The sequence below is a fragment of the Euphorbia lathyris genome, chromosome 2 (assembly GCF_963576675.1).
Source record: "Euphorbia lathyris chromosome 2, ddEupLath1.1, whole genome shotgun sequence".
Lineage (NCBI taxonomy): Eukaryota > Viridiplantae > Streptophyta > Magnoliopsida > Malpighiales > Euphorbiaceae > Euphorbia > Euphorbia lathyris.
Window position 1 is genome coordinate 53,498,356 of NC_088911.1, and position 72,089 is coordinate 53,570,444.

The window sequence follows — 72,089 nt, forward strand, 5'->3', positions numbered from 1 at the left end:
AGTACACCCAAAATCTGAGATATATAATAATTCAGGAGACAATTGCAATTATCCAAATTCTAATCTTACACCCCACAATAATATTTTCCAAAGTCTCAATTCCACATCTCTACATTTCTTTAACTCTTTTGCAGAAAATTGCATTATGAAAAGAAATTGATCATAATTTTTTGGATTATGTTTTTCTTCATCATATTATGACTTTTATAGCCAAATTTCTTATCAGTTTTTTAAATGGCGATGGTTTTTAATTAGTCAATGATTGACTAAATTGTCACTTACTTTTAAATCTAATCTTATTGGAATCTTAGGGTGTAGATTAAAATCATCCTAAGGCTTAAATCTAATAAGCATAGATCGTGACTGATCAAATTAATTTGGTCAGTTACCGATCAGGTGAAAAATACAATTTCAAATGGTAAGTTCAACTACAAAAAAAAGGGAAAAAATACAAATACAAATTATATGGTTTCATCTATTTGCAAATACAAAAATATGATTTTTTTACCAAAAAAGGTATGTATGTTATCTAGTTAGCAAAAAGAAAGAATTCGACTAACAGTGTTAGTATTTAATAACTTGACACATTAATTTTGATGACGTGACATGTTGATTTTGTTGAGACGACACAATTACATGATGTTTGATAACGTGATATATTGACTAAATGATATGCCATGTATTAATCAAAATCCTTATTTTATTAACGATGTAAATTACATGGAATTTTTACAAATTGATAAAATTACAAATTTTTATTTGAGGAAATTACATCAAAAATCAGATTTTAACTTTTATTTATATTTATCAAAATCTTTTTTTTATGTATTTTATCATCATATGATTTTAAATATTAAAATATCATAATATCATAACTTTATTTTTGTTTTTGTCAAATTTTGAGTTTGTTACTTATAGGGAAAGAAAATGGTTTTTGAAAAAACCAACAGATTTGACATTTAAACTTGTAAATAATTTAGAGTTTTGCTAAATACCGCTCCTAAATTACTTATCACCATCCCCTCTTGGACATTTCCGCCCTTTTCATTTTTCTATCCAAAAACCTAAAATACTCTCTCTCCCGAGCAAGAAATTGGAATTCTAAAAGAATGGATCTGAGCATTCCGGAAGTGGACGAATTCGAACACGAGGTAATGTTTCGATCCTACAACTAACTAAATTTGCGTAATCAGTGGTTTTAATTTTTTTTTTATGGATTTTGCCTGAACGGGTGGCGCACTCTGCCCGACCTACGGGACGAACGGATGAACTTTCCGTTCGTCTATAGGGTGAAACGCTTGCGCCATGTGTTTCTCCCATGGGACGAAAAGATTGCGCCACCCATTCAGACCTAGGGCAGAACATGATACCACACCTGTTTGACCTTGTGGCAGAACGAGTACGGTGCCTGTTCCTACCTAGGGTCAAACGGGTGACTTGCCCGCCCCGTTATGGGGTTGTTGAAGCTGGTCGAAGATGTTTTTCCACTTTCAGCACACTTGATATGCACCTGACATATAAATAAGGATGTAAAAGATAAAGTCTACAAACTAATGGGAAATGATAAGATACATGCTGGTAAATTCAAGAATGAAAGATGGAGAACGATAATACAATCCCCAACCACTGCTGAATGTGAGATAAATGTGATAAAGATGAGGGATGCGATGTGTAGGTACCAAAATGTTGTCTCTTACATTGAGGAGACGTGGTTGGTGCATAAGGAGAAGTTCGTTGTTGCTTGGATGAAGAATTTCCTACATTTTGGCAACACAACTTCTTGTAGAGTGGAGAGCGAACATGCGAGTTTAAAGCAATGGCTAAGTACCGCCACTGGCTCCCTCGATACGGTATGGTAGAAGGTTCACAAGCAAATAGAATCTCAAGCAACTAATATCAGGTATTAGCATTTGCAATTTGTTCTATTGTAGTTAATTAATTTGCATTTATGACTATATTTTTAACTGATCATATTTTTTTCTTCTTATCAGGTACATATTTGAGCAGTCAAGGCTTCGTAAAGGAGTCATGTACTCCGAATTTCCACTGAACTACCTGGTCTATAACGTGTCCCACCACTATATGTAGTTGCTCAATAATGAGTTAGAACGCATGAGGGGTTCGAGTAATGAAGTGATTGTGCATTGCAGTTGTATACTGAGAACATCTCATCAGATCCCATGTGCATGTGAGCTCAGAAAAGCTTATGATCTTAAATATTCGATCAGTATTGATAGTGTCCATGTTTTTTGGAAGACACTAATCATTGGTTCTGGTCACATTGATGACAATATAGAGTGTAATGATCAGACGGAGGATCAGAGATACTTTCACTCTCTAGTTGATCAGGTCGCTAAAGGCGACCTATCCTTTATGCGGAATATTTCATTACTTATCCATGATCAACTGCACCCGGATCAAGCGCACTATATTGAACCAGATATGAAAATTAATGTTCGAGGACGACCTAAGGGGAGTAAATCCACAAAACGTATGCCGAGTGCCTAGGAGTACAATGACACTCGTCGTGGATGTGCTTGTTCTTCTAGTTCATCTTGGAGTCATTGAAGTCATGGGAGTCGTGGTAGACGAATCTCCTCATCATATGTCCATAATGCTGCCTCAACTGGTAATGTTTATTTGATTAACCCAATTTTATTTTCTAATTGTTTTGCAATATTTAGTTCATTAACAAAAATAAGTCATGCGAGTTTTACAATATCTTATTTCAACATTGCAGATGGAAATACGGTTGACATCTGTGATTTTTTACATTCTGATAAAATAGTCGGAATAATTAAGCCCTACGTCGAATCATATGTCGATGTGATAGGTGATGGAAATTGTGGGTTCCGTGTCGTTGCTAATTTTATTTTTGGTAGCAAAGAATGGTGGCATGTAGTTAGGCAGTGCATTAAAAATGAAATAATTACTAACCATGAACTGTATGAAAATGTATATATTGACGGGGTTGATTTATCAATTAGTAGGATTAGTTGGGACGGTACAGGTTGTACCCGCGAACATTGGATGCTTGTTTGGGATGACTTGTATCTGATTGCTACATTGTATAATGCTGCTGTAATGTTTTTCGGTTACACGGGTGGACAAACATTGATTTTTTCTAGTACTGTCTTACCATTGTATGCCCCCTCAACTGCTACAAGACCAGAACATGAGATAGTTATATCTCATTCAGGGACGTCCTACCCACACTATATGCGTTTAAATTTAGCTACTGATTTTCCGATACCCCCTATATTGTTATATTGGTACCGTTTTCGTCATCAACGCGTTGAAGGATAGGAGCGCTTGTATGATGGTCGGACAGCACAGTGGAACAGATTGCCAAACATTAGGGGCTATTAGTTGTATTGTTATTGTGTATTTGTTAGACTTTATGTTTCAGTTACTAATGTTTGAGTTCTGTAGTGATCTGGAATGATTCAGTGACGTTTCAATTTTGTTTAGTAATGTTTCAGTTACTAATGTTTGAGTTCTGTAATGTTCTGGAATGATTAAGTGATGTTTTAGTTATGTTCAGTAATGTCACAAGTGATTAATGTTTGAGTTCTGTAATGCTCTGGAATGATTCAATGACATTTCTGTTATGTTATAGGTGATTAATGTTTAAGTTCTGTAATATTCTGGAATGATTCAGTGACATTTCAGTTATATTCATTTATGTTATAGGTGATTAATGTTTGAGTTCTGTAATGTTCTGGAATGATTCAGTGACATTTCAGTTATGTTCAGTAATGTTACATGTGATTAATGTTTGAGTTCTGTAATGTTTTGGAACGATTCAATGACGTTTCAGTTATGTTCATTTATGTTATAGGTGATTAATGTTTAAGTTCTGTAATATCCTATGATGTTTCAGTATGTTCAGTAATGTTACAGGTGATTAATGTTTGAGTTATGTAATGTTCTGGAATGATTTAGTGACGTTTCAGTTATGTTCATTTATGTTATAGGTGATTAATGTTTGAGTTCTGTAATGTTCTAGAATGATTCAATGACATTTCAGTTATGTTCAGTAATGTTACAGGTGATTAATGTTTGAGTTCTGTAATGTTCTGTAATGATTCAATGACGTTTTAGTTATGTTCAGTAATGTTACATGTGATTAATGTTTGAGTTCTGTAATATTATGGAATGATTCAGTGACATTTCAGTAATGTTACAGGTGGTTAATGTTTAAGTTTTGTAATATTCTGGAATGATTCAGTGGCATTTCAGTTATGTTCAGTAATATTCAGTAAATTAGAAATAAGTAATGTTTCATAAATAATAAATAAATCAGGATCAGAAATCAAAAGTGTAAAATATAATTCGTACAAATATAATAAAAAACTAAAATATAGTCCCAAATCACTTGGCCAAATGTCAAGCACCCATAATCTGCTCCAACTATTATGTGGTTGAGCCGCCTACTCCTCCTCATGCCTTCTTAGCACTTCCAACACATCTTGCCCCTAGTTAGATAAATGACTAACCCACTGATAAAAGAAAAAACAAATACTTTATAAATATCATTTCATATTTGTAAATCAGTAGTTCAAAATCATAATCACTTACAATCTCACTGTTCGATCGAGTATGAACAATCGGTGCGGGTGCACTAATCTCCTGCACAAGACGAGGATGTGAATGACGAGTGTACCAATGCATGTACTGATCATGACAAGCCGACGGATTCCGAGCCGGAATGTATCGAGATAAGGTAAGACATGCCACTTCGGGAAACGAGTCCCAACAATTTAGCGCCAACACAACTGGCACGTCTACCCGATACCTCAAGCTAGACTAGGGATGTACGGCCTTGGAAGGCCTCAATATCGTCTGCAAATAACCCAGCTGGAGAAGGCATCTCCTCGGCATGTAAGGCTCGATCATATCCTGGTATCGTATCCATCCGGCGTATGTTGTCCTCGGGGTATCCGTAATGGCATCAGGACCATACGGCATCCACATCACCTACACATGTATACAACTAAATTAACATACAAGTAAATCAAAATATTTTAATTGTACTGTTTTTATAATTAAATGGAAATTGTACCTCATCCGTTGTCAATCTATCAATCCGGGCTCGATATGATATCAGCCGATCATCTGCCTTCTCTAACGCGATCGATGGCCACATGGATGCCCTAGGAACATCGGGGTCCATTATCACTCCTTCCCGATGTGGCCTGAAACACGGGAAGTACTCATAAATCCATACCTGAAGAAGTGTCAGACAACCCGTGATCTGCCCGCAGTCTCCTCTACTAGCAATACCTAAATGGCGATATAGTTATGCTAGTGCAGTCGAGCCCCATGAGAATCCAGACGCGCCAACTGCCGAGTCCTGCACCTCCAGCAGTCAGGTCGGATGCGGTCACCACTCTTGTCTACGAACAAGGTGGAACCAAACATCAGCCACATCCAAGCTCTTGCTTGGGTATCGGGAATCCGATCTCCTCGACATAAGTCCGTGACGGAAGTCGCCCGTACTCCGCTAGCTGTGTAGTGACCTACTAGTAGCTCAGTCCGAATCAGGCCGAACAACTCTATGATGCATGACTGCATATCCATCGGACCCTGCTCAGTGGTCACCATGTACCCATCTATGGGGATACGCAGAATCTACCACACGTCATGCAACAGAATGCTCATCTCACCGAAAGGCATGTGAAATGAAGACGTGTCTGGCTGCCATCGCTTTGCAAAAGCCGAAATCAGAGGCGCATTAATGTGACCACACATGATAGCTGGAAGATAAGCCAACCCAGATGACTTTATACGCCATTGGATCTCCTCAGAATCACCATTGTACCATGACAACAGCCTTGTGGAATAAAATGATCGGGTATAGCACCTGAGGACGCCCCTCTCCTGCCCGATCCAGATAGCAGATGCAATATGTCCTAGGAAGCTCGGGATCATAGAACCATCAACTAGACCCTCGGGGACCGGGGCCTTCACGACCCAGTCGTCCTCTACAGCACTCCTAGAGCGTTTGCTGCTACCTAGATGACGACCCTGCTCTAGAAAATCGCCTGTCTCAACCCCTCCTCACTACGCTAGGGGGTACTGGGACAGTATCAGCATTCAGAGGAGGCATAGAGCCATCTACGTCCATCTCTGAATCATCAGCCTCATGCTGACATCCAACACGCACAGCCTATGCAGCGTGTGCCCTCTGGGCGTCCTCCATCAATCTCTGCTCGGTCCGATTCCTCCGAGTGGAGGCAGTAACAGCACGACTGGATGTATGACGGTGTCTAGAACCACCATCAATAATGTCAGCCTGTAAATTAACAAGGAAAGCAATTAACTACATATCCAGTCTCTAATAAGTTCTCCATCTCAAATTTACTTTTTACATGAATAATGACAAATTATCAACATATTATTTCCAAACTTCAATACCACGTTTTCAATTTTTTTTTTACTATTTCGGGTCTGCCTACGTGCATCCCGACACTAATTTTTAAAAAAATAAAAAATAAAAAAACCCTAAATTGGCATGGGTGGGTGATTCACACCACATGTCCTAGGTCAAAACAGTTGCGACGCACCAGTCGGCCCTAGGGCCAAACTAGTGCAGCCCCCGTTTCCCCTAGGGAAGAAACAGCTGCGCCATCCCGTTTCCCCTAAGGAAGAAACGGGTGCGTCGCACCATTCTTCCCTAGGGACGAACGGGTGACGATCCCGTTCTTACCTTAGGGGAAACGGGATCTTCACCCGTTCCACCTAGGTGCCGAACGGGTCCAGCACCCGTTCAGGCAAAATTCATCGAGTTTCGTCTCTAATTCCGAGGCGGAACTCGTGTTTTCAAATAAATTTTCATAAATTAAACTTACCGGAATACCATCATGCCTTTTCCCATCCCGTGTTTTGGTGCCATGCTGTTTTTAGTTCGGGTTTTTGAAAAACCAAAAAATGTTGAGAGGATTTGAGAGGATTCTGATTTTTGGGTGCAAATTATGAGAAGGGCATAAATGTCCAAAAGGAGCGGTGATTAGTAATTAGTGGTGGTATCTAGCGGTCCACATAATTTATCATAATTTAACTTTTTATTTAATCGCCACTTTATCCATAGGTTATCAAAAAAAAAAAAAAGCAAAGAAACAACTTTGTCAAACCAACAATATTTTTTGGGCCCATACAGAAGAAAACCGTGTTGATCCAACAGAATTTCAGGCGGGCCTTCTAATTTGACTATCTTTTGGGCCCGTACAGAAGAAAACTGTGAGCTTGCTTATCGTTCATGGCTGGAGTCTCCCGCCGCTCCTCCCTTGCCGATTCGGGATGACTCTCCGATGCCGGTGTATGAAGTTTGAAACTCGAGTTGTAATTTAGGTTCGAATTTGGTAAATTCAATAGTAGCAGAGAGGAGACTATGCAATTGCAAATAGGAATATTCGAAGAGGTTCCTTCGACTTCAGTTTTCTCTCAGATTGAGTCCAAAAACATCCCTGCTGTAAACTCTGAGCTGAATTCAATTTTTCTTCGTTTGGCTGACAGTGGCTTCATCTCTTATGCAATTTTTCTTTTGTACTTCGATAGGTATTCCAGGGATGCGTCAAGGAATGGAAAGCCTTCACTCATTGGAACCCGGCTAACGGCGGTCTCGACTATCTGCAGGTGCTTGCTCTTCAAATGCTATTACCGTCTCTTGTCATTTTTCTTTTTCAGGTAATTGAACTCGTTTTTCATCTTCGTCTATATCATGCAAATTAGGCACGGGTGGGATCGCTAAACGTTGAAGCCTTGCTATCAAAAACAGCACCTGTCTTTTATGGTGACCTTAGAAGCCATGAGAGGGTAATCCTGTGGGCTCTTGGAGTGCTTTATCCCTTCGACTACATGCATTGTTGCTTATATTTTTTCAGTCCTGTTTGTTTTAGGTTCCACTGCCATTCTCCACTTTCATTCATCTTTGCAAGCAGCGTTTGGCGACTTCCGAAAGGCTCCAGCCTGTTATGTCTGATGAGGAAGACCATGATCCTTTGCTCTCTGGTGTTGCTCCTGAACAAATTTATTTGGCCCAGGTTCAGCTTTGGTGGCTTCTGGAGAACAGATGTTTATTCCGTTCATAGGGTCATATATGTGAGGGTAACTGTTATTACAATTTGGTTGTATATCAGGTGCCAATTATGAATATTGAGGATCAAGAAAGGGTTCAACTGGCAAATCTTTGGGAAGATATTCAAATTGTTAGTACATTTCTTTCTTTACCTTCTCCTCTTTTGGTCTATGACTCTCCATTCCTTATAAATAAATTACTTTCTGCAGCCTGCCTTTTTGGAGACTAAGGAACTTGCTTATGTTAATCTGTGGATGAATAATGCTAATGCCAGATCAAGCACCCACTATGATCCACATCATAACATTCTATGCGTGGTGGCTGGTCAGAAAGAAGGTTTGATTCTGTTCCTTCTGCTCTTGTTGATTGTGCAATGGCCTTCACAACCCTCCATGCTTCATTATTTTTGTACATACTTGGAAACTCTTCACCTTGTGGTTCAGAATGCTTCTACCTTAATACCTATACTTCTATGGTTAATGGTTGAACTTCTTGGGTTAGGAGTTTTGCTTTCTTTCCTGCCTTATACTACTCCGTAGTGGGGATCTGTCCTTTTCATTGAGATGTTTGTGTTTCTCTTTTATATACATTTTATAGGTGTAAAAAATAGGTAAAACAGAACAAGAAAAAGTTTAGTTTGTACTAACAGTAGACCTCTATGTACACATGATTACTAGCCTCTTTCATCTTTTCCCATTTTCTGTAAATAATTTTATTTGTTGCAGTTGTCTTATGGCCCCCTTCTGCAAGTCCATTTCTATACCCAATGCCTGTATATGGGGAAGCCTCAAACCACAGGTCTGCTACTTTCCTATGAAGTCATTCAGCTAATGAGCTGTTTTCTAAAATGCTTCTGCCTGTTGCTTGTTGATTTACAACCTTTTTATCCTTCATTTCTTTTGGTTGACAGTTCTGTTGCTTTAGAAAGCCCAGATCTCTCATTGTATCCTAGAGCAGAAAGCTTCATGGAGTACTCTCAGAAGGTTATACTTCATGCAGGTGATGCACTTTTCATCCCTGAAGGCTGGTAAGGTTTCTAATTATTTTACTTTAAAAGAAATGATGTTGACAATCTTGTTTGCCTTTTTTTCAGATTCATTCCTAGACCTATTTACATGCATGTCAATATATTTTTTATTTATATGTTAGCCATCAAATACTCACATGATCACATTCCTGCCCCTACTGCTCGGATCTGAATCGAATGGCCTAATTACATTTTGCAGAGATAAGTGGTGAGGGGTAGGGGAAGACCTAAGCAAACTTGGAGAAGGGTGATCTTGAGTGATATGAGTTTACTGGGAATTGAGGAAAATATGGTAGTGGATAGGACGGAGTGGAGGGAGCGAATTTGTGTCGCTGACACGACTTGATTTCACGGTTTTATATGATGGTTCATGTTAGCCGATCCCGAATCATTTCGGGACTAAGGCTTTGTTGTTGTTGTTGTAAGCTGCTAACTAGTTGACTGACAAATTTTTATTGCTCTTTTCTGTCAGTTTTGGAATGGTATCTTTTTTGAGTTCCTGTTAACAATAAACTAAACATCTAAAGTGTGTATATTCATGTTTGCCTTTGAATTTTCTTCTTCCACTCGAGAACAGTAATGAAAATCTGAAAGATGATTTACACCTTGGACATCCAAATTTATGTACTTCGTAATGTAAGGGGCAATAAATAAGTTTCATTTCTTAAAACGCCTAGTTAGGGATCAATTTATGTTGTTTTGAGGCTTTATATGTTGGAGGATGAGCATAGTTGTTATAGGCGCACATTACATAAAGCTCAAGCTAGTGAGCCTTAATTCCCCTAGGTGAGGTGCAGTTTAAAAGACTCTCGCGTTGTGCTCCTAGCCTGGGCTTCAGAGACTCTCATCAAGGCGAGCCTTGGTAACATTAGTGTTTTGATTAGGTTTTATTTTTTAACGATTTATCAATCTCAACCACCGATCTAATCTAAGTAAACTTAATTTTAACCATTGATCTAATCTAAGTAAAAGTGTAAAACAAAACAGGAATATGAACAGGAAATCGGAGATGAAAATGATAGTGGAGACTTTGGAGAGGACTATATTAATCTTGAGGAGGATCTTGACGATTGTAACCACACAAGGGTTATTTGAAAGTGTTTTCTTATTAAGGCTAAAGGTATTACAAGTATATATATATATACAAACAACCATTAATACCCAACTACTTACTTCCCCACTACTTACTTAAATGCCAGCTACTAACTATATCTAATTAATATTGTAACACTCCCCCTCAAGCTGGAGCATAGATATTTATCATGCCCAGCTTGTTATAAATATCATTGACTCGAGTTCCTGGTAAAGCCTTGGTGAACACATCTGCTAATTTACTTCCGGTTCTGACATGTGGAGTTGTGATTGTACCATCCTCCAACTTCTCTCGAGTAAAATGACAGTCAACTTCTATATGCTTTGTTCTTTCATTAAACACATAGTTCTTTGCAATATAGATAACTGCTTTATTATCACAGTATAACTTCATTGGTTTTATCTGGTCAAACCCAATTTCGCCAAGTAGACGACGTAACCACACAAGTTCACACGTAGCCTGTGCCATAGCTCGGTATTCAGATTCTGCACTGGATCTAGAAACTACACTTTGCTTCTTACTCTTCCATGAAACTAGATTTCCCCCAACAAATACACAGTACCCAGTAGTAGAGCGTCTGTCTGACAAATCTCCAGCAGAGTCTGCATCGGTGAAGCCTTCTGCGATATGATGTCCATGATTTTGATATAACAAGCCTCGTCCAGGAGCTCCCTTTAGATACCTCAGGATGTGAGTAACAGCATCCCAGTGCGTTGTCCTAGGTGAGGACATGAATTGACTTACCACACTCACAGGAAATGAAATGTCAGGACGAGTAATTGTGAGATAATTCAGTTTGCCCACAATTCTCTTGTATTTCTCAGGTTCTTTGAGTAAGTCACCATCACAAGTCTTTCCCTCAATTAGACCTGCATCTTTCAACATATCTAAACAGTATTTTCTCTGATTTAAACAAATTCCTTTCCTACTGCGAGATAGCTCTATTCCCAAGAAGTATTTCAAAGGAGCAAGATCCTTTGTCTGGAAGCAAGTACCAAGGAACTTCTTCAACTCCTTAATCCGATCAACAACACTTCCTGTAATTATGATATCATCAACATACACAACCAGTAGAATGCATCCAGAGCTAGAACTGAAGTAGAAAACAGAGGGATCATATGCACTTCTGTGTAAGCCGAATTCCATTACTGCGGCACTGAATTTACCAAACCATGCACGAGGAGATTGCTTCAAACCATACAGAGACTTTCTTAATCTGCACACCTTTCCAGACTCCCCCTGAGCAACAAAGCCAGGAGGTTGCTCCATATAAACCTCTTCATTCAGGTCACCGTGCAAGAAAGCATTTTTAACATCCAGTTGATGAAGCTCCCAATTGTAAGTGGCAGCTAAAGAAATGAACAGACGGACAGAAGTGAGTTTAGCAACAGGAGAGAAAGTATCGAAATAATCAAGACCATAAGTCTGAGCATAGCCTTTAGCAACCAGGCGAGCCTTCACTCGAGCAACAGTACCATCAGGATTCATCTTAACAGTCCAAATCCACCGAGCACCAATTTTCTTCCGATCTTTTGGTAAGTCCACAATGTCCCAAGTGTGATTTTGTTCAAGTGCCTTCAGTTCTTCTTTCATTGCCTCTAGCCAATCAGGATGATCCATAGCCTCTGAAATGGATTTTGGAACTACAATGGAATCTAAGGTAGCTACAAAACACTTGGAAGGGGGTGATAAGGCATCATAAGAAACAAAGGAGGAGATAGGGTAAGTGCAAGACCTTGTACCTTTCCGAAGAGCAATAGGGAGATCAAGACTAGGTTCAGATGAAGGTGTAGGATCTGGAGCCGAAACAGATGAGGTATCATTGGTGACTGGTCCTGGAGCAGGTGCCGTAACCGCAGGCTGCACACGCCTAGAATAAACGTGACGAATAGGAGGACGAGGGACAACCTGTTCACTTACAGTATAGATCAAAAAATCATCATCAGATGTATCAGCAGGAAAAGAGGGTGAAGGGGAAGATGGACGGAAGAAAGACGTATTCTCAAAGAACGTGACATCGGCCGACACAAGATAGCGCCCCAAGGATGGAGAGTAACAACGGTACCCTTTTTGACTTCGAGAATATCCCAAAAAGACACACTTGAGAGATTTGGGGTCAAGTTTGGAGACTTGAGGACGAATATCGTGTACAAAACAAGTACACCCAAAAATACGAGGGGCAAGAGAAAATAAAGATTGAGAAGGAAACAGGATAGAGTATGGAATCTGACCCTGAAGAACAGCGGACGGCATACGATTGATGAGGTAACAGGCAGTGGAGACAGCATCTGCCCAAAACACTTTCGGGACTTGCATTTGGAACATGATCGCCCGAGTGACTTCAAGTAAATGGCGATTCTTCCTTTCAGCTACACCATTCTGTTGTGGTGTAACAACACATGACGTTTGATGAATAATACCATGTTGTAGAAGGTATGACTGAAAAGTACTGGATAAGTATTCTTTGGCATTGTCACTTCGCAAAATACAAATATTTTTATTAAATTGAGTTTTAATCTCAGCATGAAAAGCACAAAAAACAGTAAATAAATCTGAACGGCTTTTCAAATGATAAAGCCATGTAACTCGAGAAAAATCATCCACAAAAGTCACAAAATAACGATAACCAAGTTTAGAAACAATAGGACAAGGACCCCACACATCAGTGTGAACTAAATCAAAGACAGACTCAACACGTTTATTTATTCGAGGAGAATATGGGACTCGATGGTGCTTAGCAAACTGACATGCTTCACACTCCAAAATAGAGTTCCTTGGAAGACTCGGACACATTTTCTGCAAGACTGGAAGAGATGGATGACCAAACTGACAATGAAGCTGCAACAGAGAGGAGCTTGTACAGGCAATTGGTCTTGACACCGCTTTAGTGGAGTCAAGAACATACAACCCATTCACCAGTTTCCCTCTACCAATATTCTGTTTCGTCCAAAGATCCTGAAAAAGGCAATAATTTGGGAAGAAAACAACACAACAATTAAGGGCTTTGGTAAGTTGACTAACAGATAACAGATTAAAAGGAAATTGAGAAAGACATAAAACAGAGGATAAAGAGATTTTGGAGGTAGGATGAGCAGTTCCATGACCATTTACAGGAGCGGTGGCTCCATTAGCTAAAGTAACAGATGGCAGATTGGTATTAGAATCAAAAGAAGAAAGAATACCTGTGTTACCAGTCATGTGATCGGTAGCACCAGAATCAATAACCCAACTACGGGATGAGGTGGAGAGACAAGCAGCCCGATTACCTGTATTAGCCAAAGCAGTAGTAGCGGACTGGGAGGCACTATGATCAAGAGACAGTTGCTGAAGTCGAGCATATTCATCAACAGAGATAGTGACAGTAGGAGTAGAAGACGAAGATTGAGGGGACGGTAGGATACCATCACCAGCAGCAATATGAGCAAACTTCCGATTGTTACTTTTCTGCGGCCGACCATGTAGCTTCCAACAGTTCTTCTTAATATGTCCTTCTTTACCGCAATGGTGGCATACCTGAGGACCACTTTGAGAGATACGGTGAGTAGTGGAATTCTGAGGACCACTTTGAACTCTATGTGTCGCATTGCTCACCAGAGCCATTGTCTCTTGAGACATCACATCAGACGTCTTTTCAATATCCTTACACACAGGAAGAAGTCGACCATAGAGGTCAGCAAAGGAGGGAAGTGTCCCACTGGTCAATATCTGGCTGCGTGCTATTTCAAATTCAGGACCAAGACCCTCCAGAAATCCAAGAACAAATACACGATCATCATCCTCTTGCTTCTGCTTAACATCAGTTGTCATAGGAAATCGAGTCCGCTTCTCCTCACAAATCTGCTTACATTCATTATAGTATTGAAAGAAGGTGCGACCCTTTCTCTGAAGACGATAATATGAAGACAACAAGTTATGAATATGAGTCAAGTCTTGTTTACTAGCATACATAGACTCTAAGTATTCCCACATTTCCTTGACAGTATCACAATGAGTCACAATGTCATCAATAGTAGAGTCCAAAGTATTCTGAATCAGATTAAACAGTTTATAGTCTACCATCATCCATTTCTTCCTACTTCCCTGATCATCTCTAGGTGGAGGATTATTACTCAAATGATCCCTCAAATCAACACTATTAATGTACCGAGTAATAGTACGTTTCCACTGAGTGTAATCCTTAACTCCAGTCAATTTTCTGTCCGTAATTCGAGTGGTACCAACAGTAATTTCAGTCATGACTTTCTTTTCCTCACTCATTGTCAATCCAAGCAAATGACAATTACCACCAAAAAATCAAAGAACAGTAAAGGCACTTCTAATAATTTTAACAAGACCAAGATAAAGTAGAGCAAATATAGCAGCCTCAATTGAACAGAAAAAACAGATCAGAAAAATGAGTCAAACCGAACACAAGCCGGAGCAACCACAAAGAAGGAGACTGACCGGAGTTGCCACAACGAGAAACTAACCACACAGACGGGCCGGAGATACAGAGGCGAGGCTGGGAGAAGAAAAACGGCGGCGAACGGAGCAGCCACGCGCCCTCACGCGCTAGCGAGTGGGCGGCGCGTCGGAAACAGAGGCGGCGCGTGAGCCCTACGCGCGGCCTTTCTGGTTGCCGGAGTTGTGCGACCCGACAGATCGGCGGCAGAGGAATCCAATGGAGGGGGCAGTGAGATGAACGGAGGTGTTTGAAAAAACGACTTCCAACCCGGACAGACGTTTACCGTTCAAACTTGGAGAAACAACTTCCTAAGCCAAAATGCTTGGCTCTGATACCATGTAACCACATAAGGGTTATTTGAAAGTGTTTTCTTATTAAGGCTAAAGGTATTACAAGTATATATATATATACAAACAACCATTAATACCCAACTACTTACTTCCCAACTACTTACTTAAATGCCAGCTACTAACTATATCTAATTAATATTGTAACAACGATGATTATCTTTTTGAGTTCTTTTTGATTGATAGTGAATGCTTATTAGTTTATTAGCATTAATTAGATACTTAGGTGAAGTATATATCTCTATGAACTTAACTTGGTGTTTTTGACATTTAATATATTATGTTTTTATTTGGTTATGAGTGTGTTCTTTGGTTCATCATGACTTATGCTTTAACTAGTAATAGAGTTAGTGATGTTAGTATCAAATATTGATATATAGATCTTGTATATTTTTTTTGCTCCTCATGTTCATCAGGTGCGTGCCTTACGCCTGGGCTCCAGGACCCCTTAGCGTCTTAGTGCGCCTTGCACCTTTAACAACCCTGTTCAATATGTAGAATAAGGTTGCGACAAGAAATTAGGTGTTGGGTACATATTCACGAGCCAATAACTAGACTCCAAGCAACAATAGCTCAAAAAGTTGAAATAATGCTATGTTGAAAAGGTAATTGCATATATAAGTGGCGCTATAAAGGAAACGTTATTGTAGATGCAAATTGGAATCATGTCAAGTGAACTGCATAAGCTCCAAGTCTCTTTATAAAAACACACAGTAGGAGAGCATGTTAACAAATAAAAGAGGAAACTCATCGTTTAGAGAAAGTTCTAATTCGATTCTTGATGGCTCAAGGAAAGAAATGTACTCTTTTTTGGACCACAAAGAAAGGGGACAAGCTCATTGAAGGGGTGCATATCACTTAACGCACCAAGCATGGAAAGGAAGGACTTGTGTTTCCACCATGAGGAGCTATAGTTCCCAACATATGTGAACTCGAGAAATTGTGCACCCTAATGTTGGGAGATGACAAACATATAATAGAAACAGGCATTATTATGACGAAGTTGTTAGTAGAAGATGCTATCACCGATGAGGGAGAACACAAGGTGCTCGAGTTGAATCAATTGGAAGAAGAACGAGGCCAGGGGCTCAAAACAATAAAAATCAATGGTGAGTCGATGGGATTCCAATACTCATTTAGGAGGAGCACTCATAGTTTCATAATCCAAGTTCCTATCAATTTTGATATTAGATAGCACATTAAGGATTGGGCATCGAATTAGGAGATGGCTACGAAGGATTGGATTCAAGTGAATGCTCTGAGGTGACGTTGACAATGGTTTCCTTTTCATGTAAGTTGGAAGCTCTGATCTTGACTTAGGTAATTTAGATAATATTTCTTGCATAGCTTGGTTGAGAGCCTTAGAATAATGCTCACAATTGGAATAGGAGATAGTTGTGGTTCTCAAGTAATGGTCAACAGGTAAGGGTTGAATTACAAGGAATTTCAAGATTGCAAATAAAAACCGTTATAGCACATGGTATAGCTAACAATGGAGTGATGAGACCAAGCAACACTTTAGTAACAACAACAATGTTTTTGATTGGCAAACCAATTGTTTCCTCGCTTTATTTATGTTCTCATGCTCATTTTTTGGGCTAGTAACGTGGGTCTACATGTTTGCACTTCTATCAAAAATCGGCGAAGGTTGATGATCATCACTTTCATTCAATGTTATCTATGTTCCGAATTATGGAAGAGAATTAGAATACAAATGTCTAGCTTTCCATAGATTTTGAGTTTGGCTACCATAATAGGAGGGAGGATGAACAAATCCTTCAAGACGATTTTGATTTAGAGGCTTCAAATTATTTGTTGACATTCATAGCTAAAGGAGAACTAGGGAACACGAGACCTTTCTTAGCTAGGGTTTATTATGCTTTGAGATTGGTGAGAAGATATAATACATATATATGTATATGTGTGTGTGTGTGGTAAAGAGGGGATAGATATATGCAGGACCTTTTGGTTAAGAGTTGACACAAATGACATGCTAGTCTCTCATGAAAGCAAAGATGACAAAGTTAAAGAACAAAATAGTATTATCAAACATCAAGTCTGGAGAATGGCATGAATGTACGAATTTAGCACATTTTTCAAGTGAATACTAACTCTTGCAATCTTTTAGGACAAAATGATGCATAAGCATAAAGTTTTGTACCTAGAATAACTGTTAGCGAGAAATTTAACCTTATCATCTTGAATATGATTATCCAAGACTTTTTTTATCCTTTAATTCTCTCCTCTCTTGTCTTCACATTCAAGTCTATGTTGTTTTTAAATGTAGAGTTAACCTGGGATCGTAGTTTCTCATCCTCGTAGTTTTTAAAGGCGAAAGGCGAGAAGGGCAAACATATTATGTTTAAAAAATGAAGTCTTCCAGCATGTCAAATTTTCTAGGTGAGTAATAACTTAAGCTAGAGAAGTAATAAGTCATTTATCTAACAAAAAAAAAAAAAGATTAATGTTACTGGTTGGTCGTGATTCATTCGACTTCCATAATTGAAAACATGCAAACTGTTACTGGTTGGTCGTGATTCATTCGACTTTTTCAGAAATTCTAATTCCAGTGGTTTTCACATATCCTGCTTTCTCTAGCTTTACAATGTGTTTTGAGGTTGTTACAAATCCTCTTCATGTCGATTCAATTTATATATTTGCAGAACAAGTTATATGAAAATGATTTATACAAAAAAAAAAAAACCAAGGACAAACAAAAATATCAAGTCTTTCTATGCTTTAGCAGTATGAACTTGTGCCACTGATCTTCTATTGGTATCAGTTTCATCACTAGTTGTTGCAAGGGGTCGTTTCTGTTCCTGACTGTTCTTTTACTAGTCGCCACTGGACTTAGGAGGCGTTTGGTTTAAACTTCGGAATCGGAATAGGAATAAGGCGGAATCAGAATCAGAATGACTATTCATTTATTCTGTTTGGTTCAATCTAGAATCAGAATCTAATTCCCTTTGAACCTGTTTGGTTCTCTAATCATCGGAATCAGAATATAATATTTATTAAAAATAATTTATTAAATAATAATAATAATAATAATTATTATTATTATTATAACTTCAATCCATTTTTTTTTAAATTGAATAAATCCAATATCAAATTTCATATATCACATATATTTAGAAGGATTTAAAATGAAATTTTGATTAACTAAATAATTAAAGAATTACTTATGGGACTATATTATATTATATTATATTTATTAGTATGAAATGAAGGCCTTTATGGCTTTATATATACATAAAGAAAAGCTATAGAGGCATATTTAAGGTATATTTGAGCAATCCATGTCTGACGCCTCTAATTATTCAAGTTACCAGTATACTTAATTGGGAAATCTGTAGCATATACCAACTGATGTGAGAAAAAAAAAGAATTAATAGATTGAAAAAGAAGAAGATAGATTGTGGGTTTAGTGATGTGATGATTAGTTACGTGATAAATCAATAAGAAAGGTGTTACGGTTGTCTTATTTTAGGTTATATTATTTAGGGTTTTTTATTTATTTAAGAGTCTTTAAAATTTAGGAGTCTTTTATTATTTAATGTTTATTATTTTATGCTTATTATTTATGTCAGTTTGCGTCTATTTGCTGGTAGTATTTATTAGGCTTTTATCTTTTTAATTTTGGTAGAATCCTAGTTGTAGTAGAATCCTAATTGTGGTAGGATCCTTTTGGCTAAGGATACTTTAGGTGTTTAGGAATCATTAGGAATCATTGTACCTCTTTATAAAAGGGGATTTTCTATCGATTAATAGGGGGAGAATTTTAAATCAGAAATTGATACAGGGAGTTTTAGCGATCTCTCACAAATCGCTATTGAGTTTTCAAAATAGGTTCTACGAAGAACAGGAGCAACAAGGGAATTCGAAGGAATTTTCCGGTGAACAGACCTGTGACGAGATCCTATTCGCGACAAATTGGTATCAGAGCCTATCGTCATGGGTGATTTTGAGCAATGGACGGCCAAGGTTCAGGATCTGGATCGCCGGCTAACCGAATCTGAAAAAAAATTTAGCCACGAGTTGCGAGAGTTAAAAGAAGGCATGAAAGGAATCCAACGTATGTTGGAGTTACACCTTTTGGGAAAGGGAAAGGAGCCTGAAGGTGGAGCTGCAACTGGGAGCAAAGGATCAGAGACAACAGGTCACCGAAATTCAAACACCGTTCCAAAATATACCCGACTTCAGTTTCCCTCTTACAATGGAAAGGAGGATCCTTTAGGGTGGTTGTACCGCTGTGAGCAATTTTTCAGCAATCAAAATACAGACGGAAGAGAGAAGGTAGGGTTAGCTGCCTTTCACATGACGGGAGAAGCACAATTATGGTACTACCGACTCGAACAAGAGGAGTCCGGACTCACTTGGGATCAGTTCAAGTCCTATTGTTTACTGCGTTTTGGGCCACCATTGAGCAGTAATCCATTAGGTGAATTAACTAACCTCCGACAAACGGGAACCGTGGAAGAGTACCAAGAACAGTTTCAGACCCTTCTGGCAAGGGCTGTGTCGGTGAGGGCTGAGCAACAAGTAGACTTCTTTACTGCTGGATTATCTGAAACCTTAAGGATGGATGTGGAGATGCAAAATCCTCCAAATCTTGTTACTGCCATGAATTTTGCCAGGGCTTTTGAGAGAAAGTTGTTAATCAGTCAAGGATTAAGCATGGGGCAGACCACTTCTTCATGGGTAGTCTCAAAGGGGCTCAAGTCATCACCCTCGATTCAAACCACAGTCATCGATCAAAAGACTTGTGCCAGTAACACCTCAACAACATCAAACACGAGTAACAACACTCCGCCTCCAATCAAAAGGCTGTCCCAAATTGAAATGGCAGACCGCAGGGCTCGAGGGCTATGTTTTAATTGTGATGAACTTTACTCACCAAGACATAAGTGTAAGAAACTCTTCTGCCTTTTGATGGACGAAATGGAGGATGAAGGAGGATGACAAATATGATTTCCTTCCTAAATTCGAGCTTGCGGACAAGCTCTGGTCGAAGAGGGATGACATGTTACGGTTGTCTTATTTTAGGTTATATTATTTAGGGTTTTTTATTTATTTAAGAGTCTTTAAAATTTAGGAGTCTTTTATTATTTAATGTTTATTATTTTATGCTTATTATTTAGGTCAGTTTGCGTCTATTTGCTGGTAGTATTTATTAGGCTTTTATCTTTTTAAGTTTGGTAGAATCCTAGTTGTAGTAGAATCCTAATTGTGGTAGGATCCTTTTGGCTAAGGATACTTTAGGTGTTTAGGAATCATTAGGAATCATTGTACCTCTTTATAAAAGGGGATTTTCTATCGATTAATAGGGGGAGAATTTTAAATCAGAAATTGATACAGGGAGTTTTAGCGATCTCTCACAAATCGCTATTGAGTTTTCAAAATAGGTTCTACGAAGAACAGGAACAACAAGGGAATTCGAAGGAATTTTCCGGTGAACAGACCTGTGACGAGATCCTATTCGCGGGCACATAACAAAAGGGAATCAAAGTTGATTGATGAGGTATGAGGGAGGAATCACTGATTCCCATATTTAGGGGAAAGTGAATCCCATTCTCATTTAAATATTAAATAGCCAAACATTAACAAAGGGAAAAAACGATTCCTATTCCCATTCCATACCTTCATTGCCTTCAACCAAACACCCCCTTAGTAAATAGCCAACTGATTCCTCATGTATAAATTCTTAAATCATCTCTTTCTTGGACTTGATTTACCTTCTAGCATATGACTGTTGGGTTATTGTTGTGTTGATGTGGAGTTTGATCCAGGTCAGTTTTAGATGCCTACACAGAGTTAGTTATGACAGCAACCTTTTTGAATCTGAAATTTGGAAAGTTTAACAATAGTTCCAAGTTTAAATATGTACACATTTCTTGTATTGTGATTGAGAATGATAAAAAAGAATAGTCCAAGGCATCCTTTGTAAAGCTATGTAAATCCTGTGTATGTGAATCTTCATATTTTTCTTTCTTATGATCTTTTCATTCTAATGTATTGTCTTTAATTGCTACAGGTTCCATCAAGTAGATAGTGAAGATTTGACAATTGCTGTTAACATTTGGTGGCGTTCTAATATAACGTGTAGCATGTTAGAACACATGGATGCATATTATCTGCGCAGAATATTGAGGAGGTTGTTTTGCTTAGTATCTGTTGAGATATTTCAGGTTTTTAGTCACTGGTTTTCCTTGTCCACAACCCTCATCCCCCTTTTCGCAGAACTGTTTCTATTAAGGTTTATCTTTACCAGTTCTGCAAGCTAACTTGATTCTTTGATTTTGCCTCCTTGTTCAATTGCTTCCTCCTGAAATCAAGATTGACTGATAAAGAAATGGTATGTCCATCACCTCAATATGTTATATATTGGTACTTATTCTGGGTTTGGATTAATTATCACTTCTGCCCTCCCATTTCTCTACTGTTGTTTTTTAGACATTGCAAACATTTTTCAGTTTTTAGTTTCTGCATATTGTTTTTGTATGAATATCTATGCACTTCCCTATGGAAAATTGTATTTTGAGTTGCATAATGTACTTCTGTAAGCAAGGTGAGTGAAAAGTTTTTACTTAATAGTCTGGCTGTATATGACCTAACAGTTTTTAAATATGCACTTAAAAGTTTGATCTGAGTTAATATTTCAGATACATGTGGTAATTTCATGTCTTAGGTTAGGTGATTATAAACTTAATTTGTTGGTACCTGTTGAGTGTAGGTTGGTGAAACTTTAACCCTTTTGTTTTATTTGGTAGCTGCTGGGACTTGAATATACTACTTTGTATTTTCCCTCGTCTCTTGCTTTCATAGAGACTTTCATAGAGACATTCCTAGTTCAAAAAGTCCATAGAGAAGGTCATAATTCAAAATTGTTACACAAATATATCTGATATTAGGACAGGACCACATCGTCCCGATCCCAAAGACTTCTTCTCAACTGGAGAAACAGAATATGCATTCACGCCATCTGCTTAGTAGTGGAGGGGAAGGTCAGCAAATGTTATATGAATAAGTCCTGTTTTCCTTGTGTAGCTTTTAGTTTCGTGCAGAGAATTGCCTACTTTTCGTACCCCAGAAGATTTCAGTTGGCTCATCTTCATTGTTTATTACCAGATCAAGGTCAATGTGGTGGTTCGGTCCTGGCAAGTGAGAAGAAGGATTTACGTGGGAAAGACCAACAACCGAGAATTGATCTGCATGTGCTGGAACCATGTGCTCTCCAGGCTCTTCACAAACTTGTTTCTTTGGTTCATGACCGCATTAACATGACTGATCATAGTCAATCTGAACAGTCAACTTCAGCAAATGCTTTTGCAGTTGGTCTGAAGGATCAGCACGATAAGACTGTAAGAAATGAGTTATTTTTCATGGAGGATGATCCTGTTGCTGAAGTTCTTTGGACACTTGAGCCGCATACTCTTCAAAACGTCCTTCTTGCAATAGCAGTGAGTTTTGATTGTTACATGTATACTTTAAGTAGCTGTGTGGAATTTCTATACAAAATTCATGAGAAATTTACATAATATAAAAGGCTTTGTATGCGTTATTCATGTCATTGGATCTCTTTTGAATATTTTTCTTTTTAATTACTCTTTTTCCAGCATAATTTCCCAAGGACTTTGGAGGCTCTGATACTGCACTTGCTTTCACCGGTGGGAGCTGAAATACTCACAAAGAAATTTGAGGAGATGGATAAACTTAACACTGAAGAAGATCGGTATTTGTTGACTAACTGAACTATCTTATTATTGTAAATGAAGGAAAGCTATGTGATTGCTCAATCATTGATATTTTTTCAGGAACCAATTCTACCAGGTTTTCTATGGTGTATTTGATGACCAATTGGCAGCAATGGATGCAATATTGAATATGAAAGAATTATTTGCTCTGCAGGTACTGCTGGATCTTGTTCATTTCGAGTCCCTTGAATGTTGGTAGCATAGTTGTTAAAGGCACCAGGCGCACTAAGGCGCTAAGGGGTCCTGGAGCCTTGGCTCAAGGTGCAACAAAAGGACTTATTGATTAGTTAAAGCCTTGGCTCAAGGTGCGCCCACGAGGCGCAGAAAAAAAAATACTCTTTTACTAGTTAAAGTATAAACCAAAAAACACACTTATAACCACACAAACAAAACAAAACCATATAAAAACATAAAACTAAATCATAAATGTCAAAAACACCAAGTTAAGTTCATACGTCATAGAGACATTAACATATTTTTTTTTTTTTAAAAAATTTTGCGCAATGCGCTTACATTAAAGAAGAAAGAAAAATCCCCACCAGACCCGGATGTGATTCGAACCCATGACCTCCCAAGGCATAGGTAAGCTCTCAACCACTGGGCTAAGAGCTTCACCACAGAGACATTAACATATACTTAACTTCTTAAACTAAGTACCTAACTAATGCTACTAATAACCATCCATTGTCACTTGATGTTCTTCTCTGTGTCTGTCTCAGTTTCTGTTTTAGTGGAGTGGAGGAGACTCTTCTTTATGGGACTGCTCTTAATTCTTCTCTAGTCTTTCTATATTTAGTTATGTGTCTTGATATTCTTATTTAAATTAGATTAGTGGTTGAGATTAGTCAAACATTTGTTTTACACAAAACAGTAAAAAAACCCTAGTGAAAACACTGAGGCGCGCTTGATTCAGCCTCTGACGCCCAGGCCAGGCGCACAAGCCGAGAGCCTTTTAAACAGGGCCTCGCTTTCTGCAATCAAGGCTCACTACCTTGAGCCTTGAGTGAGGTGCGCCTCTAACAACTATGGTTGGTAGCATATCTTCTTACCAAATGCTTTCTATCTTCAGATATTTTTGCCTTGAAGATGTTGCCTAGAAATTTATTTTGCATCAGACTCCCATTTATTTTCTGTTGAAGAATTTTATATGAACCAGGGGTCTATATGCTATGTAAGACTTTAGAAAACTTCTTTGATCAATATAGGATTATTTAGTGAGCTCTCTTGTAAAAAGACTCATGAGACATAATGCTTCCTAGATATAGTGATTTGGAAATTAATGAACTTTATCCGTTTTGATATATTGTTTTATTCTCATTCCTTGGAGTATCTTGTTTTTCCTCTTTGAAGTATGCTTTTCACTTCAAACATATTATCCTTGCCTTGAGAAGTAAACCTTGTATGTTCTTTGTTTTCTTCCAACAGTTCATATATACAATGGTGCTTTCGTGGACTGAGCATGTGACCGCCAATAATTATTGGAACTCATACGTAATAACAATAAGAAAAAAAAGCAACCTTGCAAGATATATTAAATATTTCAGCAATATGTTGGTCTTTTATGCATTCACATGCATTTTTTTAAGACTAAAAGTTCAGGTAGTCTTACTATATTTCTTTTGACGTCTGAATACCTCATAAGTTTCGCTCAGAGCTACAAATTTCTCAAGTTATTGCTGTCAGTTAGATCCTCCATTGATATCATATATTGAAGTACATTCTAATATTGAGTTGTTTTTCATGGTTTGCTTAGCCTGGATAAATTTTTTTGGCAAGGACCAATAAAAGTGGACTAAACGAACACGAGAACCATTTCTCATGGCCATTAATTAGAATAGGTGAAAAAGAAGTTCATTATTTGAGTTTTAGTGGACATATGATATTGGATTCTTCTTGGTAAAAGTTTCAATGGGCTTGTGCTATATCATGTTAACCAAGGTCATAACATTTATGTTGCCTTTCCAATTTTAACCCGTCCTCAAACTGAGTTTTTCTGACTGATTCTAAGCTCAAATTTGCATCCTACTCTCATCATGGTTTTCTGGCCATTTCAGCTTTAACGATTTCAACGTTTTTCTCAAAATGAGCAGTCTTTATAAAGTTATTCATGCCCCTTGTTCTTTTTGTCTTTTGCATTTTCTATATCTATCTTCATAGCACCTTCATCTGAGTGAACTTTATGTGCATTAATTGATATGCATCTGCATCTTTATCTTCTATTGATGTAGGTGGACATTAAGAATCTTCCAAGCATGCCCATTTAACTACTTTTTAGACATTTATGAAGCTAGCTAAAATGAAACTAACAATTATTAAAGTTGATAGGATTATGCTTTTTCAGATTTTCAGAGTTGTTTTTATTAGCTCACCTGTGGATTGGATTTTTTTGCTTAATATTAATTATTGTTTTATTATGATTATGTTGTTTTTTCTTTATCAATTGGCTTGCTTATCCTCGTATGGTTCCCTTTGTTTATTAAATCAATAAATCCCTTTCGAGAAACAGAAATAAGAAAGAAAAGAAATTTATTAAAGGATGGAAGAATCAACCTTCAATGCATCAGTCTTAAGTAAATGTCAACGTGGGTTTGAAATTGGATTTTTCTGTTGCAGGCATTCAAGAATGTTTTGGATAAATATGTAGGAGTTAAAATTTGATGTGCGAAAATCACCAGCAGACGAGACATGTAGAGAAGCAATTCCATAGAAGCATTGACCCAGCTGGGGATAACAAAAGAGTCATTCAGTAATATTCCAAAGAAGCTTTCTGTCCTAGTCGGTACTTGTGAGTTGTCCACAATTTTGTAGGAATATACATCATTGCTAACTTTGAATTGTGATGTATTTCTTAGCTGTCAACTTGCATACAATACAAGTTTTCTTGACTTCAATGATGCTCAACAATTCTTTATAATATCACAGTCTAAACTACGAATGTCACGATTGTGTTCCCTTATATAGGATCCAAAATGGTGTATCCAGCCAGATTGCATAAGCAAGGGTATCATATGCTAGGGATGGGTTCTTGTATTATGCTGTCACCCAGATTTAAATCTGGTATAATTGGTTGGTTAATATACTTGGTTAGGATTTGCAGAGTCAAGTCAACAAAGAATAAGAGTGCCTGTAGACAGCAGTGTCCTTGAAAAATTACAGTATGACAATCATTGACCATGAGGGAAACTGCTATGTCTTTCCACTAGTGAAAACTGAAAATCATTTGTCTTGAAAACTTTGAGAGATGTGTATTTTGACTGAGTGTATATATATTTGTTTTATTCTTAATATAATTGAATGGTGATACTGATGATACTCAAGAGGTCTGTGGAAAAGAGAGCGGTGCATGGGGATTTGCAGAAGAGGGGAAACCAGAGAAGAGAAAAGAAAAGAAAAGAAAAGAAGGTATAATAATAATTATTAATATTAGGAGTAGAAGGAAGCAAAGAGGGAAAAAGAAGGGAAGGTTTGTTAGGATGAGATTCCCTGGTGGAAGATGACATGTGCAAGTGAACATTGCTTTTTAAGAGAGGCAGTGAAAATGGTAAGGAAGAGAGATACTTTTAGTTTGTCTGGTTGTGCAGCAGAGTGAGATAAAAAAAGATGCAATCTTTTTTACTAGGCAAATGGTATGTATTGTACCTTAACCCTGAAACTTACACATTTACTTTCTAAAAGCTTGGATATACTCAAAACCTACATACTGAACCCCCCACCCCCACCTTCTTTCATTAATCCCTAGGTCTCTTCTCTCTTTACTCTTGAATATACCAACTTCTTGTACTTAGGATTTCCATTCCTTTTGTGTATTAGTTAGTAACTGTTCAACTCATGAATTTAAAAATTGAACCACCTAGTAAATAAACTTTAGGATTAAAATTGCACTGTTTTATGGTTAAATTTGTTCCTTATTCCAAAACATTAACAACCTTGTGCAATTTTCTCATAATTAGGTTTTGGTAGATGGGGTGATTGTGTGCAAATTCTGTTACATTGTGGTAGTTTAGTAGCATAAGTGAATAATCAACATTTTCAAGAATAAAAAAAGAAAAAGGAAAAAGAGAGGAAGACAAATGGGTGGGACATGATTTGATTCATTTTAAATGGAGGTGAAAAAATAAGCAAAGGGTGTATAGTATAGATGTATGATTGATATGGGGGCAGACACAGAAATTGATAAAGGAGTCATCAAGTAATCAAAAAAAGAAAGAAATTTTGTAAACAGAGCATCTTTTCAATTTACCGTTGACATTATTTTCTTCCTTTCTTTCATTTTCTCTTCTTCTTTTGTTTGTTTTTTGCTCCATTAGGTTGTTTAGTACCACTACTTTGCATCGGACCACCATCACACTTTGCACAAATAAACATAACAGTATCAACTTAGTTTCCTTTTCTACTCACGCTCATCACTATACTAGTTTTAGTTCCTCTATTGTCTTCAGAAAAAAATTAAAAAAAAAACATTTCTTTTTTTATTATCTTAATTTTTTCTCCATTTTCTCATAAAGTGATTTGAGAAAAAGAAATTCTTGGAAACTGCTAATGCTTCCTTTTTCAATAAGGTTTTTTTTTACTCGGTGGAAAAGAAACTTGTACAAATTTACTATTCCGCCCATAGTTAATAAACTCATCAGAGAAGTATACACGTTGAGTGTGTATAGTTATGAAGAAATATTACTTTACTAAGAGAAATTCTAGAATATATTTTCAAATACTTTCCACATATTTACTTCTTAATAAAATGAAGGATTGATGCTGAAAGTTTTTTTATATATAATAAAAATATATATGTTACATTTATATTTAAAATGGGAGTACTGTAGAAACTTTCCTATAGACCACATTGTTGTTTTGATTAAAAATAATTATTATATTATTATTTGTTTCAATTTTTTTTTAATAAGATACGACAATATATATGTCATGATGTCAAAACTTTAAGAATTTACGGAGATAATGCTAAGTTACAACGGGTAAAAGACATGTTCTTTCTTAATATATACATTTAAAAGAGAGAACTCATATGACACACACGTGTATCTTGATAAATAGTGAAAGAAAACATTCATTAATTTTAGAATGTTAAGAAATAAAAGGACCTATATGTAATTATCTGTATTTGATGAAAACAAATCACATGTGCCTTGTATTAGTTCTTGAAGAAAACTTGGTAATAAAAATAGAGTGCAGTTGATAGTTGCAAACTGTCAACTAGCTAAGATGGCTTTAAAGAGTTTGTTCATAAAAAAAGAAGAAGGATTTAAACGGCATACTGGTCAAATCCAAAGAGTACAAAACAATGGACCCCTTCTTCAACATGCTTTACCTCATTTTGATTATTAATATTAATTCAAGCATGTTTGACTTGATTTATAAATTAGTCGAAGTTGCACGGTTTTGAAGCTCAATTCATAAAGGAGGTAAATTTAACTCGAAAACTTGCAAACAGGTTCAGTTATAGATTCGTGAACAAGTTTATGAACAAATTCAATTATAATATTCATGAACAGGTTAGGAATTAAGTTTGGTTTGATTTTTTTTTTAATAATAGTAGTTTTATAAAGAGGATAAGGTAAAACTACATAATTTTGTGCGAAACTTTAGTTTTGTAGGTTTCAACATTATGTAATGTACATATATAATTAATGAGTTATTCGTGAGCAAATTTCATGAACATACTTAACGAACTGTTTGGTAAATTCGTGAATAAATAAATAGGCTATTCACGAATCAGATAACTTTTTTAAATGAACAGAGAGTTCAAATAGGATATTGAGCTTAAACCGAACTCAAGCTCGTCTATTGTTTAGCTAAGCATGAGTAGAACAAACCTCGGCTCAGCTGAGGTGGATATATTATATATAGTGATTTATTTGAAAATGAAGGGTGTAATTGTAGGCTGAGGTGGATATATTATATATAGTGATTTATTTGAAAATGAAGGGTGTAATTGTAATTCGATTGCATGCATGTATTGCGTCGTTTGATATATATGCATGTACGTCTATAAAGCCATCATGAGGAATACGAAGAAAATGCATACATGCATTATTAAATCTTCTCTGGAATTTCTCTTTTTCTTTATTCTTTCACTAAATTATTCACATCTCATGCCAACAATAATGATATATACAGGAATAAATATTGTAAGAGATTTTTTTTTTTTTTTTTTTTCCTTTTCTTCTTTTCTTTATTACGAGTTGCGAGCCTGGAAATTTCACGAAATCCATTAATAGAATATACAATATTCTACATATTTAACGTATCTCAAATTAAAATTTTAAAATGTTTCTTACATAATCCCATTTGGGATTGTATAATACCTCAAAATTCTTTTAAAAGATATTTCGATAAAAGGCTCATCTTGTTGGATGTATAATAGATATACAGTGAGAACATGTGTATAATGAAGATAGAAAGAAGTATAGAAATAGGCTTAATACATCATTTGCCCCCTGAACTTGTCTAAAATAGTTGATTGACCACCTGAACTTGCATAAAATGTAATCAATTAATCACTCGGTTATAAAAAAGTAAGTTAAATGCGGAAGATATATTGCACACATTTTAAAAAAGTAAAACGACCAAGGTCAGTTTATGCGATTATAATATTAGAGAAGAAAATGTTTTATAGTTGAATAAGTAACGAATTCTTTTTTAACATGTTTTAATCTATTTTGTGAAGTATGTAATAACATTCTAAGGCACGTGTAACATATCTTCCGCATTTGACTTACTTTTTTACAACCGAATGATTAATTGATTACATTTTATGCAAGTTCAGGGGGTTAACTGAACATTTTATGCAAGTTCAGGGGGTTATCACGACACTTTGAAAGTTCAGGGGGCCAATCAACCATTTTGGACAAGTTCAGGGGGCAAATGATGTATTAAGCCTATAGAAATATAATGATTCCCTTAATTAGGGTTAAGATATAAAACCTTCTATTTATAGTGATAGATACATGAGTTAGTGTAGGATTAAGATACACATTAAGTGTTATGGACAATTATAAACACTAATTAGATAAGAATCTAAATAATAGATAATGTGTAACATTATCTCTATTACCCTCCTCAAGATGATGGCAAGCACGAACAAAGAGGCGAGAATGGAGCATAGCAAAATGTGCAGTAGCAAGCGGCTTAGTGAGGATGTCCGCGACTTGATGATCATCAATAGGAATGAAGCGGACACTGAGGAATCCACTTTGAACTTGTTCATGAACAAAATGATAATCAAGCTTAATGTGTTTTGTTGGGGCATGAAACACCGGATTTGAAGTGAGGTAGATAACCCCAACGTTGTCATACCAAAGCTGAATGTGGGTGTAGGAAGTGGAAACCCCAAGTCTGATAGCAAAGATCGAAACAATAGAAGCTCAGTTGTGGTTAGGGGTGTTCAAAAACCGAACCAGACCGAAATAACCGATTGAACCGATGAATTTCGGTTCTTTTCGGTTCGGTTTTCGGTCTATTAGGTTCAGTTCCGGTTTTATTTTTATAATATTTCAAGTAATTTCGGTCGGTTCGGTTTTTAAATCAAAATTACCAAATTAACTGAACAGACCGAAATAAATTAAATATAATTAGTGTATGTCATTTATTGTTCTAAGTTATATTTGATTTAGAATTATATTATTAGAATCTTTGTTAAGCATAATAGTTTTTGGATTGCCTAAGTGATTATATTATTGGTCTATTTAATGTTTGTCTACCAATTTAGTACAATTGTACACTAATTCATATTTGGAATTAAGATTGATTTCATTTCTATATTTTTTTCTTTCTATTCTTTTTTTTTCTTTCGATCCAAAAAAAAAATAAAAATAAAAATTGTTGTATATATAAGTAAATACCCAACAACATCATTAACGGTGTAATATTAACCTTACATAAAAATAATTGTTAATTAAATTTTTTAATATAAGGAAATCGAATAACCGAACTGAACCAATCGAAATAATTCGATCGGTTCGGTTCGGTTATTTATTATTATTTGGTTAGGTTCGGTTTTTATTTTTGAGACTTTGATTTTTAGTTATTTCGATTTGGTTCGGTTTTCAGACTGAACCGACCGATGAACACCCCTAGTTGTGGCATTAGCAACAACTTTATATTCACTTTCAGTGGAGAATCGAGCAATTGTTGGTTGTTTGCGAGTCTGCCAAGAGACAATGCTTGAACCAAGATAGGCACAAAATGTTGTTGGTCCCTTATAACGTAACAAGTTAGTTCCAAGGGGGTGATAGGAACTATTTAAAATTTAAGTACGTTAAGGCTGACTTCTTTTTCTTTGAAAAAGGATTACACAGTGCGTTGAGTAAATAAGACACTAGCTTAGTCAACTGGTGACTAAGTCGGCTTCTTGGTTGAGTCAGGAGATAGCACTTTGAGTCTATTCCTGAACTCAGATACTCAATACACACAACTCAGCGTGACCTCTTTACTTGGTCAGTTTTGATTAAGCAAGCAATATATATATTAAGGAGTTTAAGCTTAGAAAGATGTTACTCAGCAGATTTATCCAGGTTCGGCCTCTAAGCCTACGTCCTGTCCCCGAAACACGTTCCGAACTTTCGAATTCTCTACTGAGCTCTTTAACGGTAGAGCATCAAACCTTTTACAACTTAGAAGCTGAGTATAACAAGAGTACCTTCCTCTATACCTCTACTCACTCCTAATCTCTCGCTGAGTACTATAACCGAGTACTCGGCCTCTCCTTTCTAATTTCTAGAAATGATAAAGATTTGTCCTAAACAACAATTGCTAAGACACCTTAGATGATTGAATAATCACTCTAGACTTTTACACGAAAGATATATAATTTGGTGTAAGTATTTTCTTTGCTTTTTCTCACAGAACTTTGAGTAGAATTTTGATCAGCGTAATGGCTTGATAATGTTCTGTGTGCCAATGAAGCAACTGAAAGGCACTATTTATAGAGACTTCTGAGACATCAGTCATTTAGAATTTTAAAATAACCGTTGGAGGGAAACGGCTTCCTGTCGTTGTCACTCAGTCTTGCTCAGAGCTCTCGACCAATCAGATTTGAGTATCTTCTGTCCTTGGTCAGCTTTTAGTCAGTTCGGCAGAATGTCTCTCCATTTATGGTAAGGTCAACTAGACAGCGTCCTGTGTCTTCTGAACTTTACCCAAAGTGGAAGCACTTTGTCTGGAAGTTGTTCTTGCTCAGCTGCTGTCTTGTACTCTTTGTCGATTCAACTCAGCAGCTTCATTCCGAAGTTATTCAACGAAGGTCTTCTAGATCCTTCTTCCGCTGAGCTGCGTTTTGTACATAACGACAGCGTTTTGCACACGCGGGCCGAGTTGTCTTGATCTATTTGACTTGGGCTTTGACTTCCGTATTGGGCTTTAAGCCTTTTAGTCTTTATGTCTTATAAATAATTTAACTCAACATTGAACAAACATATTAGTGTAATAAATCAAAGCATTTAAACTTAGTGTGTTTAGAATATATTTAATTCATCTTAAATAATTTTGTCAAATCAAAATTATGTGGAAAGGTGTTTCAACAAACTCCCCCATTTTGATGTTGGCAAAACTATTCAGCGAGGAACTCAGAGCTCCCCCATGATAGTTGACCTATAATTACTTAGCAAACTCCCCCGTCAGGGTTGAGCTGCTGACTTAGTTTTACTCAAGGTTTAATCGAGTAAGTCTAAGGTCAGTTTTCAGATATAGGTCAGCTCATGGAACATATTCTATTTTACTCAGTATTAAGCGGAAGGTTTAACATTCAGAGAGCACTGAGTAATCATTTTGTTCAATGGGTCTTATGAGACAATGTTTTATAAACATACAAGACAATGTCAAACATTTAATCAGCATAAAATACAATCAACAAGTATTATAAGCATTAAACATAGTTGATGTATTTGAAGATACATAATAACATAATACTCAGCATCGTATGAAATAACTCAAGTTAGGATGAAAGATGCAAGTATTGTATTAAAGTAAAGTAGTCAGCATACATAGCAAACGATGAGCATAAAAGACTAAGTACAAAAACTAAGCTAGCCCATTTCTACTTCTTTTTCTTTTGCTTAGACTGACTACTTCTAGGAGCCTCCTACTGAGTTCTAGCTTGTTCTTTCTCCCCCGTTTTGTCAGCATCGGTTGGAGGAGGAATTCTAAAGGAGTCGGTTAAGACTGCAGTGGTCAGCACGCCGGACAACTCCTTAAGTTTATCGGCACTCTCATTGATACCGTCGAAAACAATGACGCCTTCATCCAAGACATCTTTAGGTATACCTAGTTCCGCGGTGCTGAGTAAGCTCAGGATGTAGGCTTGAGACTTACCTACCCAAGTAATTGTATCTGACTGCGCAGCAAAAACTTGATGAAAGGTCTTCAGCAGTGCTGAGTCATAATATTGACGCTGGATATTGTTATGACGCACATGAGTGAAGATCCTTTGAGAGTTGACCAATATCTCATTCTGCTTCATCTGGTCAGTGTCCATCTCTTGCTTATTCAAGTTCAGCAGGCGAACTGCTTCGCTAATTTGCTCCACCGAGCATTGAGAGTAGGAGGCCAGCTGATTATTGGTCTTGAGCTGCTCAGTGTGAAGCTGTTCAAAGAGCATCTTAACTTCATCAGAAGTTGCATACTGAGTATTCGCAGCTGACAAGGTCTAGAATTGGCCTTAAAGAGTGTTAAGATGTTGAACAGTTGTCAGTTGGAGCTCAGCCAGCTTAGTTATTGAGTCCTGCTTGGGCTGATGTGATTGAATTGAGATCATATCACTTAGCAAATCCTTTAGTCCTTTTACCTCATTTAAGAGCTGAGTGACTTGGGACAGCTGAGTTGATGCATTACCACTAGACCCAGCAGTAGGTTCAGCAGTTTGATGAATGTCATTAATTAATGACTGCACCGAGTTGATGAGTTTTCTACCAGACTCGGTGGCATGTAGATAGCTTAGGGATCCTTCATCGTGTTGCATAGTTTCTTCAGTATGACCAGTTTGTGGAGGAGTCAGAGTTATGACGTGGTCAGTGAATGGAATGGAGTTTTCAGTCTGCACTTGGTGTTCTGGAAGAGATGGTTGATCGGCAGGAATTATGGTTGGTGAAGTAGTAACCCTAATAGATTCAGTGCTGACGGGGGCAAGAATGTTCTGAGTCAGCACAGTGCTTGGTGCAGCAACAATGATGAGAACTTGCTCAATTTGGCTTGTAGAGTTAGCGGAAGCATTCAAGTCGGCTTGTTCCTTTTGTGAAGAAACAGAGGCTTACTTTTCAAGAGAAGCTTGTTGAGAAGAAGGGGTTTGCTTACTGAAAAACTTCAGTTTAAGAGAAGAAGGATCTTTAGTCGGCTTTTGAACAGGAAGGTCAATGACAGTTTTCTGACTTGCCTTTACTAATCTTCTTCTGCGAGGAGGAGGAGTGTCAGCTTGGATAGATTCTCCTGAGTGAGAAGGAGAAGTTTCTTCTTGATCAGCATTGAGCTGGTCAGCTTGTTCTTGTTCTTTATCTGCACCCAACTCAGTATTAGATGGGTCAGCAGCTTCCTCTTCACTCGCTGTCTCCTCAGTGTCATCCTGATGGCTTTCCTCTTCTTCTTCTTCTGCTTCCTCATTATCCTGATCTTCGTTATCTAACTCTTCTTCCACCTGAGTGATAAAGTGATCATCCAGTTCCACATCATCTTCTTGATGCTCAGCTTCAGTTCCTTGACACTGTGTGAAGTGAGAATCACCAGGAACAATGATGTCAGTGGGGATAGCATCAATTGGGGTCAGCTCTGAAGACTTCTTCTTCTTCAAAGGTTGCTCAGCTTCCAGTCTTTCCTCAGTATCAGGCTCATCTTGCCTGCTTCTCTTCTCAGCTGACTTAGGTCTCTCCTGACCTTTTTGAGCAGCTGAATTTAGCTTCTTGGCCTGAGGCTCAGCCTTCTTTGAAGGAGTCCCAACAGCTTTCCTTTTTCTGGCAGCCGGAGCCTTTGTCCCTTTCCCCCTTCTTTGAGATAGTTGTCTCCTCATCAGCCTCATCAGCATTTTTGCCTTTCTTAATCGGTTGGTTATACTTCAGGGCACGCAGCGCAGCAGCTGTTATCTCAGAGCATTGGGCCTGAGTTTCCTCGAATAGATCAATCTGATGGTCTATGAGGATTCTGGTTATGAGTGAGCCCAGCCTTAAAGTTCATATGCTCCTCTGGAAGCCAGCGATTAGGAAAACTGGCATGTTGATGGGCTTGTAGGTCAGCATATGCCATATGAAGCATTGCTCGAAATTCGTCGCTGAGCTGGTGCAATTAATCTTGGGGTAGATGTAATTGGTCAGCAGGTAGTGTGCCATCTTTTGATGCTGACCCATTGAAGAGCTTGAGATTTCTCCAGAATGACCATGGGGTTTGCAGAAGGTGGCTACGTACCCAGTTCCTTCATGATCACCAGTTCTCCTCAGCTTTGTTCCCTCATTCTTCAATTTCAGCAGATTGGCAAGGTAAGTAGGGTTGACAAAGATGGTTTTCTCTTTTACCACCGTTACTAGACAGTCCTGGTTATCGTCAGCAACCCGCAGATTATGGTAAAATTCCCTTACTAGGTCAGGGTAAGTTGGGTCTCTAATTGAAAATAGCTCGGTCCAGCCATTCTTCGATATCCATTCACAGAATGGTTGCTCGGTTGTTACGAAGGCCTCAGAGAACTATCTCGAGAAGTCTATCTTCCACTCTATGACGTCCTCGAAAACCTTAGTATAGGTTCTTACTTTGGTCGGCTTTCCTTTGGAGGAAGTGGCTTGGCCAGCTTTGCCTTTGCTCGGTGTGGTGGCTTTAGTCGTTTTAGGCGAAGTAGTTTGTCTGGATGGTTCATCGGAACTGGTCTTAGGGTGACCGGCACCGGAGATATTTACGGAAACCTTAGTCATAGTTTCAGAGAGAGATTTGGAAGTCTTGAGAGAGAGAATGCTTATGCCAGAGGATTTGGTAAGTGTAAAGAGATAACAATGGGTATTTGCCCATTATTTATAGCGGTGAAAAGTGGATCTTATCGAATCCATGTGTCAGTTTTGCCTTGGGATTGTCAACCGACAATGATCCTGGCTTTTATGACACATTCGGCGCATACATCATCCTAGGTGGCTATTCGCGTGCTCTAGCATTAAATGCAACGGATCTTATACTCAGCGTTTAGAATACTAAGCGTTTTATATTCTGAGTGGTCAGTTTTATACAAACGGATGATTTCTCAGTTTGAAATAACTACTCGGTGCCAATGTTTGCTCAGTATGTGATATTCATTCATTCAGCATTAATCACTCAGCATACATCTATTCACTCAGCAAATAATAGATCACTCAGCATGTTAATTCACTCAGCATGAATATATATTAAGAGCTGGAATTTACTGAAGAGGATTAAACATACCAATGGCTTCTCTTAGTATGCTGAACTGCTCACGAGCCAGTGGCTTTGTGAAGCTATCCGCAAGCTGCTCATCCGTTGGGACGTAGGTCAGCTTTATCTCACCCTTGAGTACATGGTCTCTAATGAAGTGATGTCTTATGCTGACATGCTTTATCCTGCTGTGTTGAATTGGGTTCTTGGATAGATCAATTGCACTTTTGTTGTCACATTTGACCTCAATTGTCTTTGTTTGAACACCATAGTCTTCAAGCTGTTGCTTAATCCATAGGACTTGAGCAACACAGTGTCCAGCAGCAATGTACTCAGCTTCAGTGGTAGATAAGGCTACTGACGCCTGCTTCTTGCTGAACCAGGATACAAGACAGCTTCCTAAGAAGTGACATCCTCCAGAGGTGCTTTTTCGTTCAAGCTTGTCTCGTCCATAGTCAGCATCAGTGTATCCAACGAGTGTGAAACAATGAGTGTTGGGATACCATAAACCTGCGTTCACTGAGCTTTGCAAATATCTAAGGATTCTTTTTACAGCTATGTAATGAGATTCCTTAGGGTTAGATTGATATCTAGCACACTAGCATACTGAGAACTGAATGTCCGGTCTACTTGCTGTTAAGTAAAGTAGAGAGCCTATCATACCTCGATATAATTTTCTGTCTACCGACTTACCATTCTCATCAGCACAGAGGACAGTGTCAGTGCCCATAGGGGTGGATATTGGCTTGCAATTTTCAAGATCATATTTCTTCAATATCTCCTTGGCATATTTAGCTTGACTGATGAAGATGCCATTTTTCCCTTGTTTGATTTGAAGTCCAAGGAAGAAGTTGAGTTCTCCCATCATAGACATTTCAAACTCAGTCTGCATTTGCTTGCTAAATTCCTTGCACATTGACTCATTAGTAGCACCGAAAATAATATCATCAACATATATTTGAGCCAGCAGGGTATCTTTACCCTTTCTCTTAATGAATAAGGTTGTATCAGCTTTGCCTCTGACATAATTTCTAGTCAGCAGGAAACTGGTCAGCCTCTCATACCAAGCACGTGGTGCTTGCTTAAGGCCGTACAGAGCCTTTTTGAGTTTATAAACGTGGTTTGGGAATTTAGGATCCTCAAACCCTGGAGGTTGATTAACATAAACTTCCTCGTTTATAACTCCATTAAGGAATGCACTCTTAACATCCATTTGAAACAGTTTGAAGTTCATATAACTTGCATAAGCGCACAAAATTCTAATAGCCTCTAGCCTTGCCACTGGGGCAAATGTCTCACCGTAGTCAATACCTTCTTGCTGACTGTAGCCCTGAGCTACAAGCCTTGCTTTGTTCCTGACTACATTTCCTTGCTCATCCAGCTTGTTGCAGAAGACCCATCTTGTTCCAATGGTCTTCTGACTCCTTGGATGTGGCACTAACTCCCATACACCGTTTCTTCTGAATTGGTCAAGTTCCTCTTGCATTGCGCTCATCCAGAATTCATCTTCCTCAGCATCAGCGAAGTTCTTAGGTTCCTGAACTGAGACGAAGGCTACGTTGCTGAGGTATCTCCTGAGTTGATTTCTTATCATCAGGGTATTCTCAGCGGCATCAAGAATGGCACTCTCTGAGTGTCCTCTTGGTATCCTTATCTCCTTTGGTAGATTGATGTCTTGTGCTGTCTGTGTTTCAACAGTCTCCGCAGGCATAGATTGGCCAGTGAAAACAATTTGAGGTTCACTTTTACCTTTGGTCAACCCTTGAGGGAATGACTCAGCGGCTGTATCTTGATCAGCGGGTACTGAGTGTGGATCATCCTCGGTCAGCGGCAGATATCTTCCTACAGGGTTAGTTTCATCGAATTCAACATGTACTGACTCTTCTAAAACTTGAGTTTGTTTATTGAAAACTCTGTATGCTTTGCTGTTTGTTGAGTAGCCTAAAAAGATAGCTTCATCAGCTTTTGAGTCAAACTTAGCTAGGCTATCTTTGGTGTTTAAAATAAAACATTTACAGCCAAAGGCACGAAAGTATCCAATGTTGGGCTTTCGTCCTTTCCAAACTTCGTAGGGGGTTTTCTTTAGTATAGGTCTAACAAGAGCCCTATTAAGAATATAGCACACTATGTTAACAGCTTCTCCCCAAAAGTACTTTGGAAGTCTATGCTCACTCAGCATTGTCCTGGCTATCTCAACCAAGGTTCTGTTCTTCCTTTCAACAACCCCATTTTGTTGAGGTGTCCTAGGAGCAGAAAAATTATGGTCAATGCCGCTGGCTTCACAGAATTCAAAAAACTGTTGGTTTTTGAATTCTCCACCATTATCACTTCGGATGTGAGCCAATTTTAGGTCTTTATCATTTTCAAGTTTTCTAACCAAATTTGAAAATGTCTCAAAGGTCTCATCCTTGCTACTCAGCAAGATGACCCAAGTGTACCGAGAGAAGTCATCTACAATGACCAAGGAAAATCTTCTTCCACCCAGACTCAGTGGCTGGACTGGACCGAAGAGATCCAAGTGTAGTAACTCTAACGGACGCTTAGTTGAGACAATATTTTTACTATGAAAAGATTGTTTGGTTTGTTTTCCAGCTTGGCAGGCGTGGCATAGTTGATCTTTTTCAAATTTAAGTTCTGACAGTCCCTCAACCAGTTGCTTTCTTGCTAATTTGGCCAGGAGGTCCATGCTTACATGACCAAGTCTCATGTGCCATAGCCAGGAATTTTCTTCCTTTGAAACTAAGCATACAGTTTTTGAAAACTTTTTCTCCAAGTTCAGCATGAAGACATTATCAATGCGAGGGGCAGTTAAAATTAACTCATTAGTTTTACCCTCGTATATTTTACATCCAGTGTCATCAAATATAACTTTTCTCCCATTATCACATAGCTGAGCTACGCTGAGTAAGTTATATTTGAGTCCGCTGACTAGGGAGACTGACTCAATAGTAGGATTACCTCCAACGGTTCCTGACCCTACTATCTTACCCTTTTTGTTGTCTCCAAAACTTACGCTTCCTCCTCATTTACGCTCAAATATGATGAACTGAGTTTCATCACCAGTCATATGCCTCGAGCATGCGCTGTCAATATACCACATCTTTGACTTCTCAGCACATCTCAGGCTTACCTGCAATGTAACTAGTTACTCTTAGGTACCCAATTCTTTTTGGGTCCTTGCTTGTTAGGTTCAACAGGTAAAGCATCATATTTTATTTTATGGCGATATACTTGAACAGTATGGCCATTCTTTCCACAGAAGTCACAGCTGACCTTCCGTTTAGGATTTCTCACTGACTGGTCAGCACCCCAGTGCTGAGCGTGCTAGCACACCTTTGTGGTGTGTCCTTTCTTCCCACAGAAGTCACACTGGACATTCCGCTGAGGATTCCATCTCTGCTGACCAGTACCTTGGTACTGAGTATTCAGAGGAATATTTCTTTTGTTTGGAACCTTCAGTTGGTTCTGGATAGTTGTGACGTCCTTTCTCAGTTTCTTAGAAACTGATTGGACTTCAGAGACAGACTTATGTATGATCTCCATGTTATCATGCAAAGTTGAGTTGTCCTGAAGAAGGAATCTGAGGTCACTCAGCTTGACCTCTTCAACCTCGTCACAGCGCCTGCTGAGTGCTCTAACTTTCTTATTACACTTTTTGACAAGTGTGTAAAGATCAATCAGGGCATTAACTATTTCATTTATGAGCTGGGGTAGTGATATTACCTCATTTGATTGCTCCTCGTCATCAGATGCAATGGAGGGGTCAGCATGCTCAGAGATGCACGGCTCAGCAAGTTCGTCAGCTATAAAACAGATCTTTGCTGACTCAGTGGCATCAGCTTCTGATGATGAAGACTCATCACTGTCGCTCCATGTTGCCACCATTGCCTTTTTGCCGTTCTTCCTTTCTTTCCTCAGCGTGGGGCAGATTGATTTGATATGGCCAGTTTGATGACATTCAAAGCATGTAATGGGCTTTGAGTTGTCCTTCTTGTATTTGCTGTCGCTGGACTCAGCTTTATACTTATCAAACTTTCTGTAAGGCTTCCTGGAATATTTGTCATTCTTTCTGAACAGCCTCTTCATCTTCCTGGTGAACATAACCATCTCCTCATCATCTGTTGAGCTCCCATCAGTGGAGTCAGCTTTTATGACAAGAGATTTTTGCTTCTTGTCTTCAGACTTTTCCTTCACCTCGAAATTCTTCATAGAGATCTCATGGGTCAGCAATGAGCCGATGAGTTGATCATATTTGTAGGTGGTTAAGTCTTGAGCTTCCTCAACAGTAGTCTTCTTTGCTTGCCAGTTTTTAGGAAGACTCCTAAGAATCTTCTTGACTTGTTCTTCCTCAGTGAAGATCTTCCCAAGTCTCTTGAGCTCATTGATGATGTTTGTAAACCTTGCATTCATGTCAGATATTCCTTCATCATCGTTCATTTCGAACAGCTCATACAGTCTCATCTGCTGGTTCACCTTGGACTCCTTCACTTTGTTGGTTCCTTCGTAGGTGACCTCCAGCTTCTTCTAGATCTCTTGCGCTGACTCACAACCTGATATCTTATTATATTATGCAGCATCAAGCGCACAGTGAAGCATATTTATAGCCGAAGCGTGATTTTGTAGCTTCTTGAGATCATCCTCTGTCCATTTGGCCTCAGCTTTGACAACTGTTTGGCCAGCCACAACTTCAATAGGAACAAACGGGCCTTGGACTATTGAAAGCCATGCACTCATGTTTGTTGCCTGAATAAAGTTTTTCATCCTATTCTTCCAGAAGGTGTAGTTAGACCCGAAGAATAGGGGAGGTCGAGTAATGGACAGCCCCTCAGGTAAGATCTGAGTTGTCTGGTTTCCTGGGAGAAACCGAGTGTTGTTTTCAGCCATAGTGGGGATCAGCTCAAGGTAGTTAAACCTTTCACAGTGAGCTTTTAAGCTCTGATACCACTTGTTGGTCCCTTATAACGTAACAAGTTAGTTCCAAGGGGGGGGATAGGAACTATTTAAAATTTAAGTACGCTAAGGCTGACTTCTTTTTCTTTGAAAAAGGATTACACAGCGCGCTAAGTAAATAAGACACTAGCTTAGTCAACTGGTGACTAAGTCGGCTTCTTGGTTGAGTCAGGAGATAGCACTTTGAGTCTATTCCTGAACTCAGATACTCAATACACACAACTCAGCGCGACCTCTTTACTTGGTCAGTTTTGATTAAGCAAGCAATATATATATTAAGGAGTTTAAGGTTAGAAAGATGTTACTCAGCAGATTTATCCAGGTTCGGCCTCTAAGCCTACGTCCTGTCCCCGAAACACGTTCCAAGCTTTCGAATTCTTTACTGAGCTCTTTAACGATAGAGCATCAAACCTTTTACAACTTAGAAGCTGAGTATAACAAGAGTACCTTCCTCTATACCTCTACTCACTCCTAATCTCTCGCTGAGTACTATAACCGAGTACTCAGCCTCTCCTTTCTAATTTCTAGAAATGATAAAGATTTGTCCTAAACAACAATTGCTAAGACACCTTAGATGATTGAATAATCACTCTAGACTTTTACACGAAAGATATATAATTTGGTGTAAGTATTTGCTTTGCTTTTTCTCACAGAACTTTGAGTAGAATTTTGGTCAGCGTAATGGCTTGATAATGTTCTGTGTGCCAATGAAGCAACTGAAGGGCACTATTTATAGAGACTTCTGAGACATCAGTCATTTCGAATTTCGAAATAACCATTGGAGGGAAACGACTTCCTGTCGTTGTCACTCAGTCTTGCTCAGAGCTCTCGGCCAATCAGATTTGAGTATCTTCTGTCCTTGGTCAGCTTTTAGTCAGTTCGGCAGAATGTCTCTCCATTTATGGTAAGGTCAACTAGACAACGTCCTGTGTCTTCTGAACTTTACCCAAAGTGGAAACACATTGTCTGGAAGTTGTTCTTGCTCAGCTGCTGTCTTGTACTCTTTGTCGATTCAACTCAGCAGCTTCATTCCGAAGTTGTTCAACGAAGGTCTTCTAGATCCTTCTTCCGCTGAGCTGCATTTTGTACATAACGACATCGTTTTGCACACGCGGGCCGAGTTATCTTGATCTGTTTGACTTGGGCTTTGACTTCTGTATTGGGGTTTAAGCCTTTTAGTCTTTATGTCTTATAAACAATTTAACTCAACATTGAACAAACACATTAGTGTAATAAATCAAAGCATTTAAACTTAGTGTGTTTAGAATATATTTAATTTATCTTAAATAATTTTGTCAAATCAAAATTATGTGGAAAGGTGTTTCAACAAATGCACCCGTTGATCTTCTGTTATCAGGGACCCACCCTAATCGCTGTCAGAGTAACAATGAATGTGATCTATATCTTTAGTAGACATGATTCCAAAATCAGATGTGTCATGAATGTAGCACAGAACCCGTTTAGCACTCTTCCAATGCTCATTAGTAGGGCAATGAAGAAGCTGACATAGCTTATTGACTGCAAATGCAATAGCAGGATGAGTGAACGTTAAATACTGAAGTGCTCCTACAATGCTTCTGTATTCATCACTGGAGGACAAGCTGGTGCGAAGATCTTTGGAGAGAGTTTGTGTAGTAACCATGGGTGTTGATATGGGTTTAGTGTCAATCATCTTAACCCTATTAAGAATGTCGGTCACATACTTGGCCTGACACATATGAATGTCATCCTTCTCAAGACCATTAAGAGATGAGAGAACAATTCACACAGTGCCCGTTTTAATCCGTATAGACTCTTTTTGAGAAGACATACATGGTCCGATTTGTCTTGATTTTTGAACCACCGTGGTTGTTCCATGAAAATAGTCTCGAACAAGTTTCTATGAAGAAATGCATTTGAGACATCAAGTTGATTGATGAACTAGCCATTTGCTGCTGCAATGGAAAATATCGATATGATAATTGTAGCTTTGACCACGAGCCTTGTATCTATCAAAGGTTCCATTAGACCACTTCTTTGTGTGAAATAGCCACCGGGAAGTGATGACATGTTGATGTTGAGGGTGAGGAACTAATTGTCAGGTGTCATTGCCAAGAAGGGCTTGAATCTCTTCAAACATTGCCTTGCACCATTCTAAGAGCTTGTTTGCCTTACTAAAACAAGTGTGATCAACTGTGCAACTGAGATGAGTGGCAAGAAGATCCTCGAAGCACCCTCTTGAATGTAGTGTGGACTGGTGAAGTTGCATGTTATGTTGACGAACCAGACCAACCAATGTTGTGGATGTGGAATGAGACTGTGTACCAACTGTAGGTCAGGGAATGGTTGATGAAGCTGCCACAACTTCATATACTGTAGACGTTGTTATGCTAGGTGTCATATGGGTGGTTGAAGTATTAAGTCCTGGTGTAGTAGAAAAGTGAGTTGTAGCTGATGAGACAGGGTCCTGAGAATTGACAGGCATGGCAGTCACATTATCAGCCCTAGAGATTAGCACGGGTGTGGATGGAATAGTAGGTGATGAAGTTTGTAGCGGAACCAGAGGAACAATGTTCCTTTTCTTAAAATCTGAAGGTAAGCTCCGAGCGGCAGAACCCAATAATGTGGAGTTTACAGGTGTAGTGGGATGTGAAGAAAAAGAAGAATCAAAGGAAGAGGGTGCAGGATTGGGAATAGGGAGATCATCTGGATACGGACCAAGCAAAGATGGAAGTTGACAAGATGTGCTTTTCATCGAGATTCTAGTAGATGATGTTGATGAAGCAGCTAACGAGGCAAGAAACATATCTTTACTGTATTGAACAAATTTGCAGATATATACTCGACTAGTATCAAAATCAAGACAAATATCCCTAGAGTGATTTGCAGAGGGACCCAGATAGATACACAACTTAAATCTAAAATCAAACTTGTGGTTGTCATAGATTCCACTTCCAAAGATACGTAATAATGAATAATCAGGTTGTTTGTTGTAAAAAATGAGGTATGGTGATTTGTTTTTTTAGAACTCTAATAGGTAGACTATTGTGAAGTATAGTATAGTTCCAAAATTTTAATGGTAGAGATGTATTGGCTAATAGGGTAAGACAAATATAAACTACATGTCTAATTTGCCATTTTGAGCATGTGTATAAGGACACGTAATTTTATGCATAATGTCATGACTTACAAGAAAGAGTTGTAATTTTTGAAATCCCCCTCCCAAAGGTCAGAATAGAAGTTTTTGACACTTGCACTATACTGATTAGAAATCATAGCATAGAAGTCACTAAAGGTAGAAAAAACCTCACTCTTATTTTTTAAACAAAACACCCATCTAAATCCAGTGAATTCATCAATGATAATTAAAAAATAACGGTGGGCAAGACAAGATAACACTGGAGTTGCCCCCAAACATCCAGGTGTAAACTTTCAAAAATAAATGTACTAGAATTATTAATGAAGGTAAAGAATTTCCAGCTAACTTTTCTAATGGATAAAAAGAACAACTACTAGTTAGACTTGAAGAGGATAAATTATTTTCTTTTAGAACCGTGCTGATTGTGTGATTCTGACAATGTCCAAACTGTGCATGTCACTTTTCAAAAGACACATTCTCTTAAAATGATATGTCTGATATAAAATGATATGTTTGATATAATATATGTCTTAAAATGATATGTGTGATAATGTCCAAACCGAGTCTTCCTTAAAGTAATCTGAAATTTTTAGAAAGATTTTTTTTAAGTTGCCAAATGAAAATAAAATAATATGTTTGATATAATATAAATTGGTGACAAACCGCTTTTAGAGGTGTGTAGCTCCCCCCCGCCTAGTAACATCCGTAACTGGAGAATTGCCGATGTGGTGGACTCTAAGGGAGACTGGATCTGGTCAAAGTTTGATACCTTCTTTAGCCTGGAGACTCTCCTTAGAATTAGAGGAGTTAAGATTAGTAATCATGAGGAAGACAAGGATAGACATTGCTGGGCCCTGACTAACAATGGCGCTTATTCTTGCAAGTCAGCCTTTGAAGCTTTTACCCCTAATAGGGCCGATCCTCTCTCGGATACTTGGAAATCCATTTGGGCCCATAAAATCCCTTACCGTATTAGGAGTTTCCTGTGGCTGGGAGTCAAGAACAGGTTGCTTACTAATTCGGATAGGCACAGACGGCACTTGGCGGATTCAGGAGCTTGCAGTAGATGTAGAGGCCATGATGAAACTTTGTGCCATGCTCTGAGGGATTGCTCTAAGAGTAAAGAGGTGTGGAAGAAAATTCTCCCTCACCACATTCTTCCTTCCTTCATGGCCCACTCTGAGTATGACTGGTTCTCTGATGGTGTTAGTGGGAAATTAATGGCTAACATGGAGCATGGTGACATTTTCTTTGCTATCATCTATCACCAAATTTGGAAGTGGAGGAACGAGAAGATTTTTGTTGATAAAACTGTCTTTATTCCTGACTTACTTGATTTCTTCTCGAAAAAAACTCTCTATTATTACTAAGAGCTTCAAAGGGGATCCCCTTGCCAGGTCTACCCAGAAAAGAGAGGTCCACCTCGTTGGATGGAGCATGCCAAGAGAAGGGGTGGTGAAGCTGAATACGGATGGCTCCTGCCTTAGCAATGGCAAGATTGTTGCCGGAGGAGTTCTTCGTGATGCGGGTGGCGCCTGGCTGTCTGAGTTTACCCAGAACCTGGGGACGGGTTCTTCCTTTTTGGCGGAACTTTGGGGTATTCTCTCGGGTATCAAGCTTGCCATTAGCCTGGGTGTTAAGAGGTTATCTGTGGAGTTTGATAACATGGAGGCAATCAACAGGATTTCTGATAACTAGGCTATTTGTCTTAACAGCCAAAATCTTATCAAAGCTATTTTAAGGCTTCACTCTTCCTTTGAGTTCTTAAAGCTCAGCCACATTTACAGGGAACAGAACCGGGTTGCGGATCGCTTGGCGGCAGCTGGGCATGAGGGGATGTTAGGTGTTTCTACCCTTTCTGATCCTCCCATCTTTCTTTCGTCTCTTCCTTTAGAGGATAGGATTGGGGTTAGCCTTCCTAGGCTGATCCCGGGTTAGTTTTCTTTGTTTGTTTGTTTCCTTTCTTGTTTCTACCAAAAAAAATATAAAGAATTAAAAAATTATTAATAATTATATAGAGATTGTAATACATTTTTTAAAGAGAGTATTTTTTTTTTTGGTATTACAATGTAATTAAACCCAGAATTTAAAGAGAGTATTTATAAGTGTATAAATAAATGTATTTATGAAAGAGGAAGATAAATCTATTTATATTATTAAGTTTCTAAAAATATATGTTTTGAGGTTTCGTTTACTTTTTATAAAAAGTCTTTATAAACCATCATAATATCGGGTAAAAACAAAATTGAGTGATTGATTTTTATAAACCGTTATAATGTCGGATAAAATCAAAATTGAGTGATTTTTATAAAAGATATAGGCATTGATTGGATGTGGAGTTTAGGAGGGTAAATAAAGGAAGGGAAGGAAAGGGAGAGGAAGGGGAAGGGAAGCACTAACCTTACCCTTGTTTGGTTGGATGGTAAGGGTTTATAAAAGTTTGTACATTTCCCTTGTTTGGAATGAAGGGTTTGTAAGGGAATGAAATATTATAAAGTGACTAAAATGTCTCACTCAATTAATTATGTATATTAGTTACTTCCCATATAATTAAATCATATTACTTACAATTGTTTTTAATTACATATCTAAATAACAATTATCCAATTTCATATATTATTGATGATTCGCGAAGCCAACTGGGCCGAATCCAAAACACGGGCCCAACCCACGATAACTTAAGCCCATGGTTCAAGTTGAATGAGCTCCTAATAAAGGAAAGCCCGGAATCCTAATAAATACACTAAAACCACCCATTCAGAGAAACGGTTATAAGGGACCACGTACATGACTACGTGGGGGACGTGGTCACAGGAGGAGTAACCGCCGAAGGCGGTTACCTAAAGGTGCTTATAAAAGAAATAAGGAAGCTAGGAGAGAGGTAGTTTTTTTTACATCTCTTCCTATATGCACGACTATCGATTTACTAAATTCCATATAAAACTGACTTGATCGTCGGAGAGTTTTCCCGGAGATCCTGTCTCCGGTTTTGTTTTGCAGGTTATTACTACGAGAATCATCCAATCAAATTCGGCAAGTTATCAATTGGTGCGGTGATCGTGGACCTTTTTTACCAACATCTGGTTAAAGGTACACCAGGAACATGTCAGAACCATCACGAACAACCGGAGTTACAACCAGATCAACTAGTATGAACTCAAGAGGTCCACGGACCATAAGTTCGCAGCCTGCGAGTACACAGCCTGTGATACCCAGCTCGTCGAATCCTTCAGGACAGTTGAGTCCATTATTGGAGGTCCAAGTGCAAACTGAGATGGAGATGTCGAATAGTGAGTTCGTGCAAATGGCAGGACAGGTCTTGGCTACGAATATGAGCCAAGCGGCTGGAGATCGAATGATTAGTTTATTAACTGCAATCGCTGATCACAATACCGCCGTGGCGGCTGCCCCTCCAGCACCCGTTGTCACCTCGACATAACCATCAACTATTCCTGCCATATCTACGCTTCCGCAGTCGTCTCGAGAGACAATTCGGGTGGGTCAGAGTAGTCGCATGACACCACATAGCAATCCAGGCAACTACTCGCACCAAGATCCTAATATGACGATCCATCCGACCTGGCAAGCATCCCAACCGATGTCAGAAATGCAAGGAATTTTTCCGCTACAACAAACGGAGCCCATAACTGGAACGAATATGTCTGGGCGGGAGCACACTTGGAATTTTGATCCAATAACTGGACAACGGTTAGACCCACAACGAGAACAAGTGTCAACACAGTATGGCACGTGGATATCACCCAAAATTCACCAGCAGCGGATGGAAGAAGTTCGGCGGGAACCCAATACTAAATTGGAAGATCAACTGCGAAACATGATGGAGCGAATGGGGTACACTCCTAGGGCGAGAGCAGTGGTGCAGAGTGATTCGCCTTTTGCCCCATCGTTGTGGGAATTTATTCCAGATCACAGAATAAAAGCACCGGCGATACCTAAATACTATGGGGATCCAAATTCTGACCCTGAGACGCATGTCAGGAACTATAGAGAGTTAATGGATGTTGCAGGAGCAAGCGAGAGCATAATTTGTCGATTGTTCTCGACCACTTTGGGTGGAGCAGCATCCGACTGGTTCCGATCTCTACCCACCGAATCCATTCACAACTGGACTCAGTACAGTCGTGATTTCTGTGCAAAGTTTGTAGGTTGTAAAGCAGCGGACGTGACGGACAGACAGCTAAAAGAGATCAAACAGAGAAATTACACGTCGCTGAGGGAATTTGTCATGGCATTTAATGATATCCTGGTGCGGTTGCAGAATCCAGATATCATGAGCATTCGCAACATAATGGCAGATGGAACCACAGACTGGAGCATGCGGGAGGAAATCATTCGCAATAAGCCACGTACGGTGGCCGAACTAATGAAAATAGCAAAGGAATTCATGGAGGTGGATGATGTTAACAGGGAGCATAGAGCTCAAACCAGGCGAGAGAGAGATGTGGCTAGATCCACTTCAGACAATCGGCGCCATCAAAATCAAACCCAATCCAAGGGTAATTTTGTCCGAAAAAGTGATCGCTCCTTTCAATGAGGGGGATATCAAACACCATTGAACACGACTCGCCATGAGGTGTTACTTTGGATTGAAAAGAACCCCTTAAAGAAAGATGTGCAGTTTCCCGAGGCGAAAGGTCGAACCAGTTTGGGGCGGTATCCTAATAAATACTGCAGGTTCCACAGATTGAATGGTCATGATACGAATGATTGCTACGAATTAAAAAGGGAGATCGAAAAGCTGATCGAGAGAGGCAAGCTAAGTCAATTTGTTAGAAAAGAAGCGACTGATGATAAAACAATAGTCCCACATGAAACAGAAGGAAGACCAGAAAAGAAGCAGAAAAAGGGAGTGATTAACGTAATAGCTGGCAGAATCTATGAGCCCCCAACAAAAAGATCTCGCCGTGAACAGCGAAAAAGCAACACAAGTAGGGGGGATGCCCTCAATTATCCATTTGCGCGAATCACGGAGCCGCATGCGGATGCGTTGGTGATCACGGTGGCCATTGAAGGATGGGACATCAAGCGGGTCCTTGTAGATACAGGCAGTTCTTGCAACGTTGTTACTCGAACTGCATTCAACCAGTTGGGGATTCATGATGAGCGAGTAGAACATACTTTCATAGATGTAATTGGTTTTGGAGGTCAATCATCTCAAACCAGTGGACAGGTTGTGCTGGAGACAGAAATAGGCGATAAGAACCTAAAGTGGAGAGGGGATCTGGAATTTGCAATTGTGGATCTTCCGTTGGCCTATAATATAATTCTGGGGCGTCCGTTTCTATCAGAAACGGAGTCGCTCATTTCGATGAAGCATTTGACATTGCACCTGCCAACGCATCAAGGGCGAGTGGTTGTTGAGGGTGATCAGCTTACATCTTAACAAGCTTATACAATATCGCTTGAAAAAAAGCCCGATGAAGAAGATAAAGTTGACGAGAAGTTGCCAGCCGAAGCGTTGGGAGAAACAGAGTTATTCGCCATTTTAGATGACAAGAAAGTAAGGATAGCAGCAGAACTATCAGAAGAAATGAAGAAGGCCATTACCGACATGTTGATCCAATGCGAGTCGGCATTCGTCACACCAGATGAAGTGCTGAAGGGGATAAGCCCAGAAATAGCAACACATCGACTGAATGTGGATAAAAGTGCAACCCCGGTGCGGCAGAAAAATAGGGGGCATGCGCCAGAACGACAGAAGGCGATTGAAAAAGCAGTAGCAGATTTGCTAAAATCAGATGCAATCCGAGAGGTCACCTATCCAGAATGGCTAGCCAATGTAGTATTGGTTAAAAAGCCAAATGGAACATACAGAATGTGTGTAGACTTCAAAGATTTGAATAAAGCCTGTCCGAAGGATATGTACCCGCTACCTAACATTGATATATTGGTAGATGGGACTGCGGGATTTGAAGCTTTGTCATTCACTGATGTGAAATCCAGTTACCACCAGATACCAATGGAGAAAGAGGATGAGATCAAGACGTCATTCATAACTCATCAGGCGACTTATTGCTTCAAGGTGATGCCCTTTGGACTGAAAAATACGGGAGCAACATATCAGCGGATGATGAACAAGATATTTTCAGACAAATCAGGTGAGAACTTCTCGATTTATGTAGATGACATGATCATTAAAAGCAAAAAAATGCAAGATCATCCGCAGGATATTAAAGAAATTCTAGAAGTACTGATCAAATATGGCCTCAAATTAAACCCGGAGAAATGCACGTTTGGAGCGAGAGCAGGAAAATTCCTGGGTTTTATTGTTAGTGGCAAGGGAGTTGAGGCGAATCCTGAGAAGGTTAAAGCGGTGATGGAGATGAAGACTCCAAGGAGCATAAGAGAAGTACAACGACTCAATGGGCGGTTGGTGGCATTAGGGCGATTCATATCATGCTCTGCTAGAAGATGTCTACCTTTCTACAATGCCATCAAAAAATCTAAGTCCTTCGAGTGGACTCCGGATTGTCAAGAAGCATTCGAGGGGATAAAGCGATTACTATGTTATCCGCCCTTGATGAGCAGGCCAGTGGATGGAGAAGATTTATTTCTTTATGTATCCGTCACCAGCACGGCGATATGCACCGTAATGGTGCGAGAAGAAGAAGGGCAATAATATCCGGTCTACTATGTGAGTAAAGTCTTAAAGGATGCAGAACTTCGATATTCGAGGTTAGATAAAATGGCTCTCGCGGTGATAACCACAGCGGCTAGGTTAAAGCCATACTTCCAGGCGCATACTATGCTTGTGAGAACTGGCATTCCAATGCGAAAGGTATTGCAGAAACCTGACGCATCCGGAAGATTAATGGAATGGTCAATTCGCTTGGGAGAATTCGACATTCGTTATGAAGGAAGACCAGCTTTAAAAAGTCAAGTACTTGCCGATTTCATGAATGAGTTCACGTGGGATGAAAACGAATGTCCAAAAGTACAAAAAGAAGAGTGGAGTATGTTCACAGATGGAGCATTATCCGCAAATGGGGCTGGACTGGGAGTCGTTATCAAAGGTCCGGACGTTATTCGCCTGTACTATGCAGCAAAGTTAACATTCAAAACTACTAACAATGCTGCAGAATATGAGGCAATGATATGCGGATTGAAATTGATTAACGAGCTTATGCCAGAAAGAGTGGTAATCTACAGCGACTCTAAGCTTATGATAAATCAGATCACAAAGAATTATCTGGTGAAACAAGAAGATTTGGTCAAATATCATCAGGTTGTTAGTAGATTGACACAGGAGTTAACACATAAAGGAATCGTCTGGGAGATGGTGCATGTTCCAAGGGGCCAGAATAAGAAGGTTGACGAGTTGGCAAAAGCGGCAGCAAGTAGGGACCCATGGAGCTAAAAAGCATGTAATTTGGAAATAAGGTCGTCACCAGCATTCGAAGCCGACCAGATTATGGTTATCGAAGAGCTAGAAGATGATGAAGATTGGCGGATGCCCATTCGCCAATATCTGGAAAATGGAGATTTGCCGGTTGATAAAAGTTTGGCCAGAAAGCTAATTGGGCAATCAGCGAGATACTCAATTCGAGATGGGACTTTGTACCGGAAATCGTATATATATCCATGGCTGAAATGTATTAGCCGCAACGAAGGAGATTACGTGCTGAGAGAACTCCACGTAGGAATTTGTGGTGCACATGAGGCATCCGCAGCATTGGCAAGAAAAGTCAAGTTGATGGGATATTATTGGCCAAAGGTGGTGGAGGATTCCCAGAAAATGGTAGCGGAATGTCACAACTGTCAAATCCATGCGAATGAAAAGCATGTCCCTGGAGCCGAACAAGTCACTATAATGACGGCGTGGCCATTCGCGACGTGGGGGATCGATATAGTGGGCCCATTCCCAGAAGCAACAAGGAAAAGGAAGTACTTGGTAGTCGCGGTGGACCACTTCAGCAAATGGGTAGAAGCAGAGGCAGTAACCGCTCAAACGCCTGAGCGAATGATCGAGTTCTTACGAGAGAACATTATCATGCGGTTTGGAATCCCGCAAATGCTCATAACCGATAATGGTACCCAGTTCAACTGTGTCAAATTCAAAGCATATTGCGAAAGCATGGGGATCAAGAATCATTTTTCCTCCATCAATCATCCCCAATCGAATGGTATGACAGAGGTTACCAACAGAGCCATGATTCAGGGCATAAAGAAGCGACTCGGTGATAAGAAAACGGGTTGGGTGGATGAGATACCGCATATGGTATGGGCATATAGAACTTCGGTGAAAGCAGCGACATGCGAAACACCCTTCTCGCTGGTCTATGGGGCCGAAGAAGTTCTTCCTGTTGAAGTCAAGTCACCTACAGACAGGGTGATTTATTACTGCGCCACCCAAAATCCTATCAATGTTAAGGATGCATTGGATTCTGTTGAGGAGCGAAGAGAAAAAGCTTACATGCGAATGGCAGTATACCGCAATAGAATCAAAAAGTATCATGACAGAAGGGTGCGAAAGGTGATAATCAACGAGAAAGACTTGGTCTTGAAAAAGGCGGACAAAATACAATCCAGAGAAGGCAAAGGAAAATTGGGTGTCAATTGGGTTGGGCCTTACAGGGTATCCAAGAAATTGGGACCGGCAACCTTTGAAATAGAAGAAATGAGCGGGAAAAAGCTCCCACGCACCTGGAATCTAGAGAACTTGCACCAATACAAACAGGCTGAGTAGTTAAGGGAAATGACGAGTACTCTTTTTCCTTTTATGAGTTTTTTCCCACTGGGTTTTCTGATAAAAGGTTTTAATGAGGCTTTGATCCCACACAGTTTATGTATCCATGTAACGTGAAGTTTTTTATTTTTAGCAAAATAAAGATATTCAACGGTTACAATTATTTAATATGCAACAGCTGAATGCATGTCCTTCTCAACTGATAATAGAAACACATAAATGTGTTGCCTACAAAAAGAAAGGCGGATGCATGATTACGCATCATTCGCAAAACCTTATGATCAAACCTTATGATTGTTTAAGAATTACAAGGCAGACATAAAATTAAGCGAATAAACGAGTACTCTAAAATTGCGAAAAGGGTCTGGCCACCCTAACGAAAACAAAACTAACTACGAAAAATTACAAGTATGAAGTCGGCAAAAGGCAAGGGTCGCATACGAAAGTAACCGACATTAAGGCAACAAAGGATAGAAACCCCATAGAAATTGCACATGTAAATAAAACGGCAAGCGAAGAAAGTAAAGTCACTCGGTTAATATATGCTTAAAGTTTGTTACATACAAAAGTTCATATATGAATAAAACTATACTACAGTTTCTTCCTCTTCGCCCCTGTTGCCCCCTTCGCCTCCAGTGGCTTCCCCATCTTCTTTAGGGTGATCTGCTTCAAGCGAATCCCCAACAATAAGATCAGTAATCGCATCAGAGCGAGGTACCTCTGGCTCGATGTGAGAAACATTCTGCGGTGCACCTTCTTCTACATCCTGGTTTGGGATCTCGCGGCTGATTGGAAAGACATTGGAACTCTGCCAGTCAAGGAGAAGTACCTCATCCATGTCAGCATCTTCCGCCTCCAACTTGTCCCATTTTTCAGCTAAATCCTTTTCAGGAATGGAAACTTTGGGGCGATTGAGTACGTGCTCTGGATGCTCATGTTCATAGGCCGCATGGATCCGCTCTCCATACCAGTAGATGCGGGAGATATCTTCAGCTACGATCTCCTTCACCTTCCTCTTTTGCATCTCCAAAGCTTTGGTGGCCGAATTCAGATTATCAACGGCCTTCTGAAGCTCATTGGACTTAGCCTGGAGTAATTTAAGAGCTTCCTCCCTCTCGCTGACAGCTTTCTGACAGGCATCCTCGAGAAACTTTACCTTGCCTTGGACATCATCAAGGAGCGACTTCTGAGTCGCCAATTCAGTACCAAGGTTTTCCAGCTCTCTCGCCCTTTCAGCATCCCTACAGAGGGCACCCTCCACAAAATTGATAATCTGCACATTGGGCGACACATGAATGGAAGAGCAAAAGGAGGCGTATAGTTGAAAGATAGAACGTGAGTCAAAAGCAGTATACCTCTATAGCACGCTTCTCAATTCCCTCCATAGCAGTTGGAAGCGGCACCTTTTCGCGGATGCGAGAGGCAGATGGGAGTCGTCCAAGGACATTGCCTATAGAAGAAACAATGTCCTTACAGGAAAAGCTCACAGCCTTACCGAAGGTTCTAGTCCACCATCCGCTCATATCAGGGATCGGCTGCGAATGCGTAAGGAAAAGAGTCAGGAGAATACGATGTGGCGGAAAATAAAGAAACCGAGAAACGTGAAAATAAAGAAAATGAGAAAAAAAGGCAAATTATAATACCTCGTGGAAGGAAGCGTGGTACTTTTCCTTTGATGGGGAGGATACGGGCGTACCACCAACAGGCAAGACCGCAGAAGTGATTTTCTTCTTAGGGCGGGAAGACTCTACATCCGCATTGTTCTTCCGTTTCCGATTTAATTTAAGGTCCTCAGAAACAGGGTCCGGCGACACGGAAACAAGGGCAGTACAAGTCGCCTCGACAGAAGGAGACGCCCCCACAGATGGATTCGCCCTTGCGGAAGAGGTTGCTTCCGCCAGCCGTTTCTTCCTCCTCGCCAAAGCTTTCGCCTCTCGATCTGCAGCGAGTTGGGATAAAGGGTCACCCCTGCAAAGGGTTAAAAGAATTCATCAGAAGGGAAATAAACTAACAATACCTTGTACGAAAACGCGATAAGGGATATAGACAACATGATCTCCCTCGCGATAGGCAATCGCCACTCGGCTCCTTAACATATGGAATTCCTGATCATACGTCCATATGAAAGGGGGAGTGTTCTTCAAGAATTTTATAATGGCGGATTCTTCCTTGCTCGGATAACCAAAGTTCAAACTCTTTACATTAGGTCGACCCCAGTGGCGAAGAAAATTTGGATTCTCTTCATTAAACTTGATGAAGAAATAAGACTTATCCCACTCGCGGATTTTGTTCGACTTCTCATCAAAGCCGTAGTAACCGCTCTGTCGGATGAAGGTAAAATACTCCCCCGAACTTTTGAAGTGGTGAAGCTTGGAGAAGATCTTGAGCGAGAAGGAGACCTCCAGACAATCCGCCAAAAATTTATCCAGGGTCAAGTCGGCCCATCCATTGGGATGCAGTTGTCCATGTGCGATTCCATAACCATCAAGGATGGAAGCAATCTCATCTGCCAGCGGATACGTGAAACCGCAGATAATTTGGGCGACAAAATTGGTAAAATACCCCTTTGGGAAGTCGCCGGGACCTCTATTTTCCCCGGGAATGCTTGTTTCCAGGCCTTGAAGCCAGGGGTACTGCTCCCGCAAGTCGTCAATCGTCTCGCGGCAAACTAAGCTTCCCGACCTATCCTTCTTCGGTAATAAGCGGGGAGTTGGGATAGGTGGTGGAATCAACTTCCTAGGGTCGAAACCTAGGCCCTCATCAGTCGTATTCGCCAGATGGAGAAACTCGACGGGATGAGAATCAGACCTAGGAGAGCTAGTTGAAACTTCATCCATCATCTCATCAACCTCATGGGGCACCTCGCGATTGTAATTTTCGTCGAAGGGTGTGAAATCAAGTTCAGGGTTCGACATATCGATAAGGGAAACGAACAGAAATAAAATGGTTGAAGGAGTTGCAGGAAGAGAAACTTACATGTGAGAAAAAGCGCAAAGACAAGAGGGTTGATGCTGGAGAAGAAATGACAGAAAACAAAAGAGCTACTGGTTAAAACCCCCAAATTTCAAATACCCAGACGAATGTGAAGAGTTGCCTGGACATATGAAAAGACCCTAAAAGGGCTCTTACCAAACCAGGGGGGAGGCATGTGATGATTTGCGAAGCCAAGTGGGCCGAATCCAAAACACGGGCCCAACCCACGATAACTTAAGCCCATGGTTCAAGTTGAATGAGCTCCTAATAAAGGAAAGCCCGGAATCCTAATAAATACACTAAAACCACCCATTCAGAGAAACGGTTATAAGGGACCACGTACATGACTACGTAGGGGACGTGGTCACAGGAGGAGTAACCGCCGAAGGCGGTTACCTAAAGGTGCTTATAAAAGAAATAAGGAAGCTAGGAGAGAGGTAGTTTTTTTTACATCTCTTCCTATATGCACGACTATCGATTTACTAAATTCCATATAAAACTGACTTGATCGTCGGAGAGTTTTCCCGGAGATCCTGTCTCCGGTTTTGTTTTGCAGGTTATTACTACGAGAATCATCCAATCAAATTCGGCAAGTTATCAATTATTTATTTAAAAATCTAATAAATTATAATATAATTTAAATTAAATTATAAAATATATATTCTATTATTTTATTATATTTATATGTTAATAATATTAATAAAAATAAGGGTAATAATGGAAAATGAAATTTGTAACCCTCCTAAACCCTCCAAATTAGTGGTTTTGAAAATTGAAACAAATATACACAAATCAAACCCTTCAAAACCCTTACCCTTCTAAATTTATATCCTCCAAACAAGGATTTCCACAAACCCTCCCAAACCCTTCCCTTACTAGCCCTCCCAAACCCCCATCCAATCAAACCCATAGTGTCCATGATACTAGTAAGTATAAAGTATAAGTTGAGTGATATGTGTAAATTACCCAATTAAAAATACTAGAGATTGAGTATGTAAAAAATTGAAAAGATTTTTGAGTCCCAATTAATATGTCTTAAACTTAATTTTATGTAAGATGGAATGTAACAAAATAAAGCAAAGATAAGGAACTACAAAACTCTCTCCTTTAACTTACAAATATCTAAGAAATTAAAAGGCAACAAACCCTTTATGATTAGGACCATACCAGCATTTTGAAATTTAATTAACTGAAAAAAAAACATTAAGGTTTTGATGAAGTAAAAAGATAAGAGGTGCTTCTTTTACCCCTCCCTAGAGAGGGTGTTTTTGTCTTTTTCTTCTACTTATTTGCTGAATAATTCAGTTCAGCAGTCGCCCCACGTTTCTGAGGCATGAGGCTGAGCGAATCCAAAACCAAGAAGGGGTGGTCTCTCGCTGAATTGCTGCAACCCAACTCCACCTGTGTACGTTAGCATTTCCCTCAGGTTCATGCTAACATTAACACCACCATTCGCAATGCCCACATTTGCATTACCATGATGATGATGATGAGCGGTCAGACCCAGAAAGTCTCTGGTCAAACGGTCATTCTTCTGCCACGTAGCAAGGTTGGCCAGGTGATGATGATGAGTCTGAGTCACCGTGTCCAGCTGGCTCATTTGACTCTGACTAGCTACAGCCTGAGTAGCACCAACGCTTGCAGCCTTTTGAAGCAGTGCAGTAGCTGACAGGTGGTGGGAGGAGGGCGATGCTGACGTGGCTGCATTTGATAGAGTTTGGAAGGTTGAAGATGTTGGGTTCAATAGAGAATTAGGAAGGTGGTGGAAATGGTGGGATTCTGGGCTAGGGTTTTGCTGTGCTGTGTCCCATGGGTTAATGTTAATCTGATGATGATGATACTGATTTTGTTGGTTTTGAAGATTAACATTAACAACCGTTGGATTTGATGAAACAAGTTCTTGATGAGCTGAAAGTCTTGCACTTTCTTCTGCCAGTGCATCACAAAATGCTCTGTGTGTTATGAAGCTATCCTTCCTGCAATTAATATATCCAAAATTATTATAATTGTCTTATGTAATAAAATACATAACAAAATTTTAGTCTCACAATTTATCAAAATATTACAATTAGACAAAAATAACACATTACATTATATAAAGTTAACCGTGTATTTTAGTTGTAATATTACTTTCATCTTTCAACATTATAAACTGATAAACGTTTATGTCATTTCTACTAATCAAGGACAAATATTAGGATTGAAATTATATTATTTTGGTATGATGAAGAGTAAATTAACTATTTTGATACCTTTTATCCTAATTATTAGTTAAATTAGTTTATGTTGCTTATAATATGAAGTTAATGCAGGTAAAATGAAAAGGGAAAGACAGTAGTAGTAGATAGGTGGTCATGCATGCGGGCGGGGGTTTGGATTGAATCATAATTGTCATAAAGCTACAAAAAAGAAAAGCAGAATTATCTTTTTATGGTCAAAATTAAAGTAGAGTAGAGAGAGAACAAATATATATATATATATATGCATGGAGAAATTAATAAGTATGAACTTTAAAATTGAATTTAAAACCAAATAAGATATAAAGTCTGAGAATCAGATATTTGAGCAGATATCATCATGATGATGAAAGGTCAGACCAGACCTCTCTGCAAACTAAATAATAGCATGCCTCATGGGGTAAAAATTAGATAAATAAATCACGGGTTTTCTCACCCAACAAATACCAAAAAAGCAATTAACGCCTTCTACTTTTTTTTCTTCCATTTTCATCATTCGAAAAAGATCCCAACAAAATCATATATATTAAATACACCATACAATTCCCAAACCATAAATATTTAGCATTTAATGCAAAGGACAATACAAGTATGAAGGACATATTTGTTCTTGCATTAAAGACAAGCTATCAAATAAAGATCATATATATACATGTTGTTTGTTATTTTCAAATCTGATAATTTTGGCAGCTTCAGATTTTCAGGGATATTGCTTTCAGTTTCTCTTATTATAATGTCATAAGTAATAATGCTTTCAGTTTCTCTTATTATAATGTCATAAGTAATAATCTGTAACATAACATACACTTGTATTAATGCTGTCCTTCTCTCAATAAACGTTATTTCATCTTCAACTATATGTATATGTAGTGTAGCAGATTCTTTGTTCAACTAAAATTCCCATTTCAAACAAAAGACCAATATTTCCTGTAATTTCCAAATTCATGAAAAACAAGTAACATAATATATAAAGATTGAAAGAATACCTGGAGAAAAGGGTTCCACAGTCACATCTATACTCTCTAGTTCCACAAGTTTTAGAGTGAGCTTTCCAATCGGATTGAACAGCATAGATTTTAGAGCATTTTTCACACTTCCATTTCTTCTCTCCATGCTTTCTGGAGTAATGTTTTTTGATACCTGTAAGATCTCCTAAAGCTCTTGAAGGATGATGATGAACACATGTTGGCTCTGGACAAACATATGCTCTTTTCTTTATCTCTTTGCTGTTTCTTTGCTTGAGTTTCCATGGAAGATTATGACCTCTTCTGTGAAGTTGCAGATTCTGATCTCTTTGAAAGCCTTTGTTACAGATCTCACACACAAATCTATTTGTAGCCAGTAAGGTTTTTGGAGACAAAGCTATCACTTCAGCATCTGGGTCTGCAAACGCAAATGCAAATTATTTACAACATTTTATGCATATATATACACACACACACTAGTAGATGTATTTAATATTAATTACCTGGGTTTCCTGGTAGGCTTCTCTTCTTCTTGATCTTGTGTTGGTGAGGAGAAAGTTGAGTTGGAGCAATTGGATTTAATTGAATTCTATGTCCTGAAGAAACAGTAGCTTCTTCAGACAAGGAAGTGGAATTGGAGATGGAGATGGGTGTAGGGAACATGACTAGGATAGGATTGTCTTAGTTTGATTTGAAACAAGGAGGGTATAGCTAAAAAACACAGGGTTTGTGGTTGTGGATGGCAGTGAATTAGAGAGAGAGAAAGGTATGATTCATTGGGTAGCAAAATCAAAATCTCGTGAACAGAAAAATGGTGTGATGATGATTGATGATGCCTTATTCTCTTTCTCTTTCTCTAAGTCGCTATCTATCTACCCAGACTGCCTCAGATTGCTTTCTCTGAATTATATCTGCAACCCAATTCAGATATCTCTCTCTCTCTCTACAACCTCACCATGAAATTGCAATCCAACATAGAAAAGCCACACAATCAGCAGATATAAACCTCTTCACTTCCCAATAACCCTTTTTTTTCTTTCTTTCTTTGTAACCCTAATTATAGATATAGGAAGAAAAAAGGGAAATTATTTATCTGAAAATGGCTCTTGTACATATATAATAGTATTCAGGTGTGATCATTACAGTGGCAGACCAAAGAGGGGTGGCAAATTACTTTTATATATATATATATATATATATATATATATATATATATATATATATAAAAGGAAGTTCAATACATGAGTCTTCTAAACTTAGTGAAAAAATTAATTGGTTTTCTAAATTAATGGTGTTTTGTTAATTTATGAACTTATTTAAAATAATTTATTGATTATTTAAATTTATTTAAAGTGATTTATTCATATTGGTATATATGCAATTTGTTTAAATGAAATGTTGTTATGACATGGTTGACTCATAAAGTTATTCATGTAATAACATGTTTTTGGAACTAAGTTGAGAATATATTAAGAAAATAAAAATAATGAAAGAAATCTACAAAGTAGAGAGAGAAGGCATAAACTAATTTACTTGAAGTTAAAAAGAAAAAAGAAAAAGAATAATTTGAGTAAGTGACGTTGGCACTTTGTGTCTTTTCTTTAGTTCCTGTTATAAAACACCCAAACCCTAAAAGGGCATTGATTTGAATGGAGTGATAACTAGTATATTAAAAGGCAAGGAGGGATATTGTTTACCAAAGAATGAGAAGCTTAAAAAGATTTTAATTTTTAAAGATATGTCAAAGGCAAATAAGTAGAGATAGATAGATAGATAGGCTTTCTTAACCTTTCCTCTCCATTGGCTACCCCACTACTAACATTATTCATCTTTCATTTCACTTTACCTCTAAGCTTATTACTTCTATACACTCTATAATTCTATTATTACCTAAAATTATATTTATTTATTTTTATTTAAAAGATAAGGTTAAAATTTATATATATGGGTTTTTAGAAGTACAAATTTACTCTTAACACACGAAATAATATAAATTTACTTTTAAAGGTCAATTTTATTCGTACATAACGAAAAATTTGGATAGATTGGTTTGACCGCTATTCAAATGTCATATCGAATCTTTCAAACGTCGATTGTATCTTATGAAGTACAAACTTTTCTTCGAGGTCAGCGTGGCGGTGTCGAACTCGCCGAACTCGGGGACACGGTCGGATTCGTGTCCGACACAGCAAAAATGAGTCATCGGCGTTTTTCTTTTTGTGAACACGGCTGATGGGAAAAAAATGTAAAAGTTTGGGAATTTTTCTAATTTTTTTTAAAAGAAATGGTTCAATTAGAAAATTTTGACAAAAAACCTAAAATATATCTAATCGCACTTGCTCTTTATCACGACTATTCCTACGATTCTAAAAGTTCAGGGCTTCTCCTCCGATTCATCTATGAAGTCGCTCTTGTCTGCAATTTCATCTCTCATACGTTTCATCTGTGAAGTCTTCCTCTCCCTTACTCCTTCCTTAATTTTCATTCATAGGTGGAGTCTTCCTCTTCTTCGTTTGTTTCATCTACCAGGTACTTTACATATTATTAATTAGGTTTTTAAATTATAATGCAAATTAGGTTTATGATAGATTAACTTATGATAAATTAGGTTTATAAATCATAATACAAATTATCAATTAGGTCTAAATTAGGTTTATGATAGATTAGGGTTGTGATCAATTTTTTTTAATGATATAGTAGGTTCAATTCTGATTTGCTATTAGACTTGTTTAATTATAGCTTCTTCATATGCAAGTGATACAAATTCTGCAAGTGTTGCTTATTCTGCTAGTATGGGGGAAAATACTTCAAAATGTGTTGAAGTTAACTCCCCATTATGGAATTATGTTACAGTGGTAGATAGACTTCTGAAAAAAGGGAGGTAATGTGAAGTTTGAATGTAAGTTTTGTAACAAGCAATATATGGGCTCTCTTTCCTGAATCAAAGCTCACTTATTGAAGATTCAAGGACAATGGATTCAAGCTTGTACCAAAATACACAATGAAACTTATCTTCAACTGCAAAAAGAGGTGGAAGAAGCAGCAGCAGCAAAGGCCAAAGCAAAGTCGCATCCTTTCTCATTTTCTACTTCTCAAACACGAAGTAGTGGTTCATTTACAAGCACCTTGGGTGGTACTGTAGGAACATGCTCTTTTAGGGTCGAAGTAGTGAAACCATTTGATCAACAAAAAATAAAAGCATCAATTGCAAATTCTTTGGAGAAGTTACCAAATCATGAATGAGTAGATCAACTACATATATAGTGAAATTGCAAGAATATTTTACTCTGATGGGCTGCCCTTTCATCTTGCTAGGAACCCGTACTTTTTGAGTTGGTTTACACTGGAAGCTAATCAAAATATAATCGGATATTTACCGCTAGGATACAATATATTGAGGACTACGTTATTGCAAAAGGAAATAGGAGCTACTGAAAGACATTTGATGCCAACTGAAATGAAATGGGTGGAGAACGGTTTGAGCATAGTGAGTGATGGATGGACGTATCCTCAAAGAAGGCCAATCATCAACTTCATGGCTACATCAGAGAGTGGACCTATGTTTTTAAAAGTTGTGAATTGCGAAGGTGAGTTTAAAGATGAACATTTCACTACTAATTTGATTAAAAAGCAAATTAGAGTAGTTGGTGATGCAAATGTTGTTCAAGTGACAACTGCTAATGCACTAGCATGTAGAGCTGCGGGGTTGTTGGTGGAAAATGATTTTCCATATATTTTTTGGACATCTTGTGTAGTCCACACTCTTAATTTTGCATTAAAAGAAATTTATACAGCAAAAGATACATATTCTAATGTTGAAACTTATAGTGAATGCAAGTGGATTACTGAATTTGCTAATGATGCATTTGGAATGAAAAATTTCATTACCAATCATAGCTTGAGTAATTTCATTTACAATGAATCTTCCAATTTAAAGACGATGCCAATTGTACCTACATGTTTTTTTTATGTAGTTGTTATGCTTAGAAGAATGTTATATATAAAACGAGGGCTTACACTTGTAGTTATTAGTGATAAATAGGATAGTTTTAAGGATGAGGATAAGGAGAAAGCTACATTTTTCAAGTCAGGGGTAGTGGATGATGTTTGGTGGGACAAAATTAGATATATAGTTTATTTCATTGAGCCTATTTATGACATGTTAAGGATTGACGACACAGACAATCCATGTCTTCACTTTACCGATGATATGTGGGACATTATGATTGAAAAGATAGCTTGTTATCTTTAGATATGAGCAGAAAGATGATTTCTGAGGATTCTACGTTTTATAATATGATTCATAAAATTTTAGTGTCTCATTGGAACAAAAGCAACACCCCAACTTCATTGCTTGGCACACTCCTTGAATCCTAAGTAATTTTCTAGTATCTTCCTTCAACATAAATAATTTTATTTGTAGTTCCTCCATTTAGAAATTTAATTTAATCATTAACTTTGTAGGTACTATACTGATGATTGGCTTAAAAATGGTGTTAGATGTGTAGCTCCATATAATAACGTGGAGATTTCTACTGAAATAAGGCGCTACTTTCCAAATAGGGATGATCGTAGGAAAATTTTAATTGAATATGATAAGTTTTCATCTTTGCATGACGAGTTTGGTGACTTTGATTCCATTAATGATAGGAGTGAAATGGAACCATCTCATTCGTGGCTCGTCTATGGAGTGGTCACTCCTATGCTTAAATCTATAGCAATCAAACTTCTTAGTCAACCGACATCCTCTTCTTGTCGTGAAAGAAATTGGAGTACATACTCTTTTATCAATTCAATGAGAAGAAACAAAATCACTATTGTGTCTTCTTTTTAGGAAGACACCATAATATGAGAAAGGTGAGACAAGAATGTGGGATATTGGTGGAGATGCCTTTGAGTCATCGGATGGTGCAGGAATCCTTGAGATTACCAATCTATCTTTTAATGAATTGGAATTAGAGACGATGGTTTGTGTAGATGAAGAAGATAAAAATGAAATGCTTAAAGGTTAAGTACTTTGGTTTGATTTTAATTTTATTTGAAGTATTAGATGTTGTTTTTTTATGAATTAATGAGTTATCTTATTATGGATATGTTTTTATGGTGTATAAGTAATTTGTGATTTATCAAGTTTTTTTTATATATTTTTATATTTAATATATATAAAATTAACTATATAAAATTTATCATGTCCCGCCGCACCCGTGTCTTATATTTTTTAAAAATACCATTTGTCGCACCCGCACCCGATTCGGTGCTTCATAGATTGTATCTAAAATATTTTGCTCGTTGAGTGAAGTATGTGAGTTGAGTGAAACACATTAAAAGGCAACAACCTTGTTGTGAGGAAAACAACATACTGAGAGTGGATTTGTGAAACCTTCTATTCTAAAATTTGATGGGCAGTGTGATCATTAGTGTATGCTCATGGAAAATTTCATAAGATCAAAAGAATATTGGAGTATCATAAAAGATGGTATCTCGATGTAGCAGCTGTTGGAGTTTAACCTATTGACGAGCAAAAAAAAGTTATTGACGATGCCAAGTTGAAGGATTTAAAAATAAAAATTATTGTTTCCAAGCCTTTGATAGATCTATTCTGGAAACTAACTTGAACAAAGATTCATCTAAGAGTATTTGGGATTCTTTGAAGCAAAAATATCAAAGGATAAAAAGAGTGCAACGATCACAAAGGTAAACTCTTCAAAAGGATTTTGAATTACTGCATATAAAAAGAGGAGAGTCTGTTAATGAATACTTTGGTCGTACTCTTATTGTAGTCAATAAATTGAGGGTTAATAAGGCCACAATAGATGATGTGGTAGTCATTGAGAAGATATTGAGATCTATGACATCCAAATTTTACTATGTGGTATATTCTACCGACGAGTCAAATGATTTGGATACTCTCACTATTGATGAATTACAAAGCAATCTTTTAGTACACGAGCAACGAATGAAACCTCATATTATAGAACAACAAGCTTTGAAGGTTACATTTGAAGAGTCTTCAAAAGCAAAGGGTCAGGGTCAGGGTGGATTTCGAGGAGGTAGAGGCGTAGACCGTGGGAGACATAGTTTTGATAAATCATCAATCGATTGCTATAGTTGTCATCAATTTGGACATTTTTCATATGAATGTCCAAAGAAATAGTCAAATAAAGCATACTATGTAGAAGACAATGAAGAATTATTGTTGATGGCTTATATGAATGAGAAGAACACCAAAGATGAAGAAGTGTGGTTTCTTGATTTTAGATGCAGCAATCATATGTGTGGAAAAAGACAGCTTTTTTTTCCAGATTTTCAAGAAAACTTCAGAGAAAAGGTGAAATTAGGAGATGATTCAAGCCTAAATGTGACCGATAAAGGGAGTGTTCAGATGCTTGTGAATGGTTTTGTGCAGGTTATTTCTGGAGTTTTCTGTGTTCCAGGTCTGAAAAACAATTTGATAAGTCTTGGGCAGTTTGCTGAAAAGGGATTGGATATCTTTATACAATATGGAAAATGCAAAATTTATCATCCAGATAAAGGGCCAATTATGGAGGCAATAATGTCTTCTAATCGAACGTTCAAGTTGTTCGCTCAACCACACCAAAGGAGGAAGCTTGTTTCAACTCTTCTACGGAAGATTCAGCTCGACTTTAGCACTACAGATATGGTCATTTAATGTTATAGTGTTCTGAAGATCCTTCAACAAAATAAAATGGTGAGTGGGCTTCCATGTCTTTAATTCTCATCTAAAGTATGTGAAGATTGTTTAGTGGGGAAGCAACAAAGAGATCCATTCCCAAAGAAAAGCACGTGGAGAGATTCTCATGTTCTTGAGTTGATATCCAACATATATGGATGTGTCACGCCCATGTCTAACAGTAACAAAAGGTACATGATCACCTTTATTGATGATTTTAGCCGTAAAGTTTGGGTTTAATTTTTGGCTGAAAAATCGAAAGCCTTTAGTACATTCAAGAAATACAAAAATTGGGTTGAAAAAGAATCTCGTATGAATATAAAATTTCTTCGTACTGGTCGTGGGGGTGAGTTTACCTCTTTTCAATTTAGTAATTTTTGTCAGGAGAATGGTATTCGAAGACAATTGATAGCCACCTACATTCCTCAACAAAACGGCATAGCAGAATGAAAAAAATCAAACTATTATGAGCATGGTTCGAAGCAAGCTGTTAAGAAAAAGAATGCCCAAATTTTTTTTTGGCCAGAAGCTGTAAATTGGATAACTCATATCCTCCACAGAAGTCCTACACTTGTAGTGAAAAATAGAACTCCAGAAGAAGTTTGGACTGACATCAAACCATCTGTTGATCAAAGCATCAAATGTGTTCTAATTGGAGTTGGTGATGAGTCAAAGGTCTACAGGTTGTATGATCCTATTGCTAAATTTTTTTTTTATCATAAGTAGAGATGTGAAGAAGATAACAATTGGGATTAGGAGAAAAATCAATAGGAATATGTTTTGCTCAATTTGGATTGGGCTGATAGTGATAAAAGGTCAGATAAAGGTAGCGACACCGAAGAAAATAAAGAAGGAGCTGACTAAGTTCAATACAATAACAACTCCAGTGAAACTTCTTTTAGCACAAATAAAGACCCACTACTTGAATCCCATGAGCAAAGTCCAAAAATGCAATGGACAGTACGATAACCAAGTTGGATGTAAGACTATGAAAATGGAGATGGCTTATCTGAAGAAGATGATATGACTAATTTTGTTATGTTTACAGCCAATGATCTAGTTCTATTTAAAGATGTAGTGAAAGATGCAAAGTGGAGAATAACAATGGATAATGAGATTGAAGCTATAGAGAAAAATGACACTTAGGAAATTTCAGAGAACATGGCGAAGTGGAGAAGTACAAAGCCCGACTAGTTGCAAAAGGGTGCACCCAAAAGTATGGCGTGGATTATACAGAATTTTTTGCACCGGTGGCACATTTTGGAGATAATTCGATTAGTGATTTCTCTTGCATCTCAAAAAACTGGAATATTTCCTAACTTGATGTAAAATCAGCTTTTCTTCATGGAGAACTTAATGAGGAGGTGTTTGTCAAGCAACCACTATGATATGAAAAAAAGGGTATTGGATATAAAGTTGACAGATTAAAAAAGGCTATATATGGACTAAAACAAGCACCCCAAGCTTGGTAGAGTCGAATAAAGTCTTATTTTGCTAAAACAGGCTTCCAACGATGCCCCTATAAGCATACTTTATTCATTAAAGAAGGAGGTAAAATTCTGATCGTTTGTCTTTACGTCGTGATTTAATTTTCACAGGAAATGATGAGCATATGTTTATTAGCAACCTTATGTGCTGCACAAATCGCCATTTTTCTTTCTCGCCTAGAGGGAAAGTCATTTTCTTTTGGTAATCAGAGACTTCAAAATAAGGAATAGAAGCCAATATCATTTTCTTATTCTTCTTCCCAAGATACACTCTCTCCTTCCCCGGCTACATTGGAGAAACTTGATAGTGAACTCTTGACATGCAAAGGCAAATTCAGATTAAGAAAAAGAAAGAATAAGTGTTAGAAGAGACAATAAAAGTAATGAAATATTTCGAAATTATTAGATGCGAAAGAAAGAACAAGTAATAGAGAGAGTTCTAGAGGGTGGAATAAAAAATTTGAAATGAGAGAGAAGCTACCAAAAATAGAAATTAGAGAGAGAAATGGTGAGAAGGGGGAAGGGGACAAAAATACCCTCATTGATCATTAAACCTAAATTGCTACATCATCAGTTTTTTACACTGTTAGCATTTGAGGAATGTGTTTGCTAATAGAATAAACCACAAGATATCCGTTTGTTAACTTTTGAAACACGAGATCAGGGGGTCTGAAGGGGCCCAAGCCCCTCCAGCTGCCGGAACCACTCTTATTATGGATAGTTTTGGTCCTGACCGTTGGAACTACCTTTTTCATGGATGGTTTCGATCTCCCTGTTTCTGACAAATTTAGGATTGGTTAACTCATTGAGTTTATATTTAATTACGAAATCCAACTTGATTATGATAGGGGATAAATTTTTCTAAGTTTGTTAAAAACGACTCAATCTTATTGTTTTAGTCTAAATCTAGCTTAATTTTGAGAAGTTTTATAGTGGTACGTAAAAAATTATTCTGGATCATTTAGATAATAACGTGTATATATACGTAAAAAAAAAAAACTTGAACGAGTTAGATTTAACAAAAAAAATTACAAGTTCGATTTAGCAATTTTTTTTATGCATGCACATATAAAAATTACCCCCAACAGACTAATTTTGTATTCGCCACTATGCAATACACTACACAAGACTGTAATTGCAAACTGCCCAAGCCATATGATTTATTTTTGTATTTTTGTATTTTTTTAATAAAGTGAGAATGTGTTTTACAAAGTTAGCAAAAAAAAAAAAAATATTATTAATGCCATCGAGTCCACATCTCACATCATCAAAAGTCAACATTTCATTTCATTGTGCCACTATTTAAAACCAAGTCCGTCTCGACCGTTTCGGTGTTTGAAATTGAGAATTCGATCAGATTTTTTGCTCCTAGGTGAATTTTAGCCACCTGGCCTCCGCCTAGGCCGTCTTGACGCCGCCTAGGCCATGATGAACAAAAACATTTTTTTATTGTGAATTTATTTTTATTTTTTATAATTTATTTTTGAGTTGTTCCAATGATATTATTGTTAAAATATTGATGTTTTCATGTTGTTAAAAATATATGTTAAAAATATATCGTATTTTTCTACATTAAATAATTTTATATTATTATTTTTAGATTGTATAATATATATTTTAATCGAATTTATATAACAATTTGTTGATTAACAAATAAAAAATATAAAAATATAAATCTGATTAATCTCCGAGGGCGCTGTCCGTCCGACTAACGCCTAGCGATTTTTACAATTTTGGTATCATGTTAGTAAAGTTAACAAGTCAATATGTCACGTGATGGATACCATTAGTTAAATTCCTCTAATATGTGAAATATATGTTTTTTTTTTCAAAAAAGATATTATATTTCTCTACTTGTAAATCGATAAAACCATGTGAATTTGGGAAAAGAATAAATATTTATATGATTTCCGTTCTTTAAAAAGATATTATATTTCTCTACTTGTTCATTGCAAAAATAAATAAATATAAATTATACAGTATGGAAGAATTTGACTAACGACTATCAAAGTAAATAAAAGTCAACAATTGTAATATGTTACGTTAGAAAAAGTAAATAAAATCAGCGATGTTACTTAAGGGTTTGCTTGAATGAAGATTTCACAAGGGTCATTAAAGTGAGATGAGGGGATGAGAAGGGAAAGGAGGAGAGATTATTTAGAGTATCTCCAGATCTCCAATTTGGTGAGACTTAAATTGAGGTTATTCCAAAGTTTTTAAACCTTCATTTAACCCCCTCATTTAAACTTAAACTCCTTTCCAAACAAGGTTAGGAAAATAACTTTTATTTAAATTTTTTTCCAAACAAGGTTGGGAAAATAATTTTTATTTAAACTTTTTTCCAAACAAGGTTAGAAAAATAATCAACCTTTAATGAACATCCTCTAACTCCAAAACAAGCATACCATAAACGATGACTAATTAATATGGTTAATTTGAATTCCTTATTTTGATAATAATATCTAAATTTTCTAAGGTTTCCTCTATTTTCTATAGGAGAAACTATATATATATATATATATATAAAAGGGAGAGGTACAAAAAAAAAAAAAGTCTATGAGTTGTTCAATTTGCAAACAGAGGTATACAGTTTAAAAATTTATAAATAAAGATATATGGTATATTTTATTTATAAAGTAAAGTATTACAATTACACAGTTAAGTTCTGATTACAACCAAACACATTTTTATCTTGAAAAAATTATTTTTACATATCAGTAAAACACAATCCCCGAAAAAAATAACTTCCTAAATCGAAACAATAAATAATATGGTGAAATTTTATGTTTTTTATTAATTTGACGGTTTATGAACTAAATTGATATTTAAGTTCATTTTACACGGTTGCAATTTTATTTTGCGATCTGTGTTTTGTTAATATATAAATGTAATGGAAATTACTTGAAAGTTTAATTTTAAATACTTTGTTTACCTCTATTTGCAAATATTTAAACCACGGATCTCTATTTGCAAATAAGAAAAACTACGAGTATTTTTTCCGTACTTTGCCCTATATAGAACTAGTATCTTTCTAATACCTTTTACATTATGATAATTAATCTCTTTTGGTTGGGATGGGATGGTGTTTATCTTTAATGATATTTGAATTATTGTTGGCTCTTGGAATCTAGGTTTCATTATTCTGCAGAGGACTCCTCTCTTTCTTTTATAAATTATTCTCTCATATTAATATTCTAGTGCTCAACCAAACCCCACTTAACTGAGAGGGGAATTTGGAAGTTCCACTTTTTGTTTTTCTCTTACTTTTTTATATTCCAAACCCAAATCTAAAGCCATCAAAGAGAAGAGAAACCATAAAATTACCCTTTGTATCCTCCTCTTCTCTAAACAAATATAGATAAAAATAAATGTGCAAGTAAATTATGAGACATTCTCTATCTTTATTCCTTCTGCATGCCCCCATAGATATAAATATAAATATCTCTCTATGGAAAAATTATTTATAATAGGCACTAAATATATGTTTGTTTCGCTTGTTCCTACCTACTATGGTTGTTAGTTGTTTACTGATTTTTCTGTTAAAAATAGTTGTTTCGAATTTTACCAAACATTTTTTTTGTTTTCGGTTTAGATTTAAAAGTCAAAAACAATTTTGAAAAATGGAAACAAACGGACACTAACTTTCCATAGAGATAAATTAAATAGGCGGTCATAAAACCAATACTTTGGAATCCTATGAAATGCAATGCAATGAATGTAATGTAATATCCAAAGATCTTTTTGAATCAAATTAGCTTTCTGTTGTGAGAATGATTCATTTTTGCTTTTCTTTTAGGATAAGATGAGGAGGAGGTTTATGCTTCATTGATCCACCTTTAACTCTATAAAGTTTTATCCTCATGCAAATGCTCTTTCTGAATCTTTATTTTTATTTTTGTAATCAACAAAACCTATCTATAACTATCATTATAATTAATTCCAAACATATAGTATATAGTTATTAATTACTTGGAAGAGAAATAGAAAAATCCAATTTTATTTATTTCTTTTTGTATTTAATGAAGAATGTTGTAAACTTTCTTTGTTTATTTCTTTACAAATTAAATCAAGAATGATACGTACAATTGGTTTATTTATGGAACGCATATCTTCTCTTCTCTTGAGGAGAATACTCTATTGATGTGACGTTTGTCCTAACATTAATTCATCAATGCCCAATTTTTTCATTTTTCAAAAAATATACGCAGTCCTGCCACCTAAATGAAATTCACTAACTAATACAACTATAATAATAATAATAATAATAATAATAATAATAATAATAATAATAATAATAATAATAATAATAATAATCCTTTCAAAAAAAAAAATAATAATAATAATAAAAGTTGCCATCCTAGAGAGAGTCTTCAACGGAAAAATGAAATGAAAAGGGTAATTTCATGTCAAGAGATCTGCTACCTAACTATATCCCTTAACATTGTTCCCGAATCTATATTAGAGTTAATTATAAAATTAGCTCAAATGAGAGATCTATTTATATATTTAGACTATATATCTAACCTATTACATATTTAGATTATATTTTTATGACTTTCTTAAAATATCCCAACATTCATCTCCCATTCCTCTTCCAAATGCACGGTTTCTCTCCCCTTCCATGATAATTGATTTTCCTCTCTTCATTTGTATTGCGAAATCTGCACCAATTTCTTCATTACTATGTCTTTCTCTTCTTCCTCTCATTTTCTCTTGATTCTTCATATTTCTAGAAAATTAAGTCATGGTTCTTCATATTCCTGTTTCTTCTCGTCTCTTGATTTCTTTCTTCTTGTGCGGATCGGAGACATCATTATTCGACGTTATTTTGATTGTTTTTCTGCGTTTATC

At 37.6% G+C, this 72,089-nt stretch overlaps 2 protein-coding genes across 3 annotated transcripts; one reads left to right on the forward strand and one right to left on the reverse strand.

Moving 5' to 3' along the window:
• The first annotated feature begins 7,196 nt into the window (after nucleotides 1-7,196).
• LOC136218230 (lysine-specific demethylase JMJ31) lies at nucleotides 7,197-25,661 on the forward strand. 2 transcript variants are annotated; one of them, XM_066005006.1, is made up of 15 exons: nucleotides 7,197-7,474; nucleotides 7,561-7,638; nucleotides 7,735-7,818; nucleotides 7,902-8,045; nucleotides 8,142-8,210; nucleotides 8,290-8,416; nucleotides 8,806-8,878; nucleotides 8,991-9,107; nucleotides 21,026-21,145; nucleotides 21,328-21,346; nucleotides 21,908-21,995; nucleotides 22,120-22,451; nucleotides 22,608-22,723; nucleotides 22,806-22,899; nucleotides 23,815-25,159. In XM_066005006.1, exons 1-15 carry the CDS (start codon nucleotides 7,394-7,396, stop codon nucleotides 23,827-23,829), a joined length of 1,557 nt encoding a protein of 518 aa, XP_065861078.1. In that variant the 5' UTR covers nucleotides 7,197-7,393; the 3' UTR covers nucleotides 23,830-25,159. The 2 variants fall into 2 exon arrangements, with proteins under 2 accessions (XP_065861078.1, XP_065861077.1); XM_066005005.1 differs by lacking the exon at nucleotides 23,815-25,159 and adding an exon at nucleotides 25,359-25,661 and having other exon boundaries at nucleotides 7,198-7,474.
• Nucleotides 25,662-56,910: 31,249 nt separating this feature from the next.
• Nucleotides 56,911-60,101, reverse strand: LOC136220445 (protein indeterminate-domain 12). The gene is made up of 3 exons (XM_066008264.1): nucleotides 59,564-60,101; nucleotides 59,082-59,478; nucleotides 56,911-57,834 (listed from the first exon to the last, which is right to left on the reverse strand). Exons 1-3 carry the CDS (start codon nucleotides 59,721-59,723, stop codon nucleotides 57,165-57,167), a joined length of 1,227 nt encoding a protein of 408 aa, XP_065864336.1. The 5' UTR covers nucleotides 59,724-60,101; the 3' UTR covers nucleotides 56,911-57,164.
• Nucleotides 60,102-72,089: the final 11,988 nt, after the last annotated feature.

What these genes read in the sequence shown, in the direction of transcription:
- LOC136218230 (XM_066005005.1), top strand. Translation starts at nt 7,394, where the DNA reads ATGCAATTGCAAATAGGAATATTCGAAGAGGTTCCTTCGACTTCAGTT. An exon ending in TTTGGGAAGATATTCAAATT is followed by an intron (nt 8,211 to 8,289) that starts GTTAGTACATTT and finishes TACTTTCTGCAG; the next exon opens with CCTGCCTTTTTGGAGACTAA. An exon ending in GGTGGCTGGTCAGAAAGAAG is followed by an intron (nt 8,417 to 8,805) that starts GTTTGATTCTGT and finishes TATTTGTTGCAG; the next exon opens with TTGTCTTATGGCCCCCTTCT.
- LOC136220445 (XM_066008264.1), bottom strand. Translation starts at nt 59,723, where the DNA reads ATGTTCCCTACACCCATCTCCATCTCCAATTCCACTTCCTTGTCTGAA. An exon ending in AAGCCTACCAGGAAACCCAG is followed by an intron (nt 59,479 to 59,563) that starts GTAATTAATATT and finishes TTGCGTTTGCAG; the next exon opens with ACCCAGATGCTGAAGTGATA. An exon ending in TGTGGAACCCTTTTCTCCAG is followed by an intron (nt 57,835 to 59,081) that starts GTATTCTTTCAA and finishes TATTAATTGCAG; the next exon opens with GAAGGATAGCTTCATAACAC.